A 72,089-nucleotide genomic window follows, 5' to 3' on the forward strand; every position below is an offset into this window, starting at 1 on the left:
CCAATTCTTTTTGCTCTCTCATACAATCGGGAAAATATTTGTCGTAAAACTTTTCTTGGAATAACTTCCATGTCATTTGCTCATGTTTGATTTCAGACATCCTCTTAATCATTCTCCACCAGTGTTCAGCTTCTCCTTCCAGCATAAAGGTGGCAAGAAAAACCTTTCGTTCATCAGAGTAACTTAGGGCATCAAATATTTTCTCTATCTGCATCATCCATCGTTCCGCCACCATTGGATCAGACTCACCACTGAAACTGGGAGGACTAAGCTTCTTAAACTGTCCAATTCCCAACCCCGTCCGGTTTGATGTCTCTATTCCATCATTACTTCCTTGTTGGACAGGTTGTTGTTGTTGTTGCATCACTTGTGCCATAGTCTCCAAAGTCCGCATAATACCACTCAATTGATCAGTAGTAGATGCAACAGGAGAACCAGATGATCTCGTCATCCTTGCTTCCTAAAACGTCAAAAGAACATTTTCTTTGATCAATCTCTAAATGATAGTCAATAAACCTCAAAAAGAAAAAAAAACATAACATTCTTAGTGATTCTCAAATCATGCTCTGATACCACCTCTGTCACGCCCCTAAAAATATCCATTATATTTAAAATCTTTCGTCACAACTAACCCAGGATCCAAACACACATTTGAGGTCACTAAGAAAACATTCAGATCAAAAATTTCACTTCTATAATCTACCAATTCATAACCCTGTACAATTCATAAACATAGCACACATCACTCGATAATTCATACAATCTAAACTCGACTCATCAAAATAAAAACCACAATATAAATCCACAAGTGGGGAAATCCATGCAGTCACCACAATCATCGATTTACCATAAGTTCATATCATTACACAATTTTAATTTAACATTCCAAAACCCTATACATGAGGGATCCTTCAACTTACACAAAATCCACAGGTTTAGATTTATAGTCACATTTCATTAGATGCAAGGTAGCTTATACACAACTACATATATGCTAACAAAAGTTCTGCCCAACGTCTTCTAAACTTTCCACTGCCCCAGCCCATTCTTAACATTTAAGCAAGCGATACGCTATCCTGAAAAATTTATCAACAAACGGGGTGAGCATAAAGAGCTCAGCAAGTGACTAACATATCCATAACAAAATAGTACAATTTCCAAAAAGATACAGTATCAAAACACAAAAGCAGAAATATACGATTTCGTATACATAATATCATTAGGAGCAGAATCGTAATTGTCCTTTTTTATCATACATATTTGGTTCCTGACAGATGGGGCATAGAGTAATTGGAGCATATCAGAAACAAAGGAAACATATCGGAGCTTATCAATGGCATATAAAATGTTCCAGAACACATCAACGATCTATGGAACATTACGAAGCAAACTCAATAGTGAATGAAGCATTTCAGAGCATATCAAACTCATATGTCGTACAGAAGCTCAAACGTCGTCCTTGACGTTGCAATCATATCATACTTATCCAGAGCACGAACAGAAATAACTCACCAAAACTCTGGATGTCACATCAAACATATAGAGGGTGTAGTGGGATCTCAGTCAGAATGTGATTCATCCATTTCTGAATGACCACCTGACAAAAGTCTCCCACGTTTGGGAGCTCCATCCACCCACGTCTAGGTGAAGTCAGAGGGGGCCGGCAGAGCATCGCAGGCTCTATGCATAACTCCCTTTACCATTTCTGGCAAAGGTTCACAACTCCCTTTACCATTTCTGGCAAAGGTTCACAACTCCCTTTACCATTTCTGGCAAAGGTTCACAACTCCCTTTACCATTTCTGGCAAAGGTTCACAACTCCCTTTACCATTTCTGGCAAAGGTTCACATTATCCCACACACCAGAGTACAAGAAGGCAGTTTCAAAAATAAGCAGCATATAACGGAAGCACACGCGGAACAACCAAACATACATGTGCCTTTTCAAAAACAATGATGCAAGGAACAAATCTCTCACAAAAGTATTCATTTTAGGAAAGAATTGGAAGCAAGAGTGTACAGGGATCCCAAGCAATCATAATCAGCTCAATTCCAATAAGAAGGTTAGACAAATTCAGATATCCCAAGGAATGGAACCAAATACGCGAAATCAACCAAAGCTCGATTTCGGACAGAATTCCAGTGGCACATCAAACAAATATTTTAGAATAACAATTATGCTCCAATACCCATAATAAGGCTATGGTCGAATCATATATCAATCTATATTAAGATGGAACAGATTTCATATGAAACAGGGCTCCCAACACTGAGTTACCTCTGATTTGGTAACACAAGGTCAAAATCATAATCACTGTGTTACAGAATTTATAGGGTCGGAATCAACAGACGATAGGGTGGGCAATTAAACTCCAAAATTTTCAAACTATATGTCAAAAGAGAGAATTTCAAGTCTACTTTCAAATAAAATCAGTTTGATACAAATCAGAATTTTCAACAGGGAGTTATAGGCGTTTTAGTATCGAAAGGTCAGAAATCTGAACTCTGTTTTACAGCGTCTATAGGCTCTTTTGAAACAAATTTTTGGGTAAGTATTCGGTGTCCAAAATCTACAAAATCGGTGTCAAAAGAAACACATACGAGTCTAATTTCAAACAAAATAGTTCCTGCCTGAATTCTCATTCTATATTAAAACTTATAGCCGAAACAGTGCTTAGGGGTCAGTTTACCGAAAGACTTTCAGAATCCATGGTTTAAGTCCAAAGAGAGATATATCAGTTTCTAAATAGAAATCTTCCAATTTATTTTGAATCAACATAAAAACAGAGTCAAATACTTATGTAGGATGGGGTTAGAACACTTGCCTTTGCAAATCTTGACCCGAAATGACAAGATTAAAGCAAGAACCCTAAAAGCCCCAATTTTCTTTCTCTTCTTCTTCTTCTTCTTCTTCTTCTTCTTTCTTTCTTTCTTTCCCTGATCACCCACGAGCTGCCTCCTCTGCTTCCTTAACAACGAAGGCAGAGAGGCTTAAGCGGTGGAATTTGTCATTTGGTGCATTTTGCAGTTTAGTCCTTGTTTTTATCATATTCACGATTAGGTCCTTAGGGTTTACATATAGATCCTCAGATTTTTTTTTTTTTTGAACAGATCTCCCAAATCTTAAAAATAAGTTACCTCTGATTCATACTCTATTTCTTGTGTCAATTAAAAATAGATACTTACATTATCACCAGAAATATTATACGAAAATTCGGAAATGAGGGGTGTTACACTGGTGGTCATTCAGAAATGGATGAATCACATTCTGTCTGTGATCCCACTACACCCTCTATATGTTTGATATGACATCCAGAGTTTTGGTGAGTTATTTCTGTTCCTGCTCTGGATAAGTATGATATGATTGCAACGTCAAGGACGACGTTTGAGCTTCTGTACGACATATGAGTTTGATATGCTCTGAAATGCTTCATTCACTGATAATATGCTTCGAAATGTTCCATATGTCGTTGATATGCTCCGGAACATTTTATCTGCCATTGATAAGCTCCGATATGTTTCCTTTGTTACTGATATGCTCCAATTACTCTGTGCTCCATTTGCTATGAACTGATATGTTCTGAAATGTCCTATCTGCCATTGATAAGCTCCGATATGTTTCCTTTGTTACTGATATGCTCCAATTACTCTGTGCTCCATTTGCTATGAACTGATATGTTCTGAAATGTCCTATCTGCCATTGATAAGCTCCGATATGTTTCCTTTGTTACTGATATGCTCCAATTACTCTGTGCTCCATTTGCTATGAACTGATATGTTCTGAAATGTCCTATCTGCCATTGATATGTTCCAATTACTCTATGCTCCATTCGTTATGGATCAAATATGTTTTGAATGACATGATACGTATGATTTGGTATCTATTGAGATGGTATCCTTGAGAATTCTTGTATTCTGCCTTGCATTATGATACCTTACTCGTTTGAAACCGTTCCTTTTGTTCTGAATATGCTTTGTCACTTGCTGAGCCGTTTTTGGCTCACTCCGTTGTTATATAAATCTTTCAGGTCAGCTTGTCACTCTTCGAGATGTTGATTTGGGCTGAGGCAGTGGATAGCTATTCAGAATTATGGGCAAGTCTGGGTGGTTATTATGATATTGTTGTATAAGTATGTTTTGTATGAAATGAAATGTTGTCGATGAATCGAAATGGATATACTGTGTAAAAGTGTTAGAAGATCTCTCTTATTTGGAATTTCGGAATGTTAAGTCTAATTTATGACGATATGAACTTGTGGTGAATAGTTGGAGTTCTGATTGTATAATTTATTTAGCTTGTGGATTTATAAATGTTGTTCATGTTTGTCAAGTTGGCTTGGGTTGCCATAAATGTGAATTATCGAGTGATGTGATATATGATTTTAAAATGCACAGGTTTTATGGATGTGAATTTGATTGAATGTTTTTCAGTGTCCTCAAACGTTAGTTTGGATCCTGGATTGGTTTGTGATGATGAAAAATTTTAATATCATGGATAATATTTTGAGGGGCGTGACAGTGCCTATGATTAAGTTGTAATCACACAAGGAGGTGCAGTGAGAGTGTGGAAGCGATAGCGAGACCCACGAGACGGACGATCACGATGCATGGAGATGCGTCGAGATGCCGACGAGGACCAGATGGACGATCACTAGGCATGGAGATGCACCGCTGCATACATAGATCTTGATGTGAGTGATTAGACCCACTGGCTCGGGCTTGATCACATTAGACTATGGTCCATGATCATCTGGTGTAATTGCTCATGTGATGTGTGATTGTTTATACACCTAGTAGATATGTATATATATATTTACATATGATGTAGATATATATTAAATATGTATATGTGTGATATGTCATATTAGGAGACCAAATCAAAGAAACCCCTCTCTCGATAATATTAAGTCGGTAAACGTGAGATAATTAGATTGACCCACATGGCCTTCCATCGTTATAGGTAGGGACTGATTCTCGGTGTAGGTTGAGTTGGTCGAATCCCTCGAGGCTCACCTATATTGCAATTCGCTACCTTGCCTACGACATAGAGATGCCACTGGTGACCTGAGGACATTATATACTTGGTCGAGTCCCTCGAGGGTATATCATCGAATCGGACTCATCTTGTAACGATGGTGTTGACTTAATCGAACATCATGGTTGGTCGAGTCCCTCGAGACCATGGGTATTCAGAGGTCGAACAGGACAGGAATCACAAGGAGTTGTGATCGGTAATAGTTGCCTACCTTTCGGGCTTAGTGTGATTGGTCGAGTCCCTCGAGGTTACAATAAGATGCTGATTGGATCCCGATCCCCACTAGAAGTCTGCCGAAGACTTTTGTTTCATGTGCTGAGGGTGTCGCGTGACTGGCTAGTAAAATAGTGAGAGCATATTAAGATAGAAGTTCATATCTTGATAGTTTATTTTTACAAAATCTACATGTTATTTATTTCTGTTGCATCTTTATTTTCAGAAAATATCGCTTTCAAATCCCTTACGTGGCATACTTGATGTCAACCGTCTCACTGGTCCAAATTATATGAATTAGCTCTGCAACTTGAGAATTGTTCTCACGATGGAGAAAATCATGTACGTCCTTGATACAATGATACCTACGCCTGAGGAAGGGGCAAGCAAGGATGAGATCACTCGCTACATGAAGTACATTGATGACTCCACTCTTACTCAGTGTTACATGTTGAGCTCCATGAATCCTGAGTTACAGAGACAACATGAAAAGATGGATGCTAGATCCATTCTCTTACATGTCTGCAAACTGTTTGAGGAACAGGGAATGACTCAGCGATATGAGATATCCAATAGCCTCTTCCGCGCTAGGATGACTGAGGGGACACAGGTTCAGAACTATGTCCTAAAGATGATTGAGTGGATAGAGAAACTCACAGGTCTAGGAATGGTCCTAGAGGATAACTTGTATGTGGGTCTTGTACTTCAGTCTCTACCAGATTCTTTTTCATAGTTCATAATGAATTTTAATATGAACAAGCTTGAGGTGACTCTCCCGGAGCTCATCAATATGTTGAGGGAGGCAAAGAGCACTATCAAGAAAGAGAAGCCAGTTCTCTACACTAGTGAAACCAGAAAGAAAAGGAAAGCAGAAAAGTCCCTTAAGAAGGGCAAGAGCAAGAGCAAGAGCAAGGGCAAGGGCAAGGGCAAGGGCATGCCAGGTAAAGCAAAGGTTGCTAAGAAAGACCCGGTAAAGCACAAATGTCAGTGCTTCCACTATGGAAAAGATGGGCACTAGAAGAGGAACTACAAAGGTCAGTAGCTTGGAGAAGCTTCAAGTATATTCATGAGCAGTCTCCATTTGTCAGACTCTTATGATAACACATGGGTATTGGATACCGGTAGTGCTTATCATATTTGCAATTCATTGCAAGTTCTAGCAAAACCTAGGAGATTGGCGAGAGGCGAGATGGACCTCAAGATGGGTAATGAAGCAAAAGTTGCTATAGAAGCTGTTGGCGAAGTCGCCCTACGTCTGCTTGGTGGAGCTATTATTGCATTGGATGCATGCTATTTTGTTCCTTCTATTATCAAAAACATTATTTCTATTTCATGTTTGATAATTAGTGGATATAGATTAGTTTTTTAGAATAATGGTTGTTCAATACTATTAGATGATGAGATCATCACAAGAGGAATATTGCATAATGATTTGTTTATGCTAGACACTACTTCACATATCATGAATATAAGTGTGTTTAAGAGGAAACAAGATGAGGTGAACAGTGCATCCCTGTGGCATTATAGGTTAGGTCAATCCATGAGGGAAGGATTCAAAAGTTGCTAAAGGATAGATATCTAGATCCATTCGACTATGAGTCATATGCAACCTGTGAGCCTTGCCTTCGTGGAAAACTGACCAACTCTCCATTTAATGGAACTAGAGAAAGAGTCACTGAACTTTTGGAACTCATACATAGTGATGTATATGGACCCATGTCAACTCATGTCATTGGTGGTTACTCCTACTTCATTACCTTTATTGATGATTTCTCAAGGTATGGACATGTGTACTTAATGAAGTACAAGTCCGAGACCTTTGAGAATTTCAGAGAGTATAAGAATGAAATGGAGAACCAGAGTATCAAGGCTCTTCGATCAGATCGAAGAGGTGAGTACTTAAGTACAAAGTTTACCCAATTCCTCAAGGACCATGGGATTCTATCCCAATGGACACTCCTTATACACCTCAACTCAATGGTGTATCTAAAAGGAGGAATCATACGTTGTTAGACATAATACGGTCCATTATGAGTTTCGTTGACCTACCCATCTCATTCTGGAGATATGCCCTAGAGCCCCCAGCTTACCATATGAATAGAGTTCCAACAAAGTCGATAGTGTCTACACCATATGAGATATGAAAAAGAAAGAAGCCCGATCTTAAGGTTATTAAGATTTGGAGTTACCCTGCCTACGTTAAAAGACAACCTCGATAAGTTGGAATCAAGGATGGAGCGGTGCAAGTTCGTGGGATACCCTAAGGAAACTTGTTGGTATTATTTCTAACATCTCGAGGAGCAAAAGGTCTTTGTAGCCAAGAGAGCGGTATTCCTTGAGAAGGAACACATTCTTGGCAGAGACAATGAGAGCATGATAAAGTTGAGCGAGGTTGGAGAACCTAGCTCAAGCACCACTCTACAACCCGAGTCTATTCATGTACCTAACACTCAAGTTCCGACTTTATATAGGTCCGGCAGAGTATCTCATCCTCTTAAGAGATATGGTCATATTGGAAGAGAGGATGTTGAGGATATTGATCCTCAAACCTACAATGAGGCTATTATGAGTATAGACTCTAGGAAGTGGCAAGAAGCCATGAATTCTACGATGAATTCCATGTACCCCAACAAGGTTTGGAACCTAGTTAATGTGCCCGAGGGTATTGTACCCATCGGTTGCAAGTGAATCTTTAAGAAAAAAATCGGTGTAGATGGAAAGGTAGAGACCTATAAAGCAAGGCTAGTGGCTAAGGGGTATCGTTAAATGCAAGGTGTTGACTATGATGAAACTGTTAGGATCAAGAGCACTAAGAGGGGGGGGGGTGAATTAGTGCAATGGAAAACTTTCGACGATTAAAACTGCGTTCGTACGTTGAAATCTAATTCCGACGTAAAAGTCATTTTGTGCAGATAATAACTTTGAAAGCTTATGGAAACGTATTTGAAGTAAAGTAAGGAAGGCAGTTTGCAGTTAAGATAGAAATCAGAATGTAAGCGCAAACTGAAATATGATGTTCGTACGATAAAACTGATTTCCGTCTTAACACCGATTCGAAAAATACTTAACTATGAAACACGTTCATAAATAAGCAGAAGGTAGTAAGCTATTGAGGAGGTTGCAGTAAAGATAAGATGCTCAAAGTAAATGCAAACCGAGATTTAGAGTGGTTCGGTCAATCTTGACCTACATCCACTTTTGGCTTCCTCCACTAATGAGGTCACCGACGTCCACTAGATGCCTTCCTTCAATAGGCCTTCCTTCACTCCTTTTAACGGGCTTAGGAGACAACCCTTACAAACTTTTCTCTCCTCTTTTGAAAGATCAAAACTTGGAAAAAGAGGGAGGAGAACTTCTAGCCTTTACAACACTTTTGAGCTCTAAGAGGTTATGTTTTACGATATATCCTTATCACATAATTGACTAATGCTCAAAAGGTTATGTTTTAAACCATCAACTAACAAAACATCTTCAATAAAGAAGTTGGATTTATTACCTATGGTTCCTTTGTCAATGATTTTACCCTTGTTGTTGTCTCCGAAGGTGACATAGCCTTCGTCTATGCTAGTGAGCTTAGAGAATTGAGATGGATCTTCGATCATATGCCTTGAGCATTCACTATCAATGTACCATCTCTTGCTCATAATTTGTGATGGTGTATGTCTCTACAAGAAGGGATAATTTTTAGGTACCCATTTGCTTTTGGGTGCCTCAAAAACTTATCTACATTGTTTATCATGTTGCATAGAGTTTATCATGGTTCCTTTAGGAACCCAAATTAATTTGTTCAGACTAATTTTCTTGAATGGACACTGATGCGTTTTGTGTCCATATTTGTAACAAAAGTTGCATTTGCTTTGGTGTCGAACATGTAAGATGGGGCCTTTTATGAAGGTGGTTGGATTTTGGTGAGGACTTCTCACAAATCTGATTCCACTTCTTTTGGGAATGTGACCCTTGTTTGCAAGGATCATGTTCAAAGACTTGCTACCAACCTCGAATTTCTTCAAGGTGTCGTTAAGTAGCAAGTTTTCCTTTTGGAGAGTTTCTAGATCATGACATTTTTCACATTGAGCTAAACTATCATGATATTCAATTTTTAATTTATCAAAATTGCTAACAAGACTATTATGCTTATTTTTTAGCAATTTATATTTTCTAGTAATTGTTTTACATTCATCAAATAAGTCATGGAAGGCATTTAATAATTCATCAAATGATAAATATGCATCAATTAAATTTGTTACCTCTTCTCCGATGGCCATTAAGACATAATGAGCAATTTGCTCGGTGTTGGACTCCTCTTCTTCGGACGCGCTCGAGTCATCCCACGTTGCTTTGAGCGCCTTCTTTTTTTATGTTCTCTTCTTGGCTTGGGGACAATCACTTTTGTAGTGTCCCAGCTTTTTGCACTCGTAGCAAATAACTTGGTCATTTTTGGGTTCAAGTTTATTTTTTTTGTCACTTTTAAACTTGTTTCTCTTAATGAATTTTTTGAATTTCCTTGTTAGAAGTGCCAAGTCATCGTCACAGTCCTCATCACTTGAGTTTTCTCTCAAGTGGTCATCTAAAGTTCTATGTGTCATATCCTTCCTGTTCTTTGGAAGGATGTCTTCTTGCTCTTCATGAGCATTGTAAGTCATTTCATAGGTCATTAATGACCCAATTAGTTCTTCAAGAGGGAAGTTATTTAAATCTTTAGCCTCTTGAATAGCAGTGACTTTAGGGTCCCAACTCTTAGGAAGGGATCTTAGAATCTTATTTACGAGCTCAAAATCCAAAAAACTTTTGCTGAGTCCTTTTAGACCATTGACGACATCCGTGAAACAGGTGTACATGTCGCCAATAGTCTCGCTCGATTTTATTCGGAAAAGTTCAAAAGAATGTATCAAAAGATTGATTTTTGACTCTTTCACTCTACTTTACCTTCGTGAGTCACTTCGAGTGTATGCCAAATATCAAATGCGGTTTCACAAACCGAAACACGATTAAACTCATTTTTATCAAGCGCACAAAATAAGGCATTCATAACCTTTGCATTAAGAGCGAAAGTCTTCTTCTCCAATTCATTCCAATCGATCATTAGAAGAGAAGACTTTGAAAATTCATTTTCGACAAGATTCCAAATTTCAAAATCCATTGAAATAAGGAAGATCCTCATTTGGGTCTTCCAATAGGTGTAGTCCATCCCATTGAACATGGGTGGACGTGTAATAGAGTGACCCTCTTGGTTTCCAGCGTATGTCATCTCTCTTGGGTTTTAATCCGTTTGAGAGTTAACCCCGCTCTGATACCAATTGTTAGGATCAAGATCACTAAGAGGGGGGGTGGGGGTGAATTAGTGCAGCGAAAAACTTTCGACGATTAAAACTGCATTCATACGTTGAAATCCGATTTCGACATAAAAGTCGTTTCGTGCAGATAATAACTTTGAAAGTTTTACGAAAACGTATTTGAAGTAAAGTAAGGAAGGCAATTTGCAGTTAAGATAGAAATCAGAATGTAAGCGCAAACTGAAATATGATGTTCGTACAATAAAACCAATTTCCGTCTTAACGTCGATTCAGAAAATACTTAACTATGAAACACGTTCGTAAATGAGTAGAAGGCAGTAAGCTATTGAGGAGGTTTGCAGTAAAGATAAGATGCTCAAAGTAAATGCAAACCGAGATTTAGAGTGGTTCGATCAATCTTGACCTATATCCACTTTTGGCTTCCTTCACCAACGAGGTCACCGACGTCCACTAGAGGCCTTCCTTCAATAGGCGAAGGCCAACCACCCTTTTACAGTTTCACTCCTTTTGACGGGCTCAGGAGACAACCCTTACAAACTTTTCTCTCCTCTCTTGAAAGATCAAAACTTGAAAAAAGAGGGAGGAGAACTTCTAGCCTTTACAACACTTTTGAGCTCTAAAAATCACAGAGTAAGATTGGATTTTCGGTGCCCTTTCATGCAGGAAAGGGTGGGGTATATATACGCCCCAAACTAGTTTGAATTTGAAGCTCAAAAATGTCTTTTCCCGGATTTCCGGGGTCCTGGCGGTACCACCTCCTGACTAGGGCGGTACAACCGCTTGGTAGCTCGGAGATTGAGCCTCTAGGCGGTGCCACCGCCTGACAGGGGCGATTGCACCACCCAATCTCACTCGAAGACTGAGCCCAAGCGGTGCCACCGCTTGATTGGGGCGGTTGCACCGCCCAGTCTCGTTGGGAGACCCTCTCCTGGGCGGTGCCACTGCCGACCCTAGCGGTGCCACCGCCTAGCAGGAATTCTGGTCCGAATGGGTTGATCCATTCTGCCCAATTTGGGTCTGTCAAGGGCCTAATTGCCCCCAGATTAAGTTAATGGGATCACCTCCCATTCCTAACCTAATCTACATGCTAACTACGACATTTCTTAAGACATTTACTACAACTTGCTCTGGTGCGTCAATCGCTTCTTCCGGCAAACTTCCGGCGAACATCCGACGAACCTTCGGCGATGCTTCGGCGGACTTCCGACAAACTCCTGGACTTGCGACGATCCACTTGGCGAGTTCCGACGAGCTTCTTTTGGTAAGCTCCTAGACTTCTCGGATTTGTTCCCGCAGAACCTCCGACGACCGTCCGGACTTCCGTCGAACTCTCGAACTCCCAACGTGATCATAGTCTTGACTCCGGCGCAACTCCTACTGTTTGTCTTACTTCATCGTAGTTAATCCTGCACACTTATCTCAACATATGGATTAGATAACAAATGACAATTGACTTCATCATCAAAATCCGAGATTTAACAGAAACCTTCTCACCCGTAGCCATGCTAAAATCCATTCGAATTCTATTGGCTATTGCAACATACTATAATTATAAGATCTAGCAGATGGACGCGAAAACTTCATTCCTCAATGGCAACCTTAAGGAAGAGGTGTATATGATACAGCCCGAGGGATTCGTGTCTAATGACTACCCAAATAAGGTGTGCAGGTTGCTTGGATCCATTTATGGACTGAAGCAAGTTTCCTGGAGTTGGAACATAAGATTTGATGAGGCAATCAGATCTTATGACTTCATTAAGAATGAAGATGAGCTTAGTGTGTACATGAAGGTAAGTGGGAGCGCTATCACCTTCTTGGTGTTATTTATGGATAGCATCCTGATCATTGGGAATGATGTAGGAATGTTATCCACAGTAAAGGCTTGGTTATCTAGACACTTCTCCATGAAGTACTTAGGGGAAGCATCTTATATCTTAGGGATTCAGATCTATAGAGATAGATCCAAGAGGATGCTTGGCTTATCCTAGTCCAAGTACATAAACATCATTGTCAAAAGGTTTGGTATGAAAAATTCCAAGAGAGGTCTTATACCGATGAGACATGGGATATTGCTTTCTAGGAGTATATCCCCTAAGACTCTTGAAGAAAGGGCAAACATAGATAGGATACCCTATGCATCAGCAATAGGGTCTATCATGTATGTCATGCTATGTACCAGGCTTGATATAGCATATGGTTTGAGTGTCACGAGCAGGTATCAGGCGGATTCAAGCTTGGAGCACCGGAAAGTAGTAAAGCGTATCTTTAAGTACTTGAGAAGGACTAAGGATCTTGTACTAGTATATGAAGGTAGTAGCCTCAGGGTTAAAGACTACACAGACTCAAGTTTTCAGTCTGATGTCAATGATAACAAGTCTAATTCAGGGTATGTGTTCACATTGAATGGAGGAGCAATGTGCTGGAAGAGTACCAAGCAAGACACTATTGCTGACTCGACCATAGAGAAGGAATATATTACTGTAACAGAGGCAACAAAAGAGGGAGTTTGGATGAAGAAGTTCATCATAGATCTAGGAGTCATGCTAGGCAATGAGGAGTCGATTTCCTTATATTAGGACAACAAGGGGGCGATTGCTCAAGCGAAGGAACCCAGGTCTCATCATAAATCTAAGCATGTTCTGAGGAGGTTCACCTGATCAGAGAGATCATGACCCGAGGAGATGTAGCAGTGGAAAGAGTTTCATCTGAAGATAGCATTGCAGATCCACTAAAAAAGTCGTTGTCTCATATTGTCTTTGAGCGTCATAAGGGTCTGATAGGGATTAGACACATAGGTGATTAGCTTTAGGTCAAGTGAGAGATTGCTAGTCATATGTGCCCTACAAGCCAATCACGTAAGTGATGACACGTGTGACTTGACACATACTTTGCTTATTATATTTTGGCATTTATCACTTTATATTGCTTGTTGCATATATATATATATATATATATATATATATATATATATATATATATATATATATATATATATATATATATATATATATATATAGTGATGTCCTTGGATCTATGCAATGGGAATCGGATCGTGATGAGATCACAATAATGAGACCGATTCACCTTTAAACACAAGTCCTAAATAATCTCGGTCATAATTAACTCGAGAGGGACATCGAGATAACCGGACAGATTGGTGTGTTATATACCCGTCCATATGATGGATGCAGCTGGTCTCATAGCTGCTCATGTGGGGATACTAGGGATAAAATACAGGTGCTCATTGGGGAATGAGTTTACTGATTGATCCGCTTATGGAATGTTGAATGGTTAATGATGCCTTATTGTCAGATAGCGATTCCGTAGTCACAATGGTGTATCTGGTCCTTAGACTTGAGATACGAATGATGTCCTATATGAGTGCTCCACTCTTTAATACCAGACTTGTGGGTTTGGATGTCCCAGATCTAGCATAGACTTATAGGAATGGTAGTCAACCTTACGAGGGCTATTGAGTGTCGATAAAGGATTATCCACTTTCGGTGTCATGAGAGGAATGTCCCATGTTGTCACGGACTTAGTTGGAATTGCCTAAGTCGTGAGGCACCCTTGCAGCCAAGACGCGAACTTAGCTTGAGTTGCCTAAGTCGCGTTGCACCCTTGCATCAACTTCTTGGATTTAGTTGGGATTGCCTAAGTCTTGACGCGCCCTTGCGATATATGTCCGCAAAGGTCAGCCAATTTGCAACCTCACTCAAGTTCTGAAGGACCTGTAAAAGAGAAAGTTGATTAGTTCGAAGAACAAGCGACGGACAAGTCCCGACGTCTCGAGAAGAGGGAAGCTTTACAAGCAATTCAGCGAGTACCTTGTGTGCATGAGAAAAAGCAGAGAAATGAGGAAAACAAAGACTTTAGAGGGTTAAACGAACAGTTGCAAATCCACAAACAACTACTCACCAGGTGCCGGGCACAAAGGCAAGTTCCCGTCAAAAAAACGTGCGAACTTGTGAAGATTGTTCAACGCCCGACAATATACCGAAGCCCCATCCAGCCCTGTGCCACCCGGGGGGTTCCAAGGTGCTGAGATGGTTGACATTTCGCACGCTGCAACGGGCTACAGAAAACAACCCGTGTCACGCAAAAATGGAGCCATTTTGAGGTTTTTTGGCCTGGCGCGGTGAGCGATCGCACTGTGCAGTGCAACCTATTCGAATATGTATTCTTACAAGCAAAAACACACAAAACCAAGGCAAAACAGACTGCCATGTCTCTGTTCAAGCATGCAAAAACGACGAACAGTTCGTTGAACGAAGTTGTTGCGAGTACGCGACAACCATTCGTGACATTCTCCCCTACTTAAACAGTCGACACTCTCGTCGACGCTTGTTGGTAGTTGTTGATGATTGCTTCTTCATGTCATAGGGCGTCTTCGGGCTCCCAACTGGCTTTAGTTTGGGGAAGCTTTCGCCACTTCACCAAGTACTTGGTCTGCTCAACTCCATTGGGTAGCTTTATCTTACAATCCGCCAGAATGGTTTCAACTCGCTTCTCATAGGAGGCTCTAGTGGAGGGTAGCCGAGTTGGAACACTTTGAGAAGCATCTTGCGGATCTGAGTGGTAGGCTTTTAAGTTACTAGTGTGAAAAACATTGTGAATTTTGAGCCACGCTGGCAGTTGCAACCTATAGGAGATGTTGCTCACCCTACTGATAATTGGGAAGGGCCCATCATACTTGCGCACCAATCCTCTGTGTACTTTGTTCCTAAAGAATTTGAGTGATGCTGGTTGGAGCTTCACCAACACGAAATCGCCGACTTTGAACTCTTATGGTCGCCTTCCTAAGTCGGCCCACTTCTTCATCTTTTTTGCCACCTTCTCTAAGTAAGCCCGTGCAATATCTGCATTTCGGTGCCATTATTTGACAAAGTGATATGCTGACGGACTACTCCTAGTGTATCCGATAGCCAAGGTGTGAGGAGTCGACGATTGTTGTCCTGTAATGATCTCGAAGGGGCTCTTGTTGGACGTAGAGCTCCGCTGCAAGTTGTAGGAGAATTGGGCTATATCCAACAGCTTCACCCAATCTCGTTGGTCGGCACTCACGTAGTACTGAAGATATTGCTCCAGGAGTGAGTTTATCCTTTCGGTTTGGCCATCTGTCTGGGGGTGGAGGCTTGTGGAGAAGTATAACTTAGACCCCAACAATTTGAATAGCTCGGTCCAGAATCGTCCTAGGAACCGAGCGTCTCGATCACTAATAATATTATGCGAGACTCCCCAATACTTCACCACATTCTTCATCATCAGCTTGACCGCCTTCTCTGTTGAACAATGTAGGGGACTTCGAGAGCTACTAGGCGACGGACTGTCCTAGAGCGGTGCTTCATCTAGGTGTGACCCAAGAGCCGATGGATGAAGGTCGATTGCCAAAGGAGCGAACAAAATTGAAGATGGAAGAGACCCTACGATGTATTGGCCGAGGCCACACATGGAGGGATCACAATTCGAGTTCATCCCACAAGGATTAGAATGTAATAGAGATGTCACCAGGAGGCGACATGGGACAACGGATCATGGTGGAACAGTTCGTGGCAATGCGATACACACGATATAGCCCCGTGAGGGACTAGATCATACGGAGGTATGATCGGGAGCTATTGGGAGCTCCACTTCAGTGAACAACACAACGACAAGAAGGGCTATGGATTCAAGGAGTGAAGACTATGGTACCGCAGAGGCGGGTCTTCCGTGCATGCATCGAATTTTGCATCGGATGAAAGCCTTGGTCATCAGCATATGAGGGTCGTGTATCACCGAGGGAAAAGTTCGAATGCAAATACCAGTGAGTCCCATAGGAGGGACTTGATCATATAGAGGTATAATCGAAGCAGTTGGAGAGTTGGACTGCTCTAGAGCTCATATTTGCTTAAGGGAGCCCGGCAAGTCAAAGGACAAGGTCAAGTAAGCGAACGTTGCTACCAAGGAAGCTAAGGAGAACAGAAAAGGTACAAACCCTACAACATGATGACAAAGGCCATGCATGGGAGTTGCAGTCTGTCTTTCTATTGACAAAAGGGAGCTGCTTAGAGAACACAAAGGTATTGAAGCAGGGGGTCGAAAGGGGCGAGGAAACGACGACGAGTCCAAAGGGACTTAGCTACCTAAAATCAAGCATCGGTTAGAATGGAGGTGGGCTCGGAGGAGTGCCATAGAGACATATCTACTGATCGTGAAGAAAAGGGATATAGATGCGAGGCGACGGATAGTAGGGTCATGGGCATGGCAACGCTATGGTACCGTAGAGGTAAGACTTCTATGAAAGTCATTGATCCCTTGCTCTCATGTAGGGAGAGTGCTTGGTCATGAAAGGGGCCGAGGAGGTAGAGCATGCAGAGGCAAACTCCAAGTACCAAGACAAGGCTAAAGGGCAGAGGCCAAAGAACTTCATAATACCGGTGTCAACGAGCTTCTCATCAAGATAGCCGAAAGTGAAGGACTTCGGGTCATGCAAGAGTGCACGACCAAGGAACGAAGCAGGCAGTACGCGGTACTGTGCCTTTACTACTCAGTGGAGTAGGTGGCTGGGTTGATGGAGAAGACGGTACAATCCCAGAGGCGACCAAAACTATTAAAGACTTACTCCAAGTTTGGATGAAAGCTTCCTGTATTCCAGAAGTTCGATAGCATTGAGAAGGTGAATCACAGTAGCTAACTCAATGCAAGGAGTGCAAACACTTCGAGTGCTTCAGAAGTGTGAGCAAAGAGCAGGCGAAGGCCAGTAACCAGCTCGATGCATGGAGTACAACCCTTGAGGAGGTGGCCGAAGTCAAGTAACAATTACCTTCTCAACTCTTAAGAGAATGGGTGAAACCCAGTACCCCAATTCTCTTATCTATCTAGTAGAGGAGCTTTGCACAAGTTCAAAGACCCTTCGAAGATATTAGAAGACAATAGTTGTCAAATCCTCACCAATGGTGATCAGTGCTACTAAGAGTATATTATCCGCTTCATTTCCCAATAGAATGCCAATTGAAAGCGGAAGTGATGCGAATCTACTTGGAAGGGATAATTAAGTGAAAGAAGAGTCGATGAACAAATTTCGTGGAGGAAAGACCCAAAACTTCATAAGTTTGCGAGGCGATGCTCGTTAAAGCTCCAACAAGCATCCACCCAATTCAAGCAACATGAAGCATTTGAGAGACTGGCGCATAGTAAGGATGGTCTTTTCCTTCATCTGGAGGATCCATAGGAACCAACAGGGATCAACACAACTCAGCCAACCCCACACTAGAGTTAGAGTCATTGACAAGTTGAAGCAACATGGCAGATCAAAGGTTCAACTACTCAAAAATAACAGCAGAGAGTAGTTGGGAGCCAAGAGGTGCATTGCAGTTGGAGCAGAAGATTGAAGACTCAGCAAAGGCGAGGAGTTGTAGTGTCGGCAAAAGCTTCGACGAAGACGTCGAAGGAATAAGTGGGGGAGAATGTCATGAACAAAGTTCTAAACAAGATGTTTGATGTAATACTTATGTATGTCCGTGGCTTTCTATTTGTTTATGCTTTGCACAGCATATAGAGGAATGGTCGAAGGCTTAACAATCTCATTTTAGTTGGGTTTAGTTGCTTTCTTAGGCTTGTAAATAAATGTTGTTTCATGTAGACACTTGTGAGAGAAATTCGGTCTATAGTGGACCATTTTGACCATTTGTTGTACAATCGTTCAGAGTTTGTAAAGTCTGTTTGTAATTTGCATTATCTATGAAGTGTTTCCTGAAATGTTTGCTTGTGGATCCCGAGTGAGGCGCTTTCTCTAACCCGTTTTCTCTTTTGTAGGTCCTAAGAGACCATAGGAGGTTTCGGGGAGGTTGACCTTTGTGGACGGACACGCAAGGGTGCCGCACGACTTAGGCAAAACCAGCTAAGTTCGTGATAGCTCGGTCTTATTGAGCTTGCGGCTCTCGTAGGCCACCAGATGTCCCTCCTACATGAGTGCTCCCCCAATAGCAAAGTCTAAAGTATTTGTATGGACTTCGAAGGGCTCCCCATAGTTCGATAATTTGAGCACTAGTTCTTCCAATACAACAGCCTTCAGATCTAGGAATGCAGCTTCACATTTGTCATACCACCTCCAAGGCTACTCCTTCAGTAACTCCATCAGTGGAGTTATACGTTTCGAATACCCCGCTATGAAGCGTTGATCGTAGTTGACGAAACCAAGAAAGGATCTCAACTCTAGCATCTTCTTTCGAGTTCGCCATTTCGCAATAGCTTGCACGTTTGATTGGTCCATCCAAATGGAGCCATCACCGATTCGATGTCCCAAGAATAAAATCTTCGTTTGAGCAAAGTAGTACTTCTCCCTCTTCGTAAACAAAGTGTTAAGTGGCAGACAAAAAAAAAAGAAGGTGAAATTAATGAATAATGGCAATCTTAATTTGTGGCAACTTTGTGAAGAATAAAATACCTTAAACTATATTATCTTTTGAAGTAGGACCGACAAGATAATGTTTTCAAGTGAAGAATTAAAAAAGGCAACTAAAGATAATGCCAAAAACAAGCTAACCTTACACGTCGACCATCTCCAAAGGCATCCTTCATGATGACAACATCTGCATCCGGTTGTTCCTTAATATGCTAAAGGTAAAGCAAGTAAGAAAAAGGAAATGCATATGTTCAGGATATACTTTGTAAGGACTATTATAGTGATTTTTACTCTTATAAAACAGACAATCTTGTCGACGGATGAATGTTTCCACTTAAAAATAAAGAATAAAGCAACAATGTAAAAGACAGCTCAGAATTATGTGAAAGACGTGAATTGTCTAAAGATCAGCTAATTCATCTCTTTAATCAGAAAAGCTTCAACTCTTGCGGTGAAAATGTCCTTTGCCATAGATCTTCTTAGCATATGGTACCAAGCGAAAGACTCATTTGCCATATATCGACTTTAGCGACTACATGACATTTGATGTGCTATGTTCAGCAGGGAAATCTAATGATACTTTGTTCTAGACATCAAATTACTATTTTTGACATATTCCCTAGGTACTTTCTTTGGTGATGCTTCTTTTCGTTTTAAACTAACTCCAACCTTTGGCCCCAATACGCTCAACTAGCTGATTCTGGATGATGCTTGAATAAAATGCAAAGGATGTCCTGGGAAGACAAGAACAACCATGAAATTATGAATAAGCACTAAATTGATGGCTCCAATTTTATCTGAAAATAAGCTACAAATGCAGGCCTTGATAGTAGCGGTGAGTAGTAGGCGACGAGTTTCGCTCAGTTGTCGCTTTGACAATATATCAAACACATTAAAGACTAAAACTGCCGAGTAATATCATTCACAATTATTTCATTCTCCTAAATGGCAATCCAACCCAGGATGCTTTCATTTTCTTCTTCTATTTAGACGAATTGTCCTCGTCGCCATACATATATAAAATCAAGCGGGCCCAAACACGAGTAGGAGAGAGGAAAAGTGAGATGCATGGATAATACCTTTTTCTCAATTGCCTGCAGCATTGGAGAGTCGATGGAGCCCGAATCGGGAACCTGGAGGAAGTGGACCTCACCGCAACCATATCGGAACCCGCTTCTCCTGTCTCCATCTTTTTAAGTAGTGGGGCTGATATTATCAGAGTATATAAGATAATGGACTTCATACACCGAATAGTGACGAGGGGCCATTTATGTAAATCGTGGTGGTTCATTTTTAATTTTGATTTTAATATTAATTTTAATTTTTAAATTTTAATTTTAATTTTTAATTTTTAATGAAGCTTACTATTCACTGTTTTTTTACTATTGATAACTCTTTTATCATTGATAATTTTTTAAAAGATAATAAAATATTATTTTACTATTTATAACCTCAATATTATAAATTTTATTTTTTTTCTTCTCCATAACCCTTCAACCCTATTGTAACTATAGTCGGAGGTGATGCTATTTGTTGTCTCTCCTCATTATCAATGTCACTCATCTCCTGTCATCCTCTAAGGAGAAAAAAAAAACGAAAAAAGATAAGGCATTTACATTTATTTATAAAATAATAATTTAAAAATATTTAAAAAAAATTAAAAATAAAAATATGAATAGTAAAAATGAGATGGTAAATAATAATCTTCATAGGTATATAATCTTTAATTTTAACCTCACAAAATATTTTTTTCATATGAGACTGAGGATAATATTAAATTTTTTTTATCTTCAAAAGATATTTTTTTAAAGTAAATAAACAACGTGGGATTCGGATCTTACAATGATTTATTAAAAGTATGTCAGATGAGATTTGGAGCTCTCAACATTTGGCTAACGAATCTGGTACATCATAATTAGACCAATGTTTTAACATTTAGATGAAATTTAGAACCGGTAATTTTTTATAAGTGATTTAGTGTCAAACCAATATTTTAGGTGTAAAATATAGATATTTCAAATCTTAAACGTCACTAATTATTCATATCTTTTAATAGTGAGTTATGCCACATTATTCGATGTTATGTCATCATTTCGAATAATTCCTGTTGCTAGTTATCTGAAGCAGTCACTAAACCAACATAGTTAGATTCTCTGAAATAATGACTCTTTTGTGTCAAAAGGAAAAAACTTAATTAAATAAAATAAAAGCAAGTAAAACTATTCACGTCGGAGCAAACTAAAATATAAAGATAGAGAGGTCAACGCTTCGTCCAAATGCAAAAGGATTTGATGGCTCGAACAAAGGTGACCAACGTTTCGATAGAATCACGACAGTTCCACACTACAAAGATTATTTTATCTCTTTTGCATTCCTCGTTCCTCTACATCAGGAAACGAGTCAGACATTCCCAACCTTGGTCTTTGGAACGGTTCCGGATGACACATCAAAAACGATATATACTTCATCGGACATTTAGATCTTCACTGATCATCCGGATCTTCAATCATCTCCGACCACTTTTCGATGTCTCGAGGCAGATCAAGTTGCTCCCATTTCGAGCCTTCAGACGACCAATCTCGAGGTTATCAAAACGTGAAGCATCATCAGGAAAATAAAACATAGAAATCAGAAACGATTCTGGTTTTTGCAGACATTTTGCACTTTGAAACTCTTCAAATAATCAACATGAAGTCGGTGATTTTGATTCCGAGAGTATGAAATAAACATTTCGATTATTTGCCTTTTTCCTTGCTTTTTGGGGAGTATTATTAGTATATGTTTCTGTCATGCTTTCGTTGCCAGCTTCTATCAGTCAGTAAAACTTGCACTTCATCACCAATTGCAGAAGGACTGTGGATCAACAAAATTTTCATTCTTTCTTTGTGGGAATTCAGATCATGCCTCCCAGGCCAGTTTCTGCTTCGTGCCATCTAAAAGACATAATTGCTGAGAAACATCCTTAATTGGTCGATGTAATTGGTCAAGAGATCAAATAATTTGTTTATGCTACTTCGAATGATGCGGTATGTGAGGGGTACAATTTCCTTGCGTTTCTGTTTTCATTAGTCATCATTTACGTTTTACTTTTGGTGCTACCAAGTAAGTGGCCACACCACTGACTACCAAACGAGAAATAATATCCATTATCGTTTAACTCTCTCCGATGACAACACCGAGATCTTCCCAATACTGCTACAAATAGGATTTTGAGAGACAGTAAAATGGGGACATATTCTTAGATCTATCTGAATCATAATCTCTCTTTAACCTTAGGAGCTATCACATTGGGGGCATAATTTAACTTGGGCATAATCTCAGGTCAAAGCATTATTGCCACCTTCGATTTACTGAGACCGTAACGTTCTTGAAGCTTACGCCATTGATGTTTGAAAAGGGATTAGACCAGTTCCATCCACCCATATTCCAAATATGATCCCACCAAAATATAATACCGAAAGAAGCTGATAATAATTAGATTATTATATTTTTACATTACATTCCTTCAGGACACGATGGGGAGAAGGTTTTAGCCCTGCAAAACGTGTGCGTGGATTCCACCTCCGTGCTTTTTGGATCTACAGCAGGGTGGGATCGAACGAAAGTGTAATGGCCAGCCTTGACTGCCGAGTCCTAGCGTGCTGTGTTCTTGTCGTCGAAGCTCCGGCATACGTCCAGAACTCGACTCGTCTGCTTTTACTGATTAACATGCAGTCGTACTAAATTGCTGGAAATAAAAGTATTGAGAGCTGTGTTCTAGTTTTGCCGATACCAAAGTTTCACACTTGTCAACATTATTAAATCACTAAGTTGAATGAGTTACATACAGGAAATGACCTTTGAAAAGAATATGCTCACGAGTTGTAGGTAGCAACGTTCTTTTACTTGCAACAATTAATTAACAAACTTCAGAATAATTTATAAACATATTCTCAATAATTTCTCCCCCGGCAATCCTTTCCTTTACGTTCACCGGAGAAAAGGCAAAAAAACAAAGAAAAAGGGGTGTATAGAAGATGATGCATTAATCAATTTATGGAAGGCAATAGAGGATCTATGCTCAATCCGGGTCCCTCAAAAGACCCAGGTTCAGCATGTCTCACCCTGCCGAAACGTCGAATATGGCGTAGGAGCCTAGCCAAGAATGTATTATGGCATATGGTCGAGCTATCACACACAACCGCGACGTGTTTGCGTGCTCTTGTTATTGCCACATTCATTCGCCTGCTGTCTCCTAGGAATCCAACTGCACCTAATGTGTTAGATCGGACCTGCAGAAGCAAGAGAAGCGGATGTCTATCATCAGTTACATACTTATCAAGAAATCATAATTTATTCCCTAACATGGACGTTGATGCATGAACCATCATGCCACATTTTATTAAATGTCACCAACCAACTTCAGATGACTGTTAATCAAAAGGACACCTATCCAGAATCATAAATTGGCACTATGCAAGTCCACAACAAATACATACTTGTATCTGCTTATACTTGGTTGCAATCTGTGCTAGTGGTACTCGGTGCAAGGGATGACTAAGTTTGCTCTTAGCAGAATTAAGAGCCATAAAATAACCCGGAGGTTAAAGGACAAATAGAGATCTCAATTATGATTGTAGTGTAGGTAACAATCACAATCACAGTGAGGTTCAGAACAAGAAATCATTCCAAGCACCAAAAACAAATGAAATAGTGAAAGAACGTAAAATACTAACACCAGCAAGGAACTGATAGATCCAGTTGCATTATGTGGATTTTTTATGAAAGATACTAACTACAACCAATGAGCAGACAAAAAGGATGCACTACTACTAGATACCAAGCTCAGGGTTGCATGAAACTAGCATACCATTGAAATAATAACGGCATCAGCCTCTCGTCCTTGGAAACTGTCTATAGTTGCAATCTCAACACCAGAAGCTTCTGGATAGTTATCGAGTCTATCCCTCAGGAGCTGGACCTGAGCAACATAAGGCGATTGAACAGCAATTGTGGATGGCAAAACTCCTGCATGATAAGCACCTTGGATTGTGAGGAGCAAGGCAAATGGTTGCAGTGTCAGCTATACGTAAAAAATAATCAAGGACAACACCTCATATAGCTAGCTATCTTAAATAGCAGACATGCAAATCTTAGATTAAGAAAACACTAATTTTTCAAACACCCATAGACCATCGACATCGTATAGAAGGGTGTATTACATATTACCATGTACCAGGTGGTAGACTAGGGGATTGAATTGTTAACAAGATCAATGTAATTTAAGTCTCTGGTGTTTATGACAAACGAAATAATACTGTCCTGATATATCGACAATATCTTCTGATCTAACTATTCTATCTCTGGAGCTAAACTACAAACAAACTTATAATGTTTTGAGCAGAAACAACAGTTCTTAAACTCCTACTGTTAATCTGCATATAAAAATTATAAGACAACTGAATTTGGCAATATATGCAGGCATAGAGTGGTTAGAAACGATGCAAAACCAAGGATTACTATGTTTGTTGACACGAATCAATGTGGGTTGACACATGCTATTCCAGAAACATACTGAGGAGTTGCATTCATGGTACCAAACAACACTAGTGGCATGTACTGGATGGCACATAGTTGAGCTGATTAGCACAGCATGGCACAGTAAACCATATATGAGCATGCATGCCCCTCTGCTGATTAATGGCAATCCTTATGTAAACCCATGAATTTAAAAGTGTTCTTATTAACTAGCGGTATCTCTCCAATTAATAAATATAAGCATTCAAGAGTATTTGTTTACTCATCTGTAAAATTATAACAAATACAAAAGCATAGCAACATCCGTGAATCTGATAACACAAGCTCATCAAATAATTATACAACACTTCATAAAAGAATCCCTGCCAAAAATTGAAAAGACAGAATGAACCATTTTGTATGAACATAGGATACAATGGCAAAGATGGAGGGTACATTATTAGAAATTCAAAAGACACAACTGAAGTAAATTTCATACAATAATGTGCCAAAAAAGAAATGTACCAGAATATATAAGATTGAAAATGTGCTGGATAACAATGTCTGCCTCCCCTTCATTGTAAAAGGAACCTGTGCCAGCAGGATCCAAATGCTCCTCACATCCAATATATAAACTTCCGTATGGCATTCGTGTATCAAGTAAAAGAAGTGGACACTGAGTTATCCATGTGGCCTGGAATGAATACAAGGCAATCATCAAACAGTCAAGAATTTTCTTATTTCAGAGAACCAGGAGATCCAAATGGAAAACATATCATTTTCAAAAAAGAAAATACATTTTATTTTGGGATGTCTTCTTTCAAGTGAGTCAGTGTAAAGTACTTAATGCATGACACGATATATATGAAACATGCAAAATATTTAGGAATCAGAAAATAGAAATGACAAAAGAAAAAATGATTATTTTCATACAATTTGATGGATCCTGTATGACACACCTTAACAAAGGGAGAATCAACAAGTAGATGAGAGGAGACCAATGGGGAAGATTGCAGCAACCCGTCATACATCTCCTTTGAAGCCCAACTGGCTATGGCATCATGCATTCGATATTGAAGTGTCAACTTTGTCGTCAGCATACCTTCATGCATGTTTGATGCACTTTCCATGAGAGATATACCAAGTCCACCTTCCATGGCCTTTCTAGATAAAATTACTGGTGCAAGCTGACACTGATCGCCTGCCAATATGCAACGCTTTCCTTGCAAGATTGGGATCCAACAAGATGGTTCAATTGCTTGCCCTGCCTCATCTATAATCACCAGATCAAAGGCTCCCAATCTTCGGATAAGGGGGTCAGCTGCTCCAGTATTAGTGGCAAGTACAACTTCAGCACTTGAGAGTACTTCTTTAATCGTATCCTTCTCTTTCTTCTTTAAAGTCTTTCCGAGTTGTTTGAGGAGTTGGCGTATACCTGCTGCAAGAGAATCATCATTTAGACAAAGCCTAAGGTCCTTCCTTAAGTCCGATTTCTTTCTCTCAAACTCTTTTTTAAATACTGCAAGCTTATCATCAACAATATGCCCTAAAGATTTTGAAGCCACAATTGTAGAAATGCGAGCTGGATTTCCAACACGAACTATGTTCAGTCCAACATCAGAGAGTTTTTCAACCATGTTGTCCACAGCTGCATTAGTAGGAGCCGTCACAAGTACACGTTCACCTTGTTGAACTGCAAGGGTAATGAGTTCCTTAAGCAACCCTGTCTTGCCAGTACCAGGAGGCCCTTGGACAACTAAAATGGGTCGTTTTTTGTTCAACCCCAATGCAATAGCTTTTCGCTGAGATTCATCAAACTTTCCTTTTTCTATTAATCCATCGAGATTTGCTTGACCCCATTCAACTATATTATTCTGCTGTAGCCACATGATATCTTCCTTGTCTCCAAAAAGAGTAGCAACTATGAGAATCGAGGGATTCTTCTTCTGCAAACCATTCTTCTGTAGCAGCATTAGTGCTTCACAATTGCGCTGTCAAAATTACAAGTAGTGACTAAGAGAAATAAAGGAAGCATTTATATAACTGAGATTCACAGTTATAAATAGGTAATTCCATTAAAATAAAAAAAACATATAGATCATGGTAGCACAAACAGAAACTACATGGTTGCTGCATGTGATGTAGAGAAGTAGCTGATTGGATATGTAAAGAATTGCAGAATAGTCAATGCATTTCCAATCTAATTCTCGAAAAAATATACAAATTCCACTACAATTAAACACAGCATCTTTTATCCTGACATTAACATCTAAAGAAAACACATCATAATTCTAAAAGTGAATATGATAGAATTGTTGCCACTTGCTTCTACAGGACCCATACAGAAAGTTTTTTATTATTATTTTGCAGTACCGGAGCTGCCAATGATATATCAGCATAACTTATGTTGATGGCATGGAATTTCACAGGGTTCATGCCTGTTATTTGAGCTCTGAGCCAATCTTATGCTGGCATGACAAAAGAATGGCCATTCTCTCATGATGGCATGGACCCTCATGAAATATCAAGTTGCCATAGACTCAAACTGAATGAAACCCCAATAGCACCTATAGTATCTTTCACAACAATGCTTTGTAATCAAATTGTATCTCAAGAACAATGTATAATCCCTCATTGCATCTAAAGAAAATATGTTAACACAACAATAACAAAAAAGCCATAAAGTCTCAGCTGTTTGAGATCGATCTTTTGCGATCGAGATATGTAAAGAGTCATATCTTTAGTTAAGTTAAGAGTATTTAAATCTTTATTTATAGTTTCTATTAAGGTCTTTTTAAGTTTACCTCTACCTCTCCACATACCACTAAGAATAATCATTTCACCTCTTCTAACTAGCGCATATGTGGGTCTCCTGAGCACATGTCTGTGCCATCTTAAACGATTCTTCCTCATTTTACCCCCATTTATTCTCTATCAAATCGATATTAATTGTTCACGAATGAAAATATTTCTAATAAATGTAAACACAAGGTTAAGATATTTCTAAGTAGACAGAACTGCGAAAATGTTGTGTGACTAAAAGTGTAAGATAATACATTTCAGTACCTCGTATGTTAGTGCATCAGCTAATCCTTGTATTCGGTCAATGCGTACATTCTTCCCGAATAGCTTAGAAAAGGTGGGATCACCATGGCGAGATTCTAGAGCAACAATGATGCTACATCCATCTTCACCTAAATTGTTCACAAACCCTTGCATGCAAGAAGTTGCCCCTTCACCCCTACTATTACATGTTCTCACACAAACAGTGTCCCCTGGAGAGAGAGTCGTTGGTGGCAGCCTATGGTTTCCTTCAACTTTAAAAAGGACCAAATGCATGCCTCCTAATCCTGTTAACATCAAGTTATTAAAGTTAAACCTTTGCATGTGGCTAAGAAGGTCAAGTGCTTGGTTGTTTGCCTAACCTGTGTAGATAAAACAAATAAAATTTGAGCTTACCAATAGAAGAACTAATCGCGTTCAAATTGCATAGGGTGTCACATTGCTCTTGCTGGGCCTGCCCGTGACTAACTAGATACTCAGTTGGCTTTGGTGTATCTTGTTTACCATTTGGCATGGGTACAGCATTCAGTTCCTCTTGGGTAAACTCCAATTCTGAATCACGCTCTATGCGAAGAAGTTCAGACATATGCTTGACAAAATCTTCAATTTTAGCTTGCATTGCTTTAGCCTTCTCCAACTCCATCCCCATACCACTATGGATAGGCCTGGACTGGGGTGTCTTCCGAACTGCTGCTCGATGCTGTGCTGCATATAGGATAATGTAAGTTGCCTGGTTAATTACAAGTACAAGGAAAGAAGCTAGAAACAAAAGCCATATTAAGAAGTCAAGAGTTCAACAAGCAAGGCATCATAATTCACATATTACAGAGTATGCAAAAGCATCTCATCTTGCCTTTCTTTTGCTGTAGTAGTCAATCTGAAGAAATATGAATCTAGTTGTTTGTTTAAAGATGTTCAAACTCATTTGTACAGGTGTACCCACTAAAATGGAAAAGCTCCCCGATAGGATAGCTCATCCAGAGAATCTTTCTAAATAGATTTGTTGATCTGGATAATTTGGTGTGATTGAAGTAACACGAGGAGTATTTCTACAATTAGTTTTGAGCCAACCACTGGGTTTTCTGGACACAGAAAGCATGATGCAGATCAAGTGTAACACACAAAATCCTTGGAACCTCAATGCGGTATGGAGTCACCATCAAAATTAAATTGACAAAATTAGTATATGTTTAGATCAATAGATGCACAAACACACACAAGCTGATCAATAACTGGAAAGAATCAGAGAGAACTTTTTTTTTTTCCATTTAGCACTAATTTGCAAGCGGCTCATTGTTTTCTTTATAACTTAACATCTAAAATTAGTATATGCAGAAACCTAAGGAAATAGTAATATGTCCAGAGTTAACAAAGTTAATAAGGAGGGTGAGATTTTGTTCAAATTGAAATGTACTGGTCATATACATCAAATGAGATAATTAACGCAGTTCTGCTCTCCTTGAGAATTGTACTTAAATCTGCATGGAAGTCTGGATAACTCTGTTAATTCAAGTGGCTTGCAAAATTATTGAACAAGGAGTTAAAATGCCTTAAGACAAAAATTTAAGCCAAAATAAGATCTATTAAGTTATGAGATTATATCTATAAACTGCACAGAAACTAAACATTCAGATCTGCACATCCAAATATTTATGTGGGGTCAGCTTCAGAGTATGAACCCTAATGGTTAGAGAACACCTGGCAATGTTTGAACCTAAAAGCAGCCTGCATCTATCATTGTCAATTTTTCAGCTCAAACCAACCAGTGCAAGAAAATGGTTGCCAGCATAACTTGAAATATCAGTATCTCTACCATTTAATATTCTCCAACAAAATCAATAAGTTCAAGAGGGAAAAAGTACTACTACATCACATACTAATCTGCTTCAACATTCAGGCCCAAGCCATCTCAGAAAACAAACCAGGCTCTTGCTTGGGCATACATAAGCATGATACAATTCTATAGTCATAAGCTTTCAAGTTTCCAGTGTTTCACATATTCAAGGCATTTTGTTTTTCAAAAACAATGATCGAATCTTAAAGCTAATAATTTTATAAGAATACAGTAGATGAACCACAGATATAAATTAATGATTATTAGATTTGGCAGAATTTTACTTAAGTATCTAGCAAATAAATATGAAGATGATGCAATAAGGAAAAGTTGGAAGTCTGAAAGAACTTTAAATAAGGTATATAGAAGTACAGAACTCATAAAAATACAGATTTTCTATCAGAAAAGTAAGTCTCTCCTGACCTGAGGGAATTAAGCCACAAGAAATTGAATGTGTGCTGCCTATTCACAGAGGTAAATAAAATAATCTGGAACTGAGAGGGGAATGAATGACTACATGTGATAGCCATGTTGAGTGAGAGGTGGCAAGAATCTATGATTTTTAAGATGACAGCTCCGAGTGACAAAACAATGTGAACTTTTGTCATGTTGTATGAAAATTATAATTAAGAAGTTTAATAATTACCAAAATGGAAATTATCTAAACAGAATCATGGAGATGAATCTGAAAACCCATGTAACAGAGATGATCACAGCAAGTAGCAACAGTTGAAGCTTATGAACTAAGAATGCTTGGAGAAATTTGAAAGACCTTATCTCTGGCTAATTTAATACAAAGTTAATTCACCTCCCTAGAAGTAACTAATTAAGAGCCATTTCTTCATCCCCTTCTAAAGAAGGAAGTTCATTGTGACGACCAAATTACAGGCTAGGCAATCTTATAAAAGGTAGATGACTCACGACATCTATGTTTGTCAAAGCTCCATTAGCTTAATTCTTCTTTACTGGTGGTGGCAATGCTTTATTTCTTTCTCCCCATTCCAGAATTTTGTGTCGAAAAGATCAAAGCTGACATGAATATGATAAATTAAGATACTTCAACAATACAAATCCTTAGACTTGGGTATGCACATTGTTCTCTTGTTACAAGGACCACTCTAAATTAGGTTCATTGATCTCTAAATTAGTGTAGTGTGACATGGAAAAAACAAATAAGTCGGTTATGATGTACAAATTTATATTTCCTCAGGTTGAGAATGCACCAACAATCTTATCTGCGCATTATTTATGGTCTCATCCCGATATCATATGAAAAAGGTACAACTGGGGTTTATCATGTTAGACCTGAATTCGCAATGTCCTTGAGGAGCTTCCAGGACTCCGTAGCACGCCAATCGCTGAAGATAGCCTGACACTGGAGATCCTGCAATACATCTCGGAGCTCGCGCTGAAAATGGTCAAAAAGGGTTGGGTAGTGGGTGCAGGCCTTGAAACAGAGGGCCTCAAGGCCTTTCGGCATTGGTACGGCATAGAGGTAGGGTTGGGCCTGGATAACGAAGGCAAGACCACCAATGGCTGCCCCTCCAGCACCACCGTCGGCCGGCGTGCCACCGATCGTGGGCAACCCCATGCGGTGCCTGAACTCCGAAAACTCGCCCTGGACCTCTGCGGAGGCGAAGTCGGAGGCCATGGAGCGCATGCCCTGGCTGATCCAGCGAACAACGCACTTGCCCAATTCCCGGCGCCCTAGTGGATCCCCGTTCTGGTAGAGGGTCCGGACGCTGATGGAAGCCTCCTCCAAGGAAGGTACGCACTCTTCACTCGTCCGTTTCACTACGACGACCGGCTTTTGCCGTTGGGGCCGACTTATTTTCTTTTTCCTGATGTTGCTACTTCCGCTTCTCCCACCACTGCTGCGCAAAAGATTCGATGATGGCCGTGGAGATGATTGTAGCCGAGGGCGAGGAAGAGGTGAGCCCGGGGTGGTGCTGCTATTACGAATGAGGAAGGGAATCGGAGAGGAGGAAACGGGACAAAGGGAGGCCTGAAGGAGACGAGAGGACGAACAAGTAAAGGTCCGCTTGAAGAGAATAGACGGTTGAAAGACGATGCTTGCGGTAAGAAACGCCTTGGGAACAGCTGCCGCTGCGGAGACTCCGCAACAGCAGCAGGCGGAGGAAGCGTGGGTGATGGCCTCCATCTCCCTCTTCGTGTCTTCGGTCGGGAGAGGAAGCGACGTGTAGAATGAGAGGAGGGAGAGAGCGAGAAGCAGTCCTACTCGGACAGCAGTACGTCGGAGATCAAATTAAGGAACCTTGATTTTTCTCCGCCTGAGGGTACAGGGGATCACATTAGTGTACCTTGATTTTTCCCCTTTTTTTTTTCCCTTCTCTCTCTCTCTCTCTCTCTCTCTCTCGGAAGACCAGTCCTTGTCGAATCGGAGAGTTTGTAATTATTATGTGTGGTGAGGAAGAGGCTACGTGCGTGCGTACGTGCGTCCTACCGTCCCGCAGTGGTGGGCGGCTTCGCTCTTATTGTGGTCCGCGTTCCAGCAACGCTGCTAAAACTGCAGTGCACAAAATCTGCCATTACCGTTTCTGCACGGGTGCGTCTTATGCACCGAAATGAGCGACGATTTGGCCACGAGTCTCTCTCTCTCTCTCTCTCTCTTCCCCTGCCACAATTCTTCTGTGGCCAAAGCTAGCGCAAACGTCTGGCCGCAAAGGCCCTGAGACTGCATCTCTCCGTCGATGTCCTCTTCTGCGCGGGTACTGCGCAAGTCTCCCATAATTATACTCGTAGATGCACGTATAAGATGGCCGTCTCAAGGAGTGCTGAGCGGCCGTCATGCTGCACCCAAATATTAAAAAAGAAATCTACCACTCATGTTTATGCAAATCCTTCCTAAAGTACTTCTTACCCTCTAATAGCTTTTGCAGCTGCACCTAATCCCGCTGCCCATTGACTCCAGTTGAAATTATCGTACCCAGTAAACGTCAGCTTTTTATTAATAATCAGCCAACCAGCGTCAGTGAATGGCGCAGCATTTTTCACATGATCCGCGCTACATAATGTGTGTCTGTGACTCGACGCGCGTAACATATGCTTTTACGTCGTTCTAAAACATAAAAGTCATTTTATGTTGTTAACTAACTATGGAGATTTTACAAGGCCACCGAGTCCCAGATCTCTCACTTGGGTGGATCCAAATGAGCCTTTCTGGTTTTTATTTTTCATTGGTCTCGGCGTAAAATCTGTCGAAAGTATATCCCCTCAGGGTACTGAAATATTCATGAACGGCATGATCACGATATTGATGACGAAAAAGCCACTTCAAATGAGATGCAGAAAAATGATCCTAGAATGATGCATCAGTACTATAAAGAAACAGGGATTGAACAAAGTCCATGGATATTACACCACGAATGGCAGACGAAATTTCTGTTTGTTACATGCCAACAGTATGTAATTCACAAATATTACCTGCAAGTTTATCAATAGGTTCATGTATATTCCTTGTAAAGATTTAGTTGCTCCAAAACTCAAACTCTGGCAACTGGGAAAAAGATTACAGAATGAAAAGACAAAAGCCTCATGACAGGATCAAACCTCAAATTTCTAAAATGGTTTTTATCTGATCTGGTGAATGTCTCACCAAGGACCTAGGATCAGGGTATTTATTCTTAGGGTCAACGACTGCCTTGTAGAGGAGCTCATAACCATCTGCTAGTGCCCTTGCAACACGGATGGATGCATCAGAACGCAACCTAGGAAGTTGTAATTGTTCAAATTCTGGGAGCAAACCTTCAGTTCCAGTGACCAGACCAAAAAATGTCCTTAAGCTTTCAGATAGCACCAGAGGTGACATCTCAGGTGCCTGTGCTAAGGGTCCAGGCTCACTGTCAACTTCACTGGTAGAGTTCTGAATGTAAGATATCTTGCTCAACAACCCACATCTCGTTAGAATGGCATCTACTTCCATTTGCACAAGGATACTGACATTTGTGTCAATATCAGAGGTTATTTTATCCACATAATTTGCAGCAACCCCCTGGTCTACTAGTGCTTGCTGAATAGCTGACAAGCAGTTGATGAGGTATATTGTGCTTGACATTTCGGCACCCTGCAAGAGAGATTATGAAAACATTCAATACTGAGAACATATGTGACATACGAATGGACAATTTTTAAGAAGGTGACTTTGGTGTAATTACAAAGTACAATTATATGTAAACAACATTTAGCAACTCGGTGTCATAAAAAAAGGTCATTGATGAACCAATAAGTAGCCAGAGCATCTAAGGCCTAAAACACTAAATTTTCAACTAATGGGAACATTAAGGATTTCTTTTTCTTACCTGTCTTCACCAATGCTCTTGATATTTCTTTATATTTTGCATATAAATGATGCAAATGACCTTAACCACAATTTACATTAACAAAATTGATTGGTTGGTAACATAGTCCTATCAAGTTTAGAAGGCATTAAACGCTGCAACAAGCATAACTAAAACTCATAATCAGCAAAGCAGAAATATAAAGGAGTCGGAATAGCTCTAACAGATACAAAAATTCAGCAATTTATACCTGAAACAGGATTTGCTGAAGCACGATCAAGACAACCTAACAGGATAGTCTATATGCAATCAGAATCTTGGTAACAAAAAATGATGATAATCAAGCATGCAACAGTATATAATTTCATTCTGAACTAAACCAAGCATCCTCATGCAACATATATTCAATGTAGATGTCTCCCATTAAGAGCCACAGTAGCTTGCATAAGAAATTCTATCATGAGAAGTTTTTTGCTCTCAAGGAGCTAAGGATAATTATGCAAGCTTCCTTTCATTAGATAGTGTATTGCTGTAAAAGGGTTGGGTGGACATGCTAATATTCTAGATTTTTTTCTTCTTTTTTCCTTTTCTTTGGGATAAAGATAGTGATGAAGATGAGATTCAGTCCTACTATCTAGTATCAAGATTTTTATCATATAAATTAGCTGGAAAAAATAGATTAAAACTGTACAGAAATTGGTAAAAATATCAACAATCCCAACTCACATTACTATTTTGATCTTTCATGCAAATAGTCTTTAAAAAGTAGGCTTTTTGGTTTTTTTTCAATAAAATATCCAATGCTCTGAAGAACAGGAGTTTCAAGAAAATAGAAGAAAAAGGTTTAAAATATAATAATATGCATCATTAACATAGGCAAATACGGAAATAGTAGCAAAAGAACAGAAAAATCAGACTAACATATAAACAAATCTAATGGGAGATCCATAAACCAACATGATATAGACAATCTCGTGGGGCTGTATGACAGAATATGCTAATTTAACATCTACAACTTTTTTTCTGCTGATTCTATTTAGACAGTGAGATCGGTTGCTAATGCAATAAAGCCAAAATGTAATTTTTCAATAATTGCTATCGTTGAGTGGACCTGCATATGGGCATAAGATAAAATTCTCTCAGACTTCTACCAATTCTTTAACTGAAAGTTAGGTTGTGAACAAATTTATTATGAGGTATGCTGTAGCAGCAGTTACCTAAACAGAAATCGCAAAACTGATGCTACATGATCTTTTCCTTATTCCTGGTGGCTTCTCAATACGTGGTACTGTATTAATTTCAGATTAGCATATGCAATGGTAGAATTTTTAGTCAAAGTTCATAAGATATCAATAGTATTAAGAAACATCACGACCAAATCAGACCATGGTCAAGCAACAGTTACTATTAGACAAAAATACTAGACCAACTATCTAGAGTGCCAGCATGAAACTAAAATATGTGCAAATTGATGCTTGTCCAATCTATATATGCATATTAAGAGCAGATTCAATAAATAATATTCTCATTTTCAGGTTATGGCATAAATTGCTGAAACACCATCAAGAATACCATTGAGACAACATGCATATACCTGAGTCAAGGTGGATGTTTTCTTGCTAAGCATTGCATCAAATGTCAAAGAATCTCTGCTGCTAGACCCCAAATCTGAACTTGTTCTACTTCTCTTTGAAAGCACGCCTTTAGATTTCAGGGCCTCAGCTGCTTGTTCACACATCTAGGTGAAGTAATAACATAGATTTAGATCCAAAAGCAACCAAATTTAAATAAAAGAAGCTTTTGTTTGGAACCACAGAGCATAAATTCAAACTTCCAAACTGCATTCTCAGGATTTGTTCACATCTAGAATGGAAGGTAAAAAAGGTTAACAAAGTTTTGAATCTGGTATTATAAATCATGGCAGCCACGCTAATGCAATTTAGTCACGATACAAAGTTCCATTTCTCAGAAATCTATTTAATCTCTTAGCTTGATACTATATTGAAAGATAATAGCATAAGCAAAAAATGCATATACCAAGTCATCAGTAAGAAGCAGCAAATTTTATTGTAGTGATAAAGAGACAACTTAAGTAACAATGTAAATATTTGGAACCTTTTGTTTTTGCTTGAAGGACAAATTTCATGTTGCCATAATTATCACATAACCTGATTAGCTTGTGAACTACTATTGGTACTTCCAAGCAGCATTTGATAATTTGCAAGAAAGTACAGGAAGTGGAAAAAACAGACTGGTGCACCTGAACAATAGGATCAAGTAAAGCAGTAATCACAGGATCAAAATCTGGCTTTTTGACAGAAGCAGGAACCATCATGCTGTTGTCGGTGTCAATAAGATCAAGCAACAAAGAAACTCCTTCTCGCACTGCTGGCGGTGGAGATAAATCAACCGCAACCAGTGGAGGGTACCTTAAAAGTTTCTCTCCACGACCCTTAAGAATGTTGAAGAAAGTTTGCTGAGCAGCATCCTTGAGTAACCAAAGTGTATTGCAAAGAGCTGTCTCTCTTCCAAGCAAGTCTGAAATCTAGTAGAAGAAAGAACTCAAGAAGGAAATAACCATGAGTGTACTTAGTAACCAAAAACTTACAGTGTGACTGTAGAACTCCAATGTGTTACTCAATTTATAGGAAATAATAAGGCTAGGCTGAGACTGCAAAACTTGCTCAACTCTTATTTTGAATGGTCTACATGCCCCTTCAAATATTCTATCCAGAACAAAGGTAATCTCCGGCTCAAATTTTGTATGATCACTTTCAGAACTTTTGGAAAAGTGATGGACAATAGAATCTGCGTCACTATTAGCATCGGTGTCGAGTAAGACAAGTACAAGTTCTCTTTCAGATGCCAAAGCCTTCCCACAGAAAAAATAACAACATTTTAGAAAAATAGGTATTGCTAAAATCTGTTAGTTCCATTATCAAATGCTAGATAAAATGAGAAACATCCATTGAACTCAAATTAAATGGTCAACATTCATGATCAAAAGAAGCATACACAAAGGTTGCTATAAATTATCGACTGTCCACCAATATCCTACTTTAATATAGTTGAGATTTAGAAGATTCAAACCTGATGAAGCCATCCTAACATGTCACCAACATAACGTAAAGGATCATGTGCATGCACTTCAATAGGTCTTGGCAGCCCTCCGGGTCCTCCTCGTGTAAGGGCACTTATAAATCGTCTGAACAGTGCATGATGCCTCATATTTGCAATCTAGTGGCAGAGGCATTGTAAACATTTAAATAGAATCCAGAAAAAGAAACAATAAGAAGCCAGAGACAAATTCTCACCTCTTCTGCACAGTACTTGAAAAGAACAGGCCTTTCTTTAAGGCAACAAATAGCTGTCTTTAAAAGATCACTAACTTCAGGATTATCAGTATCACCCAATTTCTTACACTCAGCTTGAACCCACCTGCATATGTAATAATAATCAGATAAAGATTATTTTCTGTCAGTCGAGGAACACTTATGCATTTGAATTTCATGTGTATCCCTGTCTAAAATTGATCCTTTTGACATCTTTAATTTGTTTCCTTTTCTAACTAAAATTTCATTACCTATGAAAACAATTATTCAGGAAGCCGAACTGAAAATTTTGCAGCTGAGCATTTTGAAAGTGTATGCACAAGGATGCTCACATGCATTCTTTAATCACAGCATCTATACATATAAAAGACGTCATTTCCAGCTCATCCATCCTCGAGTCTTATCAGACTTTGGTACGCATGGTAACCAACCAAAATGGTATTTCTGATTATATTTAAGCATGATTTGGAAGTTCTATATGTTTGGCTAAGAATATAACAGAAGGCATATCACCTGCATAGTCTCTCATAGGCTCCTTCTTGGTAAACAGACATCATATCCATTAGCTCCAATCCAGCACGCTGCATAAAACAGATATTCCATAAGTTCTGAGCCCAATAAAAAGAACAGGATATCAGGATTATATTGTCCTTTAAATCAGAGTAATTCATCACTAGAACCCAAATAGGAAAAAGCAACATTGATTCTTTCTGTTGGTTGAAATCAATAGTAATAGTATTTTAATTCCCATTGTTGGGTGAATTATAATCTGATTCCTTCTTCAAGAGATTTGGTATTCTTAACCACATTGGTCAGTTTTAATTATAGTTCCTATGATGGTGATGAAAAATTTTCTTAATGAAAACAAAATATCTTTACTTATGTATTAAAAATCAACTCTAAGTACTCCTTTTAAAGTCTTATTATACCTATCACTGTAAGTAGATTTATTGCATGTAACACATAATTTGTTATAACAATATAATAATTAATAGTACTTTGGTAAATATTTTAATATAAAATTTAAAATAACGAAAAATAAATAACCATAACTTAGTTTAGATATTATCTGATATAGAAAATAGGTTATTGGAATTGAAATAGGTACATCTTTATATACTTATATCTAAGTATATTTGATGATACATGTACTTATTAACTTACATCAACATGCAACGTTTGCAAAACTGTACCATACCACTTGGTACGAACAGTACATACCGGTTCGCTAGCAGATCGGTACATGAACCGCCCACTACCAGGCGGTATCAGCCCTTTGGCCCTGTATTGAGTTGGAATTAGGCTCGCGTGATGGGGGCAGAGTGTTGAACCTCAGCTTTTGACGATGAAATCAATTGATAAATAATCTAATCCATATGTTGAGATAAGTGTTGCAGGATTAATTACGATAATGGATAAGGCATAAAACAGATATTGGGCCGGAGTCAAAGATCGGATGATATGTCGAAGATTCGAACGATATGCCGGAAGCTCACCGAGAGTTCGTTGGGAGTTCGCTGAGAGTTCGCCGGAGTTCGCCAAGAGTTCATCAGGAGTTCGCCAAAAGCATGCCGAAAAGTTCACCGGAAGTTCGTCGAGACTTCGTCGGAAGAACAATTGACATACCGGACAAAAATTGCTTAGTTAATGCCTTAATTGTCGTAGTTAGAACCAAGATTGAGTTAGGATTGGGAGGTAATCCCACTAACTCAATTAGGGGCCAACTGGGCCCAAAACAGGGCTGAGTTGGGCCAGATAGAAGGCCCACTCGCCCACTTGAAGCCTTGCCAAGCGATGGAACCGCTTGAGGCTCAGCCTCCCAAGTGGTCTGGGTGGTGGTACCACCAGCAGTTAATGCTGTCAGGCGATGATACCGCCAGAGCCCAGTCTCCAAGGCTCTGTCAGGTGGTAGTACCGCCAGACTGGGTGGTGCTACTGCCTAGTGTTAGAATACCTAGCGGTGGTACCGCCAGTACTCCGGAAATCCGAGATGAGACACTTTTTTGCTCCGATTTTGAAGTCATTGGGGCCTATAAATACCCCACTCCTTTATGCATGAAAGAGTAATTAAAAGAGCAGAAAAATGTGAAAAAACCTTTAGGTGTTGGGGTGTAAAAATATTGTAAAAGTGCTAAGGGTCCTCCTCCTCTTTCTTCAACTTTATAATCATTAGAGAAGAGGTGTGAGGCTTATAAGGGTTGTCTCCTAAACCCGTGAAAAGGAGAAGAGCTTTGTAAAAAGGTGGTTGGTCTTCGCCTATTGAAGGAAGTCCATTAGTGGACACTGGTGACCTCGACAGAGGAGGGATCGGAAGTGGACGTAGGTCACAACAACCGAACCACTATAAATCCGGTGTGTTCTTTCCTTACTGCTTTCTTTCATTACTTATCTGTACTCCACGCTTTACATTTACTAAGTCATTACTTTCCGATATGGGCTTTGACGAAACAATTTTGTCAAACGAAACTTTCCAAATCAACGTAATTTTTATCGCTTGCACTAGCCAAAAGATCAAGGTGAGTGGACCATGGAAAATAGTTGTATTAGCCAAAGTTTATAATATTGCTCGGTATGGTTTGGTACAGACGATATTACGGGTGCTGGTTTTCAGTCTTTTTTTTTTTAACTCTCTATAAACGGGAGGATTGCGTTAGGTCAATGCCGATCCCAAGCTTGGATAAAAAATGTGGAGGGTTACGTTAGGTCACCGAAAACTAGTTTAAAACAATTTCAGATCTCATGGACATGAATTTTAACCGATTTTAGTATAAAGCTAGATCATCACTCGGAAGTGACGCGAGACATTTTCATGACTATATGTCCCGAATTACAAATGATGGACTAGGAGGTCGCCCGAAAGCGGCCCAACAAATTGGCGCTTGGATGTGGTACCAAGTAGGCAAGAGTTCTGTCATTGTTTTCGACCAATGAGAGTAAAGAAGTTAGTCCAAGATTAGAGGGTTAGGTTAGTAACTTGAAATATAAGAACACTTTCAGGGATGGAATTATAATTGGTAGACACTATGATAAAAAAAAAGAATAAATATTATTTACTTACAAGAGACTCAGTAGGTAAGGGAAAAATCTAGAGAGATTGATAGTACTGGATTTAAGATTTGGTATACTAAAAAAGTTCAGCACAGAAGTGATGTAAGAATTGTTGTTCATAAGGATTTGAAAAACAATATTGTAGATGTAAAAAGATTTAGAGATAAAATTATAGTTCTAAAATTTGTAAAACGACAAGATGTTATGAATATCATTAGTGCTAATGCCCCTCGAGTCGAATTTGATGATCAAACAAAAAGAGAATTTTGGGAAAGCTTAGATGATATCATTCAAGGAATACCTATAACTGAAAACCTTATAATTGAAAGAGATTTGAATAGTTATGTAGGGAAAATATATAGTGAATATAAAGGGGTGCACAAGGGCTTTAGTTATGGGGAGAGAAATGAAGATGGTATGATTTTAGATTTTGCAACTTCACATAATCTTATAATTATAAATACTCACTTTAAGAAGAGAGATAAACATTTGATTACTTATAAGAGTGGTCACAACTATAATCAAATAAACTTTTTTCTCACTAGAAAGGTAGATAAAGTTATTTATAAGAATTATAAAAATTATACTTGGCGAAATTTTGATGAATCAACATAGGTTGATGGTATTAGATATTTAGTATAGAAAATGAAAGAAGAAAATAATAAAAAAATTTACTAGGACTAGATGATAAAATTTTAAAGATGATAATATAAAGACTTTTAAGAATAGGATGGAAAGGGAGGCAAATTGGAACTTAGACGAGGATAATATTAATATTATTTAGACTATGATGACTAATATAATTAGGAGCTTAACAAAGGAGATTCTTGGTGAAATTAAAGGTAAAGGTGTAATCTTAAGAGAGAGTTGATAATGGTGCGAGAAAGTTCAAAAAGTAATTTTTACTAAAAGATCATGTCTTAAAGATTGATAAAATTATAAAAATGAGAAACAATTTAAAATATATAAAGAATCTAAAAAAGAGACTAAAAAGTGGTTAGTATGACACAATATAAAGCTTATGATAATTTTTATAATAAATCAGGTACTAAACATGATGAAGAAGATATATATTGAATTACTAAAGCTAGGAAAAGAAAGTGTAAGAATTTAAATAATATTAGATGCATTAAAGACGAAGATCAAAGAATACTTATTAATGATAATGAGATTAAGAAAAGATAGAAAAATTATTTTTATAAATTATTTAATGAATATTCGACATAACTCTTAGATTTAATGATAAATAATAATTACAGATTTGTTCGTAAAATTAGAGCTAGTGAAATAAAAGATGCATTGAAAAATATAAAAATAGTTAAAGAGTGAGACCAGATGGTATTCCAATTGAGGTATGAAAAAGTTTATGGGGCAAGAGAGTAGTTTGATTAACCAACTTATATAACAAAATCATGAGATTCAAAAAGATGCCTAATGAATAAAAGAAAAAATTTTCAGTACCAATTTATAAGCATAAGGGTGACAAATAAAATTGTTCAAATTATAAAAGAATTAAGATCATGAACCATATTATGAAACTTTAAAAAAAAGTTATCAAAAGTAGGACAAGGCCTGAAACAAATATATTTGAAAATTAATTTGATTTTATGCTTGGAAGATTAATTTTAGTAGCTATTTATTTATTAAGACAATTAATGAAAATTATATGAAGTAAAAGAAAGATTTGTACATGATTTTTATTGACTTAGAAAAAGCCTATGAAAGGGTTCCTAAAGATTTATTATGGTAGGTTTTAGAAAAGGAAGATGTATTCACTAATTTTATTGATGTTATTAAAGATATATATGATAATGTAACTACTAATGTTAGAACCATAAGGGGGCATATCTAGTAAGTTTCCTATTAACATAGGATTACATCAAGGAACCATATTAAGTCCTTACCTTTTTACATTGATAATGGATGAACTTACTAATCACTTACATGATAGACTTCCCTGGTATATGTTATTTGCTGATGATATTTTCTTAGTTGATGAGAATTTAAGTGAAATTAATTATAAACTTAAGCTATGGAGGTAATCATTAGAAACTAAAGGTTTTAGATTAAGTAAAACAAAAAATAAATATATGAGATGTAATTTTAGTAATTCTAGAAATAAATAGAATATAGTTAAGTTGGATAGACAAAAAGCCCCTTTAAGTAAGATATTTAGATATCTTGGATCAATTATTCAACAAGATGGATAGATCAATAAAGATATTATTCACAAAGTAAAAATAAAATAGTTAAAATGATGAGGGGCGTCGAGAGTCTTGTGATCATCAGATACTTTTGAGATTAAAAGGAAGATTTTATAAGCTGGTTGTGAGACTAATAATGTTTTATGGATCCAAATGTTGGGATATTAAGAAACTATATATACAAAAAGTTCATTTAGCTTTGGCCTATGATGGTCCTTGAATAACATAATGATGGTTTGCAAGGATGTGAATGATAGTCAACAATGATAGTGGTGGGAGGCAATAGGAGTTGGTGGATAATGATGTTGATGAACACCAACTAAGCAATGACTATGATTAACATCCTCAAAATTCATTGGCGAGTACCAACAACAACCATTCGACTGATTAAAATGCTGGTTTGATATATAATGATGGTGGTTAGCTAGTAATAATTCATTGTTTGGCAATGACAACAAATAAATTACAACTTAAAATATAATTTGAGGTACTTCTAATATACAACAACTTAAAATATATGATCAAGATAAATATAATACTAAATGAAAAGGATATAATTCAGAAAATCTAAATTAAAATAAGAAGATAGGTTTTAAATTAAAACAAACATAGATAATTAGCAAATCATCATCTATTTCATAAATATATATAAGAATAGTGATATAAACAATATAAGTATAGTCTAACAAAATATGTTGTAATGTTGAAATCAAGAATAAATATTAAATATAAAAATAAGATAAAGCAGCTAAATTATTGTAAGCATACACTACAAAGCCATAAAGATATATACAACAACAACAACTCCATAAGCCATAAAGATATATGCATATAAAAATTTTAGTAAATTAACATTAAGAATAAATATTAAATATGTTGAATCTCGGATTTTAATGATGAAATCAATTGATGAAGTTATGATCTAATGAGCGTTTGAGTGACACAGGACTAACTTCGATCATGGAAAGACAAATCGATTGAAGCAGGAGAATCGGACGTTGGGCCGGAGAGCATCATGTCATAGATTGGACGTCGGGCAAGAGGATTGATCGACGTGCCGAAAGATGGACTTTATATTATGAGTTCGAGCATCGGGCCAGAAGGATCGAGCATTACGCCAAGAAGGTCGGATGTTGCGGGAGGTCAACATGCCGATGAATTGAGCAATACACCGAAGGAGAGGACGATGCGCCGAAGGTACGAACGAAGCACCGGATGAACCAATGACATGCCGGACAATATAGGATTCATGTTTGTAAACGTTTGTGTCTTGATTAAAGTAGTTTAAGTTTTAATTGAGTTAGTTTTTGGTGTAACTATGACAACTTAATTAGGAGCCTATTGGACCTGAATCAGGGTTGGATTAGGCCTATTGGAAGGCCAATTTAGTGACATGAAGTTGGGCCAGGCGGTGGAATCGCTTGTGATCTAGAAAGTACGAAATATACTTTTCTGAAAAACCCGACGATGGTATCGTCAAGGTCAGCGGTGGTACAGCCCAAACTGATAGTGGTACCGCTAGTGCTCAGGGTGGCAGGTAGTGGTACTGGCCACTACAGGCGGTGGTACCACCGATACCTCGAATTGGGGCCTATCAATACCACACTCATTCTAGCTTGATGCAACAAGAAAGAGGGAAGAATTCTTGAGGATGAAAGTGTTGTAAACTCTTTTAAAATGTTGAGTCTCTTCCTCCTAAAGTTTAGAAGTCTTTCTAAGGGAAGAGTGAGGTCTTGTTGTAAAAGAGAGGTATAAAGATTCTCTCCTAAGCCTGCGAAAAGGAGAAAGGGTTGTAACAAGGGTAGTTGATCTTCGCCCGTTGAAAAAAAGATCGATAGTAGAAGCCGATGGCCTCGATTGAAGAGGAATCGAGAGTGGATATAGGTTGGGACGACCGAACCACTATAAATCTGGTTTGCATTCCTATTTATGCTTTTTCTTGTAATTACTAATTGATTTAATTGCTCACTACTTTTACTCATATTCCAAGTTAAAAGTATTTCCGATACAGGTTTCATCGAACGAAAGTTTTCAAATTGTAACTTTTTCGAAAGCACTAATTTACCCCCTCTTCTTCCTCCTCCTCTTAGTGCCTTTACGATCCTAATAATTTGTATTAAAGTTTGATTCTCTCAGTTAGTTTAATACTCAAGAGAAATTAAATGGCTTTTTTCGACAATCAAGAGGGTCACTTTATCACTCGTCCTCCTATGTTCAATGAGACGAACTACACGTATTGGAAAACACAAATACGGATTTTCTTGCTTTCTATGGATTTTGATCTATGAAACGTTGTTGAGTTTGATTTTCAAAAACCCTTTAAACTAATGAATGAATGGAATGATTTTGAAAAAAAAAATATTTTCGTTAAATGCTAAAGCTACGAACGCTTTATTTTATACTTTAGACAAAAATGAGTTTAATCGTGTTTCTATATGTGAAACTGCACATGATATTTGGCACACACTTGAAATTACTCATGAAGGCACAAATAAAGTAAAATAATCTAAGATTAATCTTTTGGTATATAGTTTTAAATTATTTAAAATGAAGACAAGCAAAACCATTAGTGACATGTACACCCGTTTTACGGATGTTATCAATGGTTTAAAAGCTCTTGGTAAATGTTTTACTAATCTTGAACTTATCAACAAAATTCTAAGATCCCTTCCAAAAAGTTGAGATCCAAAGGTAACTGTAATTTAAGAAACAAAGGACTTAAATAACTTTCCACTTAAACAACTCATAGGATCATTAATGACCTATGAAATAACTTGCAAGGCACATGACGAACATGAGAACAACCTTCCAAATAACATGAAGGATATTACACTTAGAACCAAAAAAGAATACTCGAGCGAAAGCTCAAGTGATGATTATGACATAAAACTTTTTACAAGAAAATTTAAAAATTTCATAAAAAAAGAACAAGACTAATTCTACAAAATAAGAATATAAAAATGAACTTAAAAAGGATACAATAATTTGCTATAAATGCAAAAGGCCAGAGCACTTCAAAACTAAGTGTCCACAACTGAAGAAGAAGCTACTAGCACAAAAGAAAAAGAAAGCACTCAAGACGACTTGGGACAAATCAAGTGCATCAGAAGACAAAGAACAAACAAATTAAGACGAAGAGCAAACCAATAAAGACAAAGTGGCGAACTACGCATTGATGACTTTCGATGATGAGGTATGTGCCTCACTTAAAATGTTTTTACCTTACAATAAATTACTTGATGCATTTCATGATTTGTATGATGAACTTAAATTAGTTGGTAAGAAATATAAATTACTAAATAAAGATCATGTATGTCTCTGTAATAAATTAAAAAATGAGTATGATAAATGCTTGTTAATACCTTGTACTAAATGTGAAGAGTTAAGAGTCATTCAAAAAGGAAAAGATATTATTACAATAAACATTAGAAAAATTTAAAATTGATAACAAATCATTAAACATGATTCTTGCTAATAAAGATCTACGTAGAAAGGAAGGAATTGGCTTTGTAAGTAACATTCAACAAAAGCCAACTACATTTGTTAAAGGACTCGCATTACATGTTCCCCCTAAAGTTAAATGTAATTTATGTGGTAGATGTGGACATTATGCTTATAAACGTTCAAAATTAGTTTGAGTTCCTAAAGGAACTATAAATGACTTAATGCCAATAGTTAAGATAAGTAGATCTAATCATGAGGGACTCAAAGTTAAATGGGTACCTAAACCAAACCTATCTTTCCTGTAGATATGTCTACAATTAAAAGCTAAGAGCAAAAAATAATATCTTGATAGTGGATGCTCAAGGCATATGATCGGAGATCTAACACACTTCACAAAGCTCTCTAGCCGAAACAACAATAATAAAGGAAAGATCATTGGAATTAAAATTATTGGTAATAAATCAAATCTTTTGATTGAAGATGTTTTATTAGTTAATGTGTTATACTATTGATCTTGATGATTATCATGACGAAACTTGTTTTTCGATTTTAAACGATGATGCATGGCTTTAGCATAGAAGACTAGGGCATGCTACTATAAAATCAATCACATAAATTGAAACTAAAAGAGAAATGCATTTTTGTTGAAAATTTCTCTATCTCTGAAGCTTATCGTGTTTTCAATAAGAGATTAATAAATCTATTTATGTTTTTTTTGTGAATCTCTTAAACTAAGAAAATGGTTTTGATAATGATTTTAAATTTTATAATTTGATTTCTTCTCTCAAAAACAACTTGGATACATCTACTTCCAAATAATCCTTACGCAAGAAATGGAAGTATATAGATGCACATCCTAAGGAGCTAATCATTGGAGATACATCAAAAGATGTTCAAACTCGCTCTTCATTGAAAAATATTTATTCAAATACATGAATCGAGAACTTTTATTATTTATTCTCGGATGATTCTTTCCTTTTCTTAATGAGAATATTTATCCAAACGAATCATGATCTTTCTCTTGATTTATCGATATTTATAACTTGAGATTTATTCTATACAAATCAAGATCTTTTATTATTTATTCTTCTATAATTCTTTTTACTATTTATTAAAGAGAATATTTATACAAATGAATCATGATTTTTCTCTTGATTACTCGAAATTCATGACTTAAGATTTCTTTTGTATGAATCAAGATCGTTTACTATTTGATCTCATAAGATTTCTTTTTACTAAAGAAGAGATTTATCAAAATGAATCATGATCTTTCGCTATTCACATATTGAGATTTATATACTCCTTTATTTATGACTTGTATGCCCCATCATGAAATTGATCTTTCATGTGATGATTGGAACATTGATGTAAATCGTTGCACCATTGTATCCTTCTCTTTTTTTTTTGACAATGACAAAGGGGGAGAGAGAATTACTAGCTTACACATCTTCAAAAAGAAACAAAAGTTGCTAGCTTGCACATTTCAAAAAGAAGCAAAAACTTGCAGACTTGCACTCTCCTTTTTGTTGATGACAAAGGGAGAGAAGTTATAATGACTTAAAATTTTAATGTTTTGGAATCATGCATGTTATGATGTACCTTGATGATTTAAAATTATGCATGCAATACTCATGATTTTATGATGATGTATGCAATGCATACGAAGTAATGATTATTTTAATATGATGTGTTACATATGATAACTATGATTCATGATTAAAATTGTTTCGACTTGAATTCAAAGATATTATGATTAGGAGGTTATCATTTTTTGAATTCGAGTTTATTTTGATATGTCATATAGACAGAGGGAGTTTAGTTAAAACTTCGTTATCAATTGGATGTCATCATAAAAAAGGGAGAGATTATTGAATCTCGGATTTTGATGATGAAATCAATTGATGAAGTTAAGATCTAATGAGCGTTTAAGTAATGCAGGACTAACTTCGATTATAGAAAGGCAAATCAATTGAAGCAGGAGAATCAGATGTTGGGTCGAAGGATTGGTCGATGTGCCGGAAGATGGACTTCATGCTATGAGTTCGGGAATTAGGCTAGAAGGATCGGGCATTGCGCTAAGAAGATCGGATGTTACGGGAGGTCAACATGCCGATGGATCGGGCAATACACCGAAGGAGAGGACGATACACCAAAGGTTCGGATGAAGCACCGAATGAACCAATGACATGTCGAATAACACAAGATTCATGTTTGTAATCATTTGTATCTTGATCGAAGTAGTTTAGATTTTAATTGAGTTAGTTTTAGGTGTAACTATGCCAACTTAATTAGGGGCCTATTGGGCATGAATCAGGGCCGAATTAGGCCTATTGCAAGGCCAATTTAGTGACCTGAAGTTGGGCCAGGCAGTAGCACCGCCTGTGAGTTGAAATGTATGAAATGAACTTTTCCGGAAAACCCGACGGTGGTACCGCTAGGGTCAGCGATGGTACCACTTAGTGTTAGGCGGTGGTACCGCCAGGACATAGTCTCCTAGACTGTGTCAAGTAGTGGTACCGCTCAAACTGACGATGGTACTCCCAATGCACAAGGTCGTAGGCGGTGGTACCATCGGTACCCCAAAAACTCGAAAATTTGAATTTTTAGCTCTATTTTTAAAACCAATTAGGGCCTATAAATACCCCACTCATTCTCGTTTGATCCAACAAGAAAGGGGAAAGAATTCTTGAGGATAAAATTGTTGTAAACTCTCAGTGTTGAGTCTCTTCCTCCTAGAGTTTAGAAGTCTTTCTAAGAGAGAAGTAAGATCTTGTTGTAAAAGAGAGGTGTAAAGGTTCTCTCCTAAACCTGTGAAAAGAATAAAGAGTTGTAATCAGTGATTTAAAAAGCGCTAGGCACCAAAAGGCGCCAAGGTCCAAAAACGCCCGAGGCGCTAGGCGCTCGCCCAGGCACTCGCCCGAGCGAAGCGAGGCGCTAAAATATAAAAATACATAATATAATTAATAAATATAATTATTTAAAATTTTAAATAAAAATATGCTATTAAATTAAAAAAATCTAAGATACAAAATCACAATGTCACATTAACAAAAAGTTTCAGAATTCAAAACAATAAAATTTTACATCAAAGTCATTTATGTTGAAACCTAGCAATAATTTCAAATAAATAAAAATTAACAACATTAAAATCAAAATAATATATTATTAATCTATTAACAGTATTGAAAATTAATCATTTCAAAATTCAAATAAACTTAATATTAAGAGTATACTGTATACTGAGCCTGACGGAGAAACGAGGAACCAGCGGCGAGCGGTGGCAGCGGCAGCGGGAAAGGGAAAGAGAGCGGGAGGCGTGAGCAGCGGGAGGGCTCGCGGGAGGGCTCGCGGGAGTCGCGAGCAGAGGGAAGGCTCGCAGGAGGCGCGAGCAGCGGGAGGGCTCGCGGGAGGCGCGAGCAGCAACAGCGGTGAGCAGCGACAGCGGGAGGGCTCGCGGGAGGCGCGAGCAGCAACAGCGGTGAGCAGCGACAGCGGGAGCAGGAGCGACGAGCAGCGAGATCAGGATCGGGATCGGGATCGGGAGCGGCAGCGGGTTAGGGTTGGGTAAGGGTTATATCGGTTTAGTTGGTTCAATTGAACCAACTAACAACCGAACCAGGACCAAACCAGACCTAAAATCCTGGTTTGGTCACTTGGTTTACCCAGGCGCTCGCCCGAAGTGCCCAGCGCCTGGGCTCAGGCGAGCGCCCAAGCGGCGCCTGTTTGAAGCGCGCCGCATGGGACATTAGCGAGGCGCTCGGGCCTCGCCTCGCCTCACCCGAGCGCCCGAGCGCCTTTTTCAATCACTGGTTGTAATAAGGGTAGTTAATCTTCGCCCGTTAAAAAGAAGATCGGTAGTGTTAGTCGATGGCCTCGAGTGAAAAGGAATTGATAATGGATGTAAGTTAGGACAACCAAACCAATATAAATCTGGTTTGCATTTTTGTTTATGCTTTTTCTTGCAATTACTAACTGATTGAATTGCTCACTACTTTTACCTACATTCCAAGTTAAACGTATTTCTGATACGGGTTTAATCGAACGAAAGTTTTCAAATCATAATTTTTTCAAAAGCACTAATTCACCCCCCGCTTTAGTGTCTTTTACAATCCTAACAAAATACAGAAGTAGCAGATTAAGGAACTAAATTATAACAACCAGTTAGATAAAATAAAACTACAGTAACAAAATAGATTGCAACAAACATACAGATAATGAAACTACAATAATTCATTAAAAATTATTAATTATATTAGTTACATAATTATATAAAAGCATTAACATATGATATTTAATTAACGTAACATCATCCTAATATATTAATAAAATAAAAATTCTGATGATGGATATTCAATTGTGATGTTTACAATTAGCAATGCTGATGGTGTATACAGAAAGGTGAGTCTAGCTGTTGAAAACAAGCAACTAAGCAATGTCAGTAGAGACTTGAAACACCAAAAAGAATTTCAGTTTGCATATTCATTACACTTAAAACTCATCATTTTCAAGAATAAAAACTAAAAACACCTCATTGAATTTTTAGATTTCTTACTGTCATGAAGCACACAAATCTATTGTTGGAGAACATAAACAAACAGGCTTTGCCTCAAGGATAAAAGTTAGATTGCATTCAGTTCCAACGAACATGAGACAATTTATAAGTATACAGCTACATGATGGTCTATACATTAATAAATAGGGTAATAGCTGACGTAAGAAGTTATATTAGATGATATAGTCAACCTTCACGCCCTTTCAACAAATTTTGTCAGCTTTTTTTAATACTTATCACACACAAAAACACACAGACAACTAAAGCAACAAATACTAAGTCTCTCCAGAGAGCAGCAGATCTCTGTAAAGTGACTAATGCAGAAATATGGTATTCATAGTTGACTCCAGAGAAACAAAAATGTGATCCTACCTGGTGATGTGTTCTTAGCAGTATCTTGCAGTTGGCATGAATTTCTTGAACATGCACAAGTGCCTTGAAGAAATTCTCACCAAGTTCTTCTTCCCTTAAAGCATTTATCTGCAGTTATGAGGCTCGTGTCAACATGGATAACCATTCGATAAGGTCAGTTATTGGATGTCTATAACTTCAGATAGGGTATAGCATGTTATGGCTTCTATAAGTACCTCATCATTAGAAAGCTGGTAATCACGAAGGAAGCATGACACGATTTCTTGTCTTTGAGTAGTTAGCTCAAGTTCCTGTTTTAGCCTCTCTGTGGTGCTAATGATATCCCCTGTACTTTCGCTGCAGCCGCTCAATGCTTTTGCAATCCTGCATGAATAAAGTCTTGGCAATATGACCCCATAGGCATAATATTCGAAATGGAAAAAAAGCAGACCTGATAAGACGAAAGGGCACATAATACTTGCACTGACAAGAAAAGCAGCAGATAGTTCAGAAACATGCTTTCGTCAGCAAAAATTTACAATTGTCTCAACATGTGGAATGAAGAGAAATTATTTCTCAAATTGGTAGGACTTGAGACCATTATTTTCCCATCTTTATCTTGTTTCCTATAGCATCTTGGTTGCATTAAATTTTTTTTTTCTAAGAATCAGGTATGCAGCTTTCTACCTTAAAATTCATGTATGTAACATAGGCTAATCCATTACAAAGAATCAGATACGCAGCTTTCTACCATGAAACTCATGTATGTGACTTAATTCATTAATCTACTATTGCACTATGCAATGTGTTCCTTCAAAATTTCTTGTTCAGCAGCAATAAATCTATGAGAAGAAGCTAACTAGAACTCTTCAGCACTGAAGCATGGTCATCACTTTTATGTAAACAACATGTTTTAACCACTAGAAAGAACAATTAAACAACATTAGGCCCCTTATTACATGAAAAAGGAAGACTAGAATAAAACAGCAAAAAAATATAAATGATAGATAAAGTTCTTACCACTTCTAAAAATAATGCTCTTTGTATGTGTGAGAGAGAGAGATAAGAATGAGCCTTGAGCTCCAAAATAGCAAAGAGCCAAGAGATGGAGAATAATTAGAAGAGGACGAGTTTAGGCAAAACCAAGACTTAAAATTTTGGTTTTGGACCGAATTGCATAATTACCCAATCCACATCCCATTTTCTGGTAGGGCAGGTAAACACTGATCGATATAGCCTAGTTCAATCAGGTTTTTAATCCATAGGAAAGAGTACAATAATTTTGGTTTTTCTTCTCAATTCCTTTTTTACTTTTCTCTTCCAGTCAAGCAAGGGCATCAACCAATATATACTGCCTATACTTGTGTACCAAACCAATTTGAGTGGTAACTGATATGATGCTTGCACCCTAGAAGGAAATCCTTAGTCCCAAGGTTAATCCCAATCAAAATCCTGATCCTACCAGCCTTGATTGGATGCCCATATTCCATAAGATCGTAAGGCCTTTTTCTTTTTCTTTAAATGTTCAAAAGCAAATGCCTAGTTTCTTTCCAAGGAAACTGCCTACAACAAACAGCCAAGTAAAAGTTGTAGTCCACATGCAAGGCTCCCATTATTATAGGTTACAAGAAGGGTCAAATGAACAGCACATTGCCCCTAGTCAAATTGGCTACTTCCATGATTCAACTCCATGACACATGTTATAATCAAGCAACCTAACTATCATGCCTAATAGCCAACCTTGAATTGCCCACAAAAGCAACTGTACAAAATCTAAGATGCTCTAGCCAGAAAACTAGGGAGAAATAATATATAAGTCTTGCACCTCAATAGGAAAGCTTAAGATATAAAACAGGTAAGGGGACAAAAAAAAAAAAGAGTCTCCTATATAGAAATATGAGAGCAAAATAGTCTTGGATAGAGGAGATAAGCAATCATGGTTTAGAGGCATGAATGTAGACAGATGAACAAGATGGATTATAGATACTGTAACTAGACCAAACTACAAAAATGATTCTTCTAGGGATATTCCTCGGTTATAGCTATGCTTCTTTAGATATATAATTGAATAAAAAAGAAATTCTTCCATTGATGATTTGAGTTCCATCTAGCAAAGACATTCTATCTTCAAGTGCAAAAAGCTGCAGGCACAACCTACATGAATGCATGTCTCAACAACAAACAAAATAGGTCTTCTAAAATGATCAGGTGCTTATAGGACTTCTGACACCTACTGACATGTCCACGAAGATCCCATTCCACCATTTATAGTTCATCCTTCACCTTGTTGAGCCTAGTAAACAAATTAAACATAGAACCATAAAGCAGGAAGCCTGAGAATTGCATTTGTCAAACGTAATCTTCTTAGCCAGGTTGGATATCATTCCTTCATTCAAGATGGAGGAGGACCAGTTTCTCGGTGTAATAATTGTGAGAAATCAATTTACACTTGATTATGAGGACTATGTGGTAGAGCATCCAGACAATGTTGGTGTTAGTGTCCATGTCAACCAGGAAAAAATTGCTAGCAGTGGACAGGTAGTGATCTGTTCAGAGAAAATATGGAAGGGGGAGGATGTGGATCTTGTCACTTGACACCGCATATGATCATTAGGACCATATTAAGCGGGGCCAAACATCTTGTACAAATCGCATGGTAAAAGACTTTGATGTATGCTATCTCATGCGATTGCCTAATTGACGAAAGATTAGCAGGATTTAACAATTAATGGTACTAGATCTTTGTTTTTTTATATTTTCTTTCCTTTCCCAATATTGACAGAATACTTACTGGTCGCAACATTCGGCCAAGGCATTGACCTCCTCCTCGACTGTATCCAGCGCCTAAGCAATATGCAGCAGGAGGAGATCGGACACATAAACAATCATCAGTGACGGGGATCATGATATGTATATATAGACAAAAAATAAAAGCAAAGAGTAGCGAGAGATAGATGCCTGCTGGGCGGCGAGGGATGCATCGAGGAAGTGATGATTGATGGCGAGGGCACGCTGCTCGATTGAGGACTTGAGGTTGCGGCGGGCCTGCGGAGTATTGTCGGCGTAGAAGGTGGAGAGGGTCGCGAGAGAGGATAGCAGATCGGGGCTGTCCGTCCGCGTCTCCAACACCTTCTTCAGCTTCCGAGACAGCCCTGGCGCCAGCGCCGTCACTGCCATCCCACCCAACTGATGAAGCCCTTCTCCTCTCCTCCTTGATTGATTGATCGGTTGATCAGTTCGTTAAATTCCTATTTTCCGTTCCCTACTTGACAGTGGGAAGGACCAGCGAAAAAGGAGGGTTCCCAGTAGTTTCGCGTGGGTCGGAATGAGGGGATCTGATCGCCGGATCATCTCCTCCATCCGCCCGATATATACATTTTTTTCTCCTTAACTTCCTAAATTGCCCTCGATTTTTTCACCGTCTATTTCCGTTCTATATCCGCCGCTTCGGTTAGGAAACTGTGACAGATCTCGAACCGCTCGACCAAGGTGCCGGCGCACTCGGGAGAGTGGTGCGGTGTCTACCGATTGTTAAATCGCCGACGGTAGACCAAGAACAACGACACCGTCAGGGTGTTCTTATTCTTGGAGAGTTATCGACGCGCTCGAGAGAGGAGTGCGGTCTGTCTCCCGATTGTTGTATCGCTGATGGCAGGTAACATCGGCGAGGTTTACGACGATGATACACCAAGTTCAACGAGACTGTCATGGTGCTCTTATTCTTGGAGCCAATTCAGTCGGCACAGTCAACTCGTCTCGGTTTCTTCCGTCCCCTTCCCTCACCTGCACACCGTCGGTTTACCTTCAGCTTCATGGCCATTTTCCCGTCCGTCCAAATTTCCGACTCCTGAAAAATCGTCCTATTTATTTCGTAATAATATGGCTTTTTAATAATACACTTCAATTTTCTTTTCGAGATTTCCCTACTAAAACATCTCTTTTTTATTTTTCCCAAACGTACATTTTAATTAGTACGCACATTATATGTTTTGTTCACGTTATAGCGGTTTAACCTCTTACTAGCATCACAATAAAAAAATATAAAACTTCATCAAATTAATTTTCAGTTTAAAATTTTATTATCATAATGATCTATAAATAATGATAATAAAAACAAGATACAATATAATGTTACCTCTAAATCTGGACTTGAATCTTGGGTTGTGAATGAGCTTAGCTTGGCAGATCTCTCACCGTAATGCGAGTGCTTATTTATGAAAGATAGATTGTTGGTATGGCTGCTGCTACCAAAAGCACACTAAGTCACAGCTCGCCTTCTTCGAGACTTACTCTACCCACATCTCTATGTGCCTGCAGCTCAGAAAGGCTTCAAATCGACCGAAAGAATTAAAATAATGAATGATGAACATGTATTTTTGTATATGTTAAGAGGAAGAATTTTTCTCAAAGTAGAGATTTTCTTATAATGTCGGAGAAATCTTAACTGCTATTATGCCCTGCTAGATGGTGCTCTTGTTAAGGATACCAATCTTAAACTAATACGATAAAAATAGTTTACTGATAAGAAACTTTGTGAGTAAGTCTAGATCAATAAAAACACGTAATTGATGTTTGACAATTTGATTTTATACGAAGTGAAAATCGATGATAATGTGTTTTATACGTAAGTGAAACACTAGATTGATATATAGGTAAGTAGCTCCGATATTATCATAATATATTGTAGGAGTAGAGATTGAGTTGATGTCAAGTTCCTTGAGCAGATTCGTGACCCAATTGAATTCTACAGCAACGGTGGCAATAACATGGTATTCAACTTCAGTTATAGATCATGCAATTGTTTTCTGTTTCTTAGAACTCTAACTAATTGAATTAGCTCCAAGGAAGACAATGTACCCTGACGTGGATGTTCAATAATTAAAGTTTTCAGCCCAATCAACATCGACAAAAGCATGAAGATGAAATGGGAAGTGTTTGCAGAAAAAGATATCATGATTGAGGGTCCCGTAAAGATATCGTAAGATCCATTTGTCGAATCTTAAATTTTGATGATAAAATTAATTGATAGTATTTATGATTTGATCTGTGTTTTAAGTGACGTATGAAGCTTCGATCGATCGAGGAAAGATAATTAAAAGCAAGAAGAATCATGTTGGGTCGGAGCTAAACATGTCAGAAGAATGGACATCGAGCCGAAGGATCGATTGACATATCGGCAGAAGGCTTTGGGCCATGAGTTCGGGCATCAGGCCAAGAAGAGCAGAAATTACGCTAAGAATATCGGAGTTACGGCGATCAATTAGCCGATTGGGCAATAGGCTACAAGAGAGGACGATGCGCCAAAGATTCGAATGAAGTGTCGATGAACCAATGATATGCCGGACAATATTTGATTGGCTTTATAATAATTATCTAGATCGAAGTAGGTTTTAAGTGTGCAGGATTAACTATGATAGTAATCAAGGCATAAAGTAAAATGAAGTCCCGGAGTCGAGAACGAGATTTCGTTGAGAATTCAAGAGTTCGTTAGAAGTCTAGACGTTCATCGGAAGTTCTATCAGAATTGATCGAGAAGTCTAGGAGCTTGCCAAAGAAGCTCATCGGAACTCGCCAAGAAGATCATTGTGAAGTCCAGGAGCTTGCCGGGAGTCCATTGGAACATTACCGAGAGATCGTTGGAAGTTCGTCGAAAGATCGCTGGAAGCTCACCGAAAGAAACCTAGACTAACCGGACTTAATTTGCTTAGTGTATGCCTTAAAATTCGTAGTTAGCACATACTTGGATTGAAATTGGGTCAACTCAATTAAGAGTCAATTGGACCTAAGTTTGGGTTGTGTTAAGCCAAGTGAAAGACCCAAACAATAGCCCAACAAGTGGAACCATCGTGGCACAGTCTCTAAGACTATGTCAGGTGGTGGTACCACCCAAACACAATCTCTGAGAGACTGTCAAGCGGTGGTACCACCCAATGACAGGGTGTCAAGTGGTGGTACCATTAGACTGGGTAGTGATACTGCCTAGTGTTAGTGTTGCAGGCGGTGGTACTGCCCAACACAAGTGGTGGTACCGCCAGGACCCGAAAAACCTGGGATGACACACTTTTAGGCTCCAAGTTTGAATTCACTTGAAGCCTATAAATACCTCTATCATCCCTGGTTAACACACATACAACTGAGAGCAAAAAGAAAAGAAAACACTATTATAATTTTGTGTGTACTCCTCTCAAACTCTATGTGTTAGTCTTGTTTAAGAGAGGAGTGAAGGGGATTGTAAAGGTTCTCTCCTGAACCTGTCAAAAGGAGAATCGAGTTGTAAAAGAGTTGTTGATCTTCGCCTATTGAAGGAAGATTATTGGTGAATGCTGGTGGCCTCGACGGAAGAGGAATCGATGGAGTGGATGTAGGTCACAATGACCGAACCACTATAAAACAGTTTGCATTTCGTTTTGAACAATTTACCTTTACTATAAATTGCTTTACCTTCTTATTGCTTTCACTATGCTCTCATACGCTTTCAAGTTAATATCTTTACGAAACAGTTTTCGTCGGAATCAGGTTTAATCAAACCGAAGATTTTTAAAATCGGTAATTTTTCCGCTACACTAATTCACCCCCCATCTTAGTACCGACTCGTTCCTAACACCATTTAACTGCAGACCAATGCATAGTAGATGATCTATACATGAATTGTGATAATTTATTAATCACAAATGAGATATCTGGGTGGGTGAGAACTAAGTACTGAAAGGAGCCAAGTACTTGGCGATATTGAGTAGGGTTCGTAGTAGGGCTTCCATCATATAATTTGAGTGATTTACCAGTAGACAGAGGAGTTGTAATCGCTTTTGTCATACATGTTCGTCTTTGATAACAAATCCTGAATATACTTTCTTTATGATAGGAAGAGTCCCGTATATGTTGCTTCCAATCATAAAAAGTAGCTCAAGGTTCTTATATCTTTGAGGGAGAATCAATCTGCCAAATGCTTGAGAAATACCTTGATCTTCATAGTATTATTGCCCGTGACAATGATATTGTCAACATATATTAGGAGATATATTGTATTACCATTTTATTATCGAAGAAATAACGAGGTATCAGACTTGGAGTTGATGAAGCCAGTTAATATAAAAAACGAGCCAAGTTTGGTATACCAAACTCTTGGGGGTTGACGAAGTCCATAAATAGTTTTTTTGTAGTTTACAAACATACCTTGTTGGGCTGATAGCCCATATTCAGCCCATGTGGGCTAGGGCAGCCCACACCCCCTCTTAACCTAACCCTAATTAAGATTAGGGGGGTGTGGTGGCTGCGTTTTAGAAGTAGAAAAATGCTATAAAAAGGTAACAACAAGGCAGATCTTTAGGGCCACGGGATTCCAAAGAGAAGAAGGAGAACAAGGCAGAAAAGGAAGAGAAAGAAAGAGAAGAAGACAAGGACAACGCAGAGAGACTGTTCTCAATCATCTAGCAGTATTCTCATCTCAAGTTAGATCAAATCTACAGTAGACTCTTGCTGTGATTACTTGGGGAGGTTTTAGATATTGTGGGCAGCGACGTGATCCTTGTATCCCAGTTATTCTCTTGTGGTTGTTGCTAGGGTTTAGGGCAAGAGATTGAGATTTGTATATTCATTATTCTCATAGTGGATTATCTCTAGTTTGCCCCGTGGTTTTTACCCTTCACATTGAAGGGGTTTTCCACGTATATCTTGATGTTCTATTTGATTGTGCTTCTATTTAATTCCGCTGTGTATTATGGTCTTCTAGTATTTGCTCATATACAAAGGTTATTCCTCTTTATATCCCCATCAACTAGTATCAGAGCGGGGTTTTGGTGATTTAATTTTTGTATTTGAACATGGAGGCCAGTAATATTTCTCGCATAATTAGTTTGAATGGAAATAATTTGATGATATGGAAACCAAGAATGGAAGATCTCTTGTATTGCAAAGATTTGTATGGACCTTTTTAGGGGGATAATGCAAAATCTACAACTATGACAGATGATGAGTGGAAGAGGTTAGATCGAAAAACAATTGAGTTTATTAGATAGTGGCTTGATGATAGTATCTTTCACCATGTTTCTACTAAAATTTCTGCATATTCTCTTTGGAAAAAATTGGAAAGTCTCTATGAAAGAAAAACAGCTGGCAACAAAGCTTTTTTAATTAGAAAACTTGTGAACCTAAAATATAGAGAGAGTGCTTCTATTGCTGAACATTTGAATGAAATGCAGAGTATTACTAACCAGTTATCCTCTATGAAAATGTCTCTTGATAATGAGTTGCAGGCATTGTTACTTCTTAGTTCATTACCAGAAAGTTGGGAGACACTGGTGGTTTCCCTTAGTAATTCTGCGCCAGGTGGTATTGTCACTATGAGTCAAGTAACAAGTAGTTTTTGAATGAGGAGTTGAGAAGAAAGAGTTCAGCAACATCTCAGAATGATTCACAGGCACTTATCTCAGAGAACAGAGGAAGGTCAAAGTCTAGAAGCAGTTCACGTATGGGTAGGAGCAAGTCAAGATCAAGAAAAGATATTGTTTGGTATAACTGTGGTGAGAAAGGACATTACAAGAACCAATGTAAGCAACCTAAGAAAAACAAGAAAAAGGGAAAAGAAGTGGAGTCTACAGAGTCAAAGGATAATACTATAGCTACAGTGCATGGTGGTGATTATTTGATTTTGTCTCCTTCTGAAGATATTTTTTCTTGTGTGTGTCAGGATCTTGAGTGAGTGATTGACACAGGTGCTTCTTATCATGCTACACCACGGAGGGAGTTTTTTGCTACATACAGGTCTGGAAACTTTGGTGTTGTCAAGATGGGCAACTATGGCACAGCAGACATCATTGGCATGGGTGATATCCATTTAAAGACCAACCTTGGTTGCAAGTTGGTGCTTAAGGATGTGAGGCATGTGATTGACTTGAGGCTGAATTTAATTTCAGTTGGAAGACTAGATGATGAAGACTATGAAAGCAGATTTCACAGAGGGCAATGGAAGCTCAGTAAGGGTTCTCTTGTTATAACTAGTGGAAAGAAATGTCATACTTTGTACAGGTTGTAGGCTAAAGCTTATGGTGAGCAATTAAATGCTACAGAGAAAGACTTATGTGTGGAGTTGTGGCATAGGCGATTGGGACACATGAGCGAGAAGGGGCTGTAAGCTCTTTCCAAGAGAGAGGTATTGCCAGATCTCAGAGGTATACATCTGAACCCTTGTATTGATTATTTGGCTGGTAAACAACATAGAGTTTCATTTGCTAGTGCTACTTTGTCTAGAAAAATGCATGTCTTAGACCGTGTTTATACAGATGTATGTGGTCCTTTGAGGACAAAAACTCTTGGTGGATCCGTTGATGTTCTTGGTATAAATGGTGCACTTTATTTTGTCACTTTTATAGATGATTTTTCCAGGAAAGTTTGGGCCTATGCTTTGAAGACCAAAGATCAGGTTATTAATGTCTTCAAAGAGTTTCATGCTAGGGTTGAAAGGGAGACAGAAAGGAAATTGAAATGCATAAGATCAGATAATGGTGGTGAGTATACAAGATTATTTAATGACTATTGTAGGTCACATGGGATCCAACATGAGATGACAGTTCCTGGTACACCTCAGCATAATGCAATTGCAGAGATGATGAACCGCACCATCATGGAAAAAATCATATGTATGCTTTCACAAGCCAAGCTACCCAAAAAGTTTTGGGATGAGGCTTTGAGGACTGCAGTTGATGTGATCAACTTATCACCATGTACAACCCTAGATGGTGATGTTGCAGAGCATGCATGGTCAGAGAAAGATGTTTCTTACAGGTATTTGAGAGTATTTGGCTGTCGCGCATTTGCACATATTCCAGACAATGAGAGGTCCAAGCTGGATGGTAAGTCTAAAGAATGTATTTTTCTTGGTTACTCACATGATCATTTTGGTTACAGGCTTTGGGATCCAGAAAAGCAGAAGGTATTCAGAAGTAGAGATGTAGTCTTCTTTGAGGATCAAACCTTTGAAGATTTGAAGAAGAAGACACAGGTCAAGACTTCTGTAGAAGGATTAGCAGATTGTGACCCAGTTATTTCTCCAGTATATCATGGTGATGGGGAGATGTGCAGGAAGATAGTGTAGAGCCTGATGTTGATCTACCTGCAGGACATGTTGAACAAGAAGAAGTAGGAGAGCAAGTTCCAACAGAACCTCAATTGAGAAGATCTTCTAGACAACGTCAACCTTCCAAAAGATACTCTACAGATGAGTATGTGATGCTTACTAATGCAGGTGAACAAGAGAGTTATCAGGAAGCAATTGAAAGTGAGCAGAAAGAGAAGTGGTTAGTTGCTATGCAAGAAGAGATGGATGCTCTTAAGAAGAACCACACTTATAATTTGGTGCTGCTACCAAATGGAATGAAGGCCTTGAAGAACAAGTGGATTTTTAGGTTAAAGACTCAAGAATATTATTCTCAACCAAAGTACAAAGCTAGATTGGTTGTGAAAGGCTTTGGTCAAAAGAAAGGTATTGACTTTGAAGAGATTTTCTCTCATGTTGTTAAAATGTCTTCTATTCGTGTTGCTCTTGGTATTGTTGCTAGCCAGGACTTGGAGGTTGAATAGTTAGATGTGAATATAGCTTTCTTTCATGGTGATTTGGAGGAGGAAATTTATATGGAGCAACCAGAAGGCTTCAAAGTCAAAGGTAAAGATAATTTTGTCTGCAAGTTGAAGAAGAGCTTGTATGGGTTAAAAGCAAGCTCCAAAATAGTGGTACAGAAAGTTTGATTCATTTATGATAGAAAATGGATACAAAAGAACGACTTCATATCATTGTGTGTACATCAAATGGTTTGGTGAGGATTTTATTATTCTCTTACTTTATGTTGATGACATGCTTATTCTTGGGAAAGATATGTCTAAAATTGACAGGTTGAAGAAGGAACTGAGTGAGTCTTTTGCAATGAAGGACATGGGTCCAGCAAAGCAAATACTAGGCATGCAAATTTCCCGTGATAGGAAAAACAAGAAGATTTGGTTGTCACAGGAGAAATACATCAAAAAGGTATTGGAAAGATTCAGTATGAGCAACGCAAAACCAGTTGGTTCTCCTCTTGCAGGTCACTTCAAGTTGTGCTCAGAACAGAGTCCGTCAAGTGATGAGGAGAAGGAGAAAATGCAAAAGGTTCCTTATGCTTCAGTAGTTGGAAGTTTAATGTATGCAATGGTATGTACGAGGCCGGACATCGCATATGCAGTGGGTGTTACTAGCATATTTCTTGCAAATCCAGGCAAAGAGCACTGGGCAACAGTGAAGTGGATTTTTAGATATCTCAGAGGGAGCTCTAAGGTTTGTTTAAGCTTTGGAGGTAGACCACCTATGTTGACAGGTTACACAGATGCAGATATGGCACGAGATATAGATACGAGAAAGTCTACTTCAGGTTATGTACTTACTTTTGCAAGGGGAGCTGTGTCATGGCAATCCAGGTTGCAAAGGTGTATTGCTCTCTCTACCACAGAAGCAGAATATATTGCTGCTACAGAGGTATGCAAAGAAATGTTATGGATGAAAGAATTCTTACAAGAATTGGGGCTGAATCAGAAAAATTATGTGGTGCATTGTGACAGTCAGAATGTCATCCATTTGTATAAGAACCCAATGTTTCATTCCAAATCAAAGCATATAGATGTTAGATACCACTGGATTCGAAATGTATTTGAAGAGAAGCAGTTGCAGCTTCAGAAAATTCATACAGATGACAACGGAGCAGACATGTTGACGAAGACCTTACCAAAAGAAAGACAGGAGATATGCCGACAACTGGTCGGCATGGCTTCACATTGAGGAGTCATGGGACAGCCTCCCTTATGGGCTAAAGGGGGAGGTTGTTGGGTTGATAGCCCATATTCAGCCCATGTGGGTTAGGGCAGCCCACACCCCCTCTTAACCTAACCCTAATTAAGATTAGGGGGGTATGGTGGCTGTGTTTTAGAAGCAGAAAAAGGCTATAAAAAGGTAGCAACGAGGCAGATCTTTAGGGCCATGGGATTCCAAAGAGAAGAAGGAGAACAAGGCAGAAAAGGAAGAGAAAGAAAGGGAAGAAGACAAGGACAACGCAGAGAGACTGTTCTCAATCATCTAGTAGTGTTCTCATCTCAGGTTAGATCAAATATACAGTAGACTCTTGCTGTGATTACTTGGGGAGGTTTTAGATATTGTGGGCAGTGACGTGATTCTTGTATCCCAGTTATTCTCTTGTGGTTGTTGTTAGGGTTTAGGGCAAGAGATTGAGATTTGTATATTCATTATTCTCATAGTGGATTATCTCTAGTTTGCCCCGTGGTTTTTACCCTTCACATTGAAGGGGTTTTCCACGTATATCTTAGTGTTCTGTTTGATTGTGCTTCTATTTAATTCCGCTGCGTATTATGGTCTTCTAGTATTTGCTCATATACAAAGGTTATTCCTCTTTATATCCCCATCATACCTTAGATACTAAAGATGGATGAAGTTAGAAGGTAGCTGCATGAAGACATCTTTAGTTAAAATCTATTAGAAAAAGATATTATTAATATCGAGTTATCGTAAATACCGATCTTTTGATATGGTCAAACTTAAGATAAATTATATTATTATGAGTTTAATAACGAGACTAAATATTGATGAAATCCTTTGGTCATTACATGCGCTTTATATCGATGACCCGTTTACAGTGGCTGATTTAGCAATAGTAGCATAAGTGGCTTACTTGGCTTTTCAGACGGAAAGAATAAGGACTTCATTTTTAGAGTGGAATCGTAAAGAAACAAATATAACCGGTTCAACAGTGCAGAACAAGCGAAAGAAAAGTTAGGCAGGTTTCAAACCATAAGCATAAGAAAGAGAACCTGTCAAGAGCAGGTCGGACTATGAGACCACGTATAGCACTTCTTGAAATCAGGCAAGGGAATAAGTAAGCGATGACTTGGACCACTACACTCCAACCTGCGAGAAGCGGTGACGACTTGGACAACTCTCAGCCACAAAAACTGGACTTGAAGTGAAGAATGTCATTGAAAATTATCCGCAACACCTCTTATTCTATTATTACCCTATTTGTATACAACACATTGTACCCTTAATTTATCATAGAGCTTCTAACGTGAGTTCTTTCTACTATCTTTCTCAAAGGGCCGAGAGGACTCTTTCTTTCCCTATGCGATGTAGCTTCTCGAGGCATAAGTGACTGGGGTGCTAATGAATTGGTGTTTTGAGTGGTGGTATAAAAAAGCCCATTGCCTTGTTGTTATGTAGTTTTTCTTTTTGCGTGTTCGAGCTAAGCTGATTGGAGCTTGGTTGAGATATTTCCTAAAGCGTGTTCAAGGAAATGACGTGAATGTAACCCTACGGAGCGATAAGGAGCTGACGAGATAAAGGGGACTCTACGTCTTTTGGTAGTGGGGGTGGACAAGATTGAGTTGTGGTTGGGGGACTATAGTAAGGTACGGGGCTTGAAAAAGGAGGGAAATTCACTAAGTCTAAGCCAGGCACAAGCAATGACATTGCCTTACTTTCGGTCAATCAAGGAAGTGCATCGAAGTGGCTTCCTCGAAATAAGTATGAGCATCACGCCTTCAGTTAGTAGCGATCCATCTTTTAGTAGAAACCCTGTTCATCTAATTAAGAGAAAGTAATGAGATACTATCTTCGGTAAATTCAATGCTATAATAAGCTTTCTCACAAGCGCCTTAACTAAAGAATAGGGATGGTGGTCGAGGAGGTGCCTTAACTAAAGAATAGGGAGGGTGTGGTCAAGGAGAAGTGAAAAGGTAAGAGCAAGCCTTGCCAATGTCCAGGATCAGTGGTTTTTGCCTGACTTTGGGTGCTGTAGAGGTACGTGCCGGTGCAGGTTCGGGTATAGTTTTAAGGCTGATCAAGAGTCAATGGAACAAGTCCAGTTTTAGTCATCAGCTAACGTATGAGCTCCTAACGCGAGTGTCAGCTACTGTGAGAGAGTTTGCCAGCGAAGTAGAAAGAAATGCTACTTAGTGAGAGAATAAGCCTTAGCTTAGCACAACGGAACAATATATCATAGGAAGCAATGAACGAGCAAGGGTGTTAGTTCCGTAGCCAGGAGTGAGATCACTACATTACATCATATGTGAGAGAGATCCAATTCTTTAGAGTACCATAAGCAACAAACAACTTATTGGATTGGAGTTCGAGCTGGGAACTAGCACTTTTCAGGACAGGAGCAGCGCTTACAAAAGAATTGCAATTGGAAGGCTTTCAAAACAACCGGATTTATTTCTTATTCTTATATTGTGAGTTAATTTCAATGATGTTGCAGGTGTTGCAAGAGAAGTATAAAGTGGCGTATCTTGTCCTGGTCCTACAGCTCCCCTACTATAATTGCCGCTAATAACCTCAACTGGGATTACACCACTAGAATTAGAACTTATATGAAAGGCGAAATCCATAGTTTCTTCAGCTAACGGAGTTGAGAACAAGTAACGAACATTGCTTGTAGAGTTGCTTGTTCCCTTGCTTGTTCCGTAGATTCAAAGTACGGGAAGGGAAGAATTTAGTACTGACTTTGAAGCGCGGTGTGGTCCAAATACTATGGTCTTATCTGGGATGGGTAGTGCTTGTGCTGCGATAAAAAGAGGTCTCATGTTGAAGTAGAGTTTGGAAATGAAAGTTTAGTTCTTGTTTAAGGAGCAGAATTAGAAGAAGAAGAGGTTGGTGTTACTAGTGACTCAGTTGAGGGTGCTAGTCTTGAAGCAGAAGTTTCACTAGGGGATTGTGTTGAAGTAGATAGAGGAGTTGGCTTACCAGAAACAAGAGAAGGAGAAGAATCATCTAGTACTGGGCCTGGCATGGAAGCTAATGCGATTAGAGTTTTATAATGAAGATCATCCTATACAGAAGCTGAATCGAATGCCTACTGCACGGTTAAGTTTCAAGAAAGAGTATAAAGTCAATCAAGGAAGGACGTTCAAAAATAAGAGAGTAAGGAGTTGTCTGTTAGGAACGAGTCGGCACTAAGAGGGGGGGGTGAATTAGTATAGTGGAAAGACTAAGTCGGCTTAAAAATCTTTGTTCGATTAAAACCGATTTAGACGAAAACCGTTTCAGAGAGATGTTAACTTTGAAATCATATTCGTAAGCATAATGGAAGTAAAGCAAGTAAGTAGTTTGCAGTGAAGGTAAATAGTAAGAATAGAAATACAAACCAAATTTTTATAGTGGTTCGATCGTCGTGACCTACATCCACTCCGTCGATTCCTCTTTCGTCGAGGATACTAGCATCCACTAACGATATTCCTTTAATAGGCGAAGATCAACCTCCTTCTTACAACTCTATTCTCCTTTTGTAGGCTTAGGAGAGAATCTTTACACCCCCTTTTTATAAAGCTTCCCTCACACTCTTTCTTAGAATGATCTCTAAATTTTAGGAGGAGGGACTCTATACTTTACAAGGGTTTTTAACTTTAGAAACATAGAGTTTTTGTTTACTTTTCTTCCTTCTCCATGTAGGAATAGCTAGGGTATTTATAGACTCCAAATGACTTCAAAAATAGAACCAAAATTTAAATCCCCAAAAATTTCAAGGTACGGGCGATACCACCGTCTACACTGGGCGGTACCACTGCTTGTAGTCTGACACTGGGCGGTACCACCACCCAGTTTAGCGGTAACACTTCCTAAAAGACTACTGGCGGTACCACCGCCTGACACAATCTCAGAGATTGTGCCACGACGGTTTCACCTGTTTGGTCACTGTTTAGACCTTTCTCTTGGCTCAACATAATCCAAACTTGGGCCCAACTATCCCCTAATTGGGTTGGCCCAATTCTAATCCAAATTATATACTAACTATAAATTTTAAGACAATTACTAAGCTAAACAAAGTTCGTAAGTCTAGGTTTTTTTCGACGAGCTTCCGATGATCTTCCGGCGAACTTCCGACGATCTCTCGAACTCCTAACGAAATCGTGTTCTTGACTCCGGGACTTCATTTTGCTTTTTGCCTTGCTATTGTAGTTAATCCTGCATATATAAAATACACTTCAATCTAGACAATTATTATTAAGCATGAATCATGTTGTCCGACATGTCATTGGTCCATCGACGCTTTATCCGATTCTTCGGCGTATCGTCCTCTCTTGTGACCTATTGCCCAATCGGCCAGTTGACCTCTGCGACTCCGATATCCTTAGCGCAATATCCACTCTTCTTGGCCCAATGCCTGAAACCATGGCCCGAAGCCTTCTGTCAATACGTCAATCGATCCTCCGACGCGATGTTCAATCTTCTGACGTATTTTTCTCCGGCCCAACATGATTCTTTCTGCTTTAATTGTCTCTTCTTGATCGAAGCTTCTTGCATAACTTAAAACACAGATTAAATCATAAATACTATCAATTGGTTTCATCATCAAAATCTGAGATTCAACAATCTTTCCATTTTTTATGATGACAACCAATTGATGACGGAGTTAACCTTAACTCCCCCTATCAATATGTCATATTGATAAAACTCTTGGATTCAAAAATCCAAGCAACATGTTATCATAAACTTATGTATAATATCATACTTCTCCCCCCTTTGTCATCAACAAAAAGGAGAAGTTCAACTATCAAGTGTTTATGATATATTATAGTTCAAATCATTGCATTATAAATATAATCTTCAGTTTTATCATCATGCAAGCTAGCAAAAATTTGAGTTTTGCAAGTTTGTAAATTTTGCTATATGTGCAAGTTTAGCATGTTTTACTTCTTGAGATAGGCAACATAGCACTATTGCTTCCCTTGAAATTGCAAGCTAGCAAGTTTTGGAGATGTTCAAGATAGCAAGTTCTAAATCATGCAAGCTAGTAAATTTTTACATCATTTAAAAAAATGTAAGCTAGCAATATTTGAGATGTTCAAGAAAGCAATCTTTGCTTCTTGAAATATGCAAGTTAGCAATCTTTGCTTCTCCTTTGAAGTATGCAAGCTAGCAAACTTTATCTCCCCCCTTTACAATAATTTTCAAAGTATGACAAAGATAAAGTATCAATCTTATTTCAATATATTTGTGCATCATTATGGTTTCAATTTACAACATGCATAATTTCAAAGCTTTGCATATTATCCTTACTCTATGCATGATACTAAAAATAAATCAATCATCATATCATACATGATATTAACATTGGTGTTCAAAACCTTCATCATTACTCCAATGCATGATAATAAAGCATTCATGATACCAAACATTAAATCAACATTTTTAAGCATTTATCATTTCATGATTGTTGGTATCAAACATTCATCATTAAATCAACATTTTGATCATTTATTTTCTCTTTAGCAATTGTCAAAAAGAAACATAGGAGAAAAAATGATATAATATCTTGATTGATGCATAATAAATCTCTAGTTATAAATCTAAAAAAATCAAGATAAAGCTCATTCAAATTCAAATCAACAAATCAAAATTATTTTTAAGAGATTCATAAAAAGGACATAGATAGATTCATTAATCTCTCCTTTTTAGAAAAATGGTAAGAAGAAACATAGGAGTTCAAAAACATGATCTTGATTGATAGAGAAATCTCATGTGTCAAATATAGAGAAATCAAGATGATGATTCATATAAAAAATATCACAAGTTATAATCAAGAGAAAATTCATCATTTATTTTCAAATTATTTAACTTATTCAATCAACAAAGTCACTTTTAAGAGATTCATCAAAATGATACAATTAGATTCATCAAAATCAATAAGATAGAGAAAAAGATATTTTCAAAAAAAATATTTTTTTTTGTTTTAGTTATTTTAATTTACGTGATTGATTTCATATAAGCATGCTCAAGTTTTTCATATATATCATAGTTTAAAATCGAAAGAGTAAATCTCATTATTGAAATCATCAAGATCAATAAACCATAATTTACCCAAAAATCATCATTACTTCAAATCATCATGCATAATTTAAATATAAAATCATCAAGAATGATACTTGCATTATTTCATATAAGCATACATTTTTCTTTTATACTATATCAAAAAAATACATCATTTTTAAAATCGAAAAAGCAACTTTCATTATGGTATAAACCAATAAGCCATAAATCATAAAAATTATTATGCATAATTTCGAAATATAAACTTATTAAACATAATCATTATGCATTATTACTTTGGGCATGATATCATTAATCATAGAGCATCTTTAATCAAAATCGAGAAACAATATGGAAATCAACATGATACACATTAATGCTTCTTAAAAACATACATAGGATTATCATTAGATTTAAATCTAACATTTTATTTCTTTATCATAAAACATGTAATTTTCATTATCATTTTCAAAATTACTAACATGATCCCAATTTTTTAGCATTTTTATTACATTATTAAACATATAATTTATCAAGAAAAATAATTAAACTAAATTAAAAATAACTCATGAAAAGCATCATGTAATTTTGAAATAAACTAAGGGGATTTTAATTACCTCGTCGTCAAAAGTCGTTAAGGCGTAGTTTGCCATCTTGCCTTTGTTGATTTTCTCCTCGTCTTCGGATGAGCTCAATTTGTCCCAAAGTGGTTCCCTCTTCTTGAGTTCATAGCAAGTAGTTGCGTTCTTTTTGTTATTTAATTTTTGTTTCATGAACTTTTTTAAATTTCATAGTGAGGAGTTCAAGTTCAACATCACTATGAAATTGATGTTCTTAGTCCAAAATCCTTCCTGTTCTTTGGAAGGTTGTTCTCAAGTTCGTTTTGTACCATATGTGTCATAAAACTCATTTCATAGGTCATTAAAGACCTAATTAGTTCTTTGATTAGAAAATGATTTAAATCTTTTGATTCTTGTATTGCCATTACTTTCGAATCCCAATTTTTAGAAAGTGATTATAAAACTTTATTAATAATTTTAAAATTCAAAAAACATTTGCCAAGTGCTTTTAAACCATTGACGACATTTGTCAAACGGGTGTATATGTTAACAATGGTTTCGCTCGGCTTTATTCGAAATAGTTCAAAATCATGCATTAAAAGATTAACTTTAGAATCTTTAACTCTAGTAGTGCCTTTGTGTGTGATTTCATGAGTGTGCCGAATATCGAAAGCCGTTTCGCATATAGAAACACTATTAAATTCGTTTTTGCCTAAGGTGCAAAATAAAGCATTCATAGCTCTAGCATTTAAAGAAAAAATCTTCTTCTCCAAATCATTCCATTCGTTTATTGGTTTAGAAGATTTTTGAAAGCCATTTTTAACAATACTCCATAAATTTAAATCTAAAGAAAGCAAGAAAACCCTCATTTGAGTTTTCCAATATGTGTAGTCCGTCCCATTGAACATGGGAAGACGAATGAGAGAGTGACCCTCTTGAAAGCCGATAAGAGCCATTTCTCTTTGGGTGTTAAACCAAATGAGAAAAATATGGCTCTGATACTAACTATTAGGAACAAATCGACACTAAGAGGGGTGGGGGGGGGGGGGTGAATTAGTGCAGCGGAAAGATTACGTCGGTTTAAAAATCCGATTAAAACCGATTTCGACGAAAACTATTTCGGAGAGATGTTAACTTTAAAATTGTATTCGTAAGCGTAATGGAAGTAAAGCAAGTAAGTAGTTTGTAGTGAAGGTAAATAGCAAGAATAGAAATATAAACCAAATTTTTATAGTGGTTCGTTCGCCGTGACCTACATCCACTTCGCCGATTCCTCTTCCGTCGAGGAGATGGGCATCCACTAACGATTTTCCTTTAATAGGCGAAGATTAACCTCCTTCTTACAACTCTATTCTCCTTTTGCAGGCTCAGGAGAGAACCTTTATACCCCCATTTTACAAAGCTTCCCTTACACTCTCCCTTAAAATAGTCTCTAAATTTTAGGAGGAGGGATTCTATAATTTACAAGGGTTTTCAACTCTAGAAACATAGAATTTTTGTTCAGTTTTCTTCCTTCTCCATGTAGGAATAGCTAGGGTATTTATAAACCCTAAGTGGCTTAAAAAATGGAGCCAAAATTTAAATCCCCCGAAATTTCAAGGTACAGGCGGTACCACCGCCTGCATTGGGCGGTACCACTGCCCACAGTCTGACACTGGGTGGTACCACCGCCCAGTCTGGTAGTACCACCACCTAGAAGACCGTGTCTAGGCGATACCACTGCTCAGACTGACGATACCATCGCCTGACATAGTCTCGGAGATTGTGCCATAATGGTTTCACTTGTTTGGTCATTGTTTGGGCCATTCTCTTGGCCCAACATAGCCCAAACTTGGGCCCAACGATCCTCTAATTGGGTTGGCCCAATTCTAATCCTAATTATAAGCTAACTATAAATTTTAAGATATTTACTAAGCTTAATAAAGTCTATAAGTCTAGGTTTCTTCCGACGAGCTTCCAACGATCTTCCGGCAAACTTTCGATGATCTCTCGAACTCCTATCGAAATCACGTTCTTGACTCTAGGACTTCATTTGTTTTATGCCTTACTATCATAGTTAGTCATATACACATAAAACATACTTTGATCTAGATAATTATTACTAAGCATGTATCATGTTGTCTGATATGTCATTGGTCCATCGACGCTTCGTCCGATTCTTCGGCGCATCGTTCTCTCTTGTGGCCTATTGTCCAATCGGCCAGTTGACCTTCGTAACTCCGATATCCTTGGCACAATATCTGCTCTTCTTGGCCCGATGCCCGAAACCATGGCCCGAAGCCTTCTGTCGATACATTAACCGATCCTCCGATGCGACGTCCAATCTTCTGACGTGTTTTTCTTCAGCCCAACATGATTCTTTCTGCTTTAATTTTCTCTCCCTAATCGAAGCTTCCTGCATCACTTAAAACATAGATTAAATCATAAATACTATCAATTGGTTTCATCATCAAAATTTGAGATTCAACACTATCTTGTTACATCTTTCTATTATAGGGGAGAGCACTCAATTGAATGAAGAACTTTATGTCAACACCCACGGTTAGGATCAGAAGATAGGGAATTAGTCCTTTCGAAATAAAGTTCTGATTTAAAAGTTTGATAAAAAATACATATCGAAAATGTATTTAACTTAGAAAGTGAGTAAGGATAGTGAGTAACTAAATTAGTTAGCGATAGAAAGGAAAAGCATAAAGAAAAATAAAAATAATATTTATTGTGGTTCGATCGTCTCGACCCATGTTTACTCCTGATTCCTCTTCCCTCGAGGCCATCGACTTTCATTACCAATCTTCTTTTCAGTGAGTGAAGATTAACTACCCTTGTTACAATTCTTTCTCCTTTTTATAGGCTTAGGAGAGACCCTTCACACCTCTCTTTTATAACAAAATCTCATACCTCCCTTAGAACAACTTTTAAACTCAAGAAGGAAGAGATTCAATACTTTTCGAGAGAGTTTAAATACTTAAATCCTTAAGAATTCTTACTTATTTCTTGCTTCATCAAGCATGTATGAGTGGGGTACTTATAGACCCTGAATGACTTCAAAAATAGAGCCAAAAATTTAAATTCATGGATTTTCATATTACTGGTGGTACTACCACCTGCGTTGGGTGGTATCACTATTAGAATCAAGTCGACACTAAGAGG

At 38.0% G+C, this 72,089-nt stretch overlaps 2 protein-coding genes and 1 long non-coding RNA gene across 3 annotated transcripts; all 3 read right to left on the bottom strand.

Moving 5' to 3' along the window:
• Window positions 1-809: 809 nt before the first annotated feature.
• Window positions 810-20,144, bottom strand: LOC135644965 (uncharacterized). Its single transcript, XR_010498637.1, has 3 exons — window positions 20,004-20,144; window positions 19,066-19,136; window positions 810-1,076 (listed from the first exon to the last, which is right to left on the bottom strand). It is a non-coding gene; the product is annotated as an uncharacterized LOC135644965 (long non-coding RNA).
• A 2,557-nt stretch (window positions 20,145-22,701) lies between these two features.
• Window positions 22,702-31,651, bottom strand: LOC103994561 (uncharacterized). The gene is made up of 7 exons (XM_009414924.3): window positions 30,623-31,651; window positions 27,880-28,188; window positions 27,487-27,770; window positions 25,380-26,411; window positions 24,946-25,114; window positions 23,774-23,931; window positions 22,702-23,195 (listed from the first exon to the last, which is right to left on the bottom strand). Exons 1-7 carry the CDS (start codon window positions 31,476-31,478, stop codon window positions 22,953-22,955), a joined length of 3,051 nt encoding a protein of 1,016 aa, XP_009413199.1. The 5' UTR covers window positions 31,479-31,651; the 3' UTR covers window positions 22,702-22,952.
• A 1,021-nt stretch (window positions 31,652-32,672) lies between these two features.
• Window positions 32,673-54,185, bottom strand: LOC135646058 (conserved oligomeric Golgi complex subunit 6-like). Its single transcript, XM_065165169.1, has 11 exons — window positions 53,505-54,185; window positions 53,338-53,390; window positions 50,783-50,930; window positions 50,568-50,675; window positions 37,461-37,528; window positions 36,930-37,053; window positions 36,706-36,852; window positions 36,224-36,487; window positions 35,876-36,160; window positions 35,210-35,353; window positions 32,673-33,401 (listed from the first exon to the last, which is right to left on the bottom strand). Exons 1-11 carry the CDS (start codon window positions 53,721-53,723, stop codon window positions 32,889-32,891), a joined length of 2,073 nt encoding a protein of 690 aa, XP_065021241.1. The 5' UTR covers window positions 53,724-54,185; the 3' UTR covers window positions 32,673-32,888.
• Between the last annotated feature and the right edge of the window lie 17,904 nt (window positions 54,186-72,089).

This window comes from Musa acuminata, chromosome BXJ3-8, assembly GCF_036884655.1.
Source record: "Musa acuminata AAA Group cultivar baxijiao chromosome BXJ3-8, Cavendish_Baxijiao_AAA, whole genome shotgun sequence".
Lineage (NCBI taxonomy): Eukaryota > Viridiplantae > Streptophyta > Magnoliopsida > Zingiberales > Musaceae > Musa > Musa acuminata.

What these genes read in the sequence shown, in the direction of transcription:
- LOC103994561 (XM_009414924.3), bottom strand. Translation starts at nt 31,478, where the DNA reads ATGGAGGCCATCACCCACGCTTCCTCCGCCTGCTGCTGTTGCGGAGTC. An exon ending in CAAGGACATTGCGAATTCAG is followed by an intron (nt 28,189 to 30,622) that starts GTCTAACATGAT and finishes TCCTATATGCAG; the next exon opens with CACAGCATCGAGCAGCAGTT. An exon ending in ATGCCGTTATTATTTCAATG is followed by an intron (nt 23,196 to 23,773) that starts GTATGCTAGTTT and finishes TTGCTTCTGCAG; the next exon opens with GTCCGATCTAACACATTAGG.
- LOC135646058 (XM_065165169.1), bottom strand. Translation starts at nt 53,723, where the DNA reads ATGGCAGTGACGGCGCTGGCGCCAGGGCTGTCTCGGAAGCTGAAGAAG. An exon ending in TACTTGATCCTATTGTTCAG is followed by an intron (nt 35,354 to 35,875) that starts GTGCACCAGTCT and finishes TACTTCACCTAG; the next exon opens with ATGTGTGAACAAGCAGCTGA. An exon ending in AAACATCCACCTTGACTCAG is followed by an intron (nt 33,402 to 35,209) that starts GTATATGCATGT and finishes TCTCTCTTGCAG; the next exon opens with GGTGCCGAAATGTCAAGCAC.